This window comes from Neomonachus schauinslandi, chromosome X (genome assembly GCF_002201575.2).
Source record: "Neomonachus schauinslandi chromosome X, ASM220157v2, whole genome shotgun sequence".
NCBI lineage: Eukaryota > Metazoa > Chordata > Mammalia > Carnivora > Phocidae > Neomonachus > Neomonachus schauinslandi.
The window spans coordinates 114,150,061-114,211,364 of NC_058419.1; the positions used below are offsets into that span (position 1 = coordinate 114,150,061).

Genomic DNA, 61,304 nt, shown 5'->3' on the forward strand with positions numbered 1-61,304 from the left:
GTTGTCGCTGATCAGCTGGCTTACCTTGTCAGCAGGGGGCAGTACCTGGACACATAGCTCATCCAGCTTCTTAGAGGTTCCCTCTTTAGAGTTCTCTGGGACAAATGCTTGTGCTGTGCTATGGCAAAGCCAGCTTCTCCTGAAGGTTACCCATGGCATTGAGGATGGAGGTAGTAAGAGAAAGATGCAGGTTCCAGTTTGTCTTTGCTTTTATCTATGCACAGCTCACCTGCAATTGCTCTTCTGCCTGAACTATAGTGACTTCTGGCTCAACACTAGGTGCAGGGAAAACAGTCTTACACAAACTATTTTACCACCCCTACAGTAAACCCTATAATAAATCCCTTACTCTACACGCATTGTGTTTCTGCTTCTCTGTTGAACCCTGACTGATTCAGATTTTCTCTGAAACTAGTAATTAGAAATTATTTACCCCTTCTCATTGGTGACTTTAGGAAGTCTTCTGGCACAATGTTATTTCATACAGAATCATTGAAATTTTATATATTTTGTGTCATAAGTTAAACATCAATATTAAAAGGCAACTGAATCATCTTGAGGAAAATTTCCTTGTTTCTCAAGAGCTAGTAAATTATTTTTGTCTGAGGGAAAGTGATTTCCTGAATGGAAGCCTTTGAAATTGTTGGTAATGTATGTTGATTCTGTAACTCTAATAATCATATTTCAGTTAAATTATTACATGGATGTCCTGGGAGACCATTGGTCAGATTCCCTCTTGTGGGAGTTTAGACTTTCCTGAATTGCTCTGATTTGTCTTAAAACTCAATATATAGTTAGTCCACTCTTTTTTTTTAAGATTTTATTTATTTATTTGAGAGAGAGAGAGAGAGAGAGAGCACAAGCAGGGGGGAAGGGCAGAGGGAGAGGGAGAAACACTCCCCACTGAGCAGGGAGCCCAACGTGGGGCTCGATCCCAGGACCCTGGGATCATGACCTGAGCTGAAGGCAGACGCTTAACTGACCGAGCCACCCAGGTGCCCTAGTGAATCCACTCTTGTTGGAAACAAATGGGACTAGAAATTGGGACTTTTGTCTCTTATACTTAGCTAAGTCATGCTGAGTGCATGTCCCCAAAGACAGTTTATATGCACTGCAATGAATGAAATATGGACTGCTTAAGTATTTCTTTTTATTCCTTTTTATCTTTTTTTTTTTTTTTTAAGAGAGAGAGCATGAACGGTGGTTGGGGAAGGGGCAGATGGAGAGGGAGAGAGAGAATCTCAAGCAGGCTCCACACCCAGCATGGAGCCTGACATGGGGCTTGATGTCACGATCCTAGATCATGACCTGAGCAGAAATCAAGAGTCAGATGCTCAGCCAACTGAGCCACCCAGGCACCCCCTGCTTAAATATTGCTGTGAAAATTTTCACTCAGCCCAGAAGAGATGGTGCCAAATTTGCTACAATGATGTCATTTTTACATTAGAGAGGGACGTAACAATTAGGTCTTCTTTTTGTGAGGCAATAGAATCGCATTTGGCTGAATATGTTGTTTGTATTTTCTGCCATTGGCACTTTTTGAGGAATTGATCCTCTCATAGGCAAAACCCTCTAGGTTCATCAATTCCCAGCATATCTCAGCCACACCACTATACACATTTGGGGCCAGATAATTCTTTGTTGTGGGGAACTGTGTAGTGGCATCCTGGACCTCTACCCACTAAATCCCAGTAGCACTCCCACAGTGAGTTGTGACAACCAAAACCATCTCCAGACACTGCCCAGTGTGCCCTGAGGGACAGAATCACCCCAGGTTGAAAACCGCTGAGCATTTTGATTCAGACACACTTGAACTATGGGTTGGAGGGCAAAGAAATCTCACAAATGGAGGCTTAAGTCATGGTGAGCACAATCTGAATACTGCTTAATATTGTTTGGAAAAGAGAATAAAGAGGCAGTAGGAATATGCCAAGTCAGTGCTACGATCTTCATTACTGCTATGTGAGATGAGCCAGGATGGAACAGGATGCCATCTTTTCTTAAGTACTAGAATGCATCTGATTCTGTTTCTCTGCATCAGCTTGCCCAGGGAATAAGTTTGAGCCTAAGGGTTGCTAATTACACTCATTGACTACATGATAGGTGTTACAATAGAAAAGTAACCAGTTACAAAGTAATTATATAAAAAATATTGCATTTGGACTTCAGTTTCCAGTAATAGCACAGGCAGAGTTTCCAGATTGACCCTCCTGCTGAAAACAATTTAAAATACTAGGTTTAAAAAGTTATTAGAAGAGCTGATAGTTAGGAAGAAAGGAACATGTAGATAATAAATTGTATAAAGATGGAAACCAAGAGAGCTAAATAGTGTACTGAAGCAGTCTTTGATAATGAAAGTACTGGCCAAACTGATGTGAACTTGAACAGTGTCACACTGTTGTGTGGCATGGATTCAGGGAAAAAAATCAAGGGCCTGCCTAAGAGGACGAGTCTGTCAGAAGGCCCCAGCCAAAACACTGGGAGCCCGAAGGGCTGTAGGGTCAGGGGACTGCAATGAAAATTGCTCTCTGAACCTTGGTACTGAGAAGAAAGGGAAGAGATGCCCTCAGGAAGATGTAATCATAAACTGCTTCTTTAGAGCCTAGGCAGCCCAAATTCATATTTCTTGAGTGTTCAACAAAACCTGAAACCAATAATGTAGTGGTTTTAGACAGGTTTGCTTAGTGTCCACAGCTGGCAGGCCAAAGCCAAAGCCAGTTCTCTCTATACTAGGAACTTCATTTCAGATCTCCAAGGATTCCAGCAAATAAATTTTTTTAAGAAATACAAGCAAGAGGGGCACCTGGGTGGCATAGTCGATTAAGCATCTGACTCTGTTTAGGCTCAGGTCATGATCTCAGGGTCATGGGATCAAGCCCCACATCGGGCTCCCTGCTCAGTGTAGAGTCTGCTTGAGACTCTCTCTCCCTCTCCTGCTCATGTGCATGCTCTCTCTCTCTCTCGAATAATAATACATAAATCTATAGTAAAAAAAACCCAAACACCTAAATACAAGCAAGAAGCAAAAGAGATTTGAAAAATGGAAGAAAATATGGCACCATGAATGAGAGCAGAAAAAACAAGAGCAAGGAGAAACAGACTTAAAAGGTTTCACATATTAGTCACAGAATATAAAATAGCTGATGATTACTATACTTAAAGAAGAAATAGAGAATTTTTAAAATACATGCAGGGGACAAAAAATTGTGAAAAATGGCCACATAGATTTGAAATAGAACCTTTAGAACTTAAAAATAGGTAAATAACTCAAAAAGAGCAGTTTAACAGAAATTAGATCCAGTTGTAGAAAAAACTAATAAACTGGAAGATTTATTTGAAGAAATTAACCAGAATGCATTAAAGAAAGATAAACACAAAGGAAAAGTAAAAGATAGGTTAAAAGAATTGCATGGGAATTGCATGAGAAGACTAATACACATCTAATCAGAATTACAGATACCAAAGATAGAACAAATGGGCACAGGTAATATTTGTACACACAGTATAATAAAATAAAACCACAGGACATAATTTATAATTCATTCAACATGAATTCATAATTCATGTTCATAGGACATGTTCATTCCAGAATATAACTACCAAATATTAAATAAGAAATGTTGAGTTTAATCCAGAAACACAAGATTTAGTATTTAGAAATCAATCATTAACAAGAAAACATTAAAATATATTAACTCAGCAGATGCAGAAAAAGCATTTTAAAAAAAAAAAAACCAGCATCATTCATAATATAAAAAATTACCTCAAACCTTTTAAAAAAAACCAGAATAGGAGGGAACCACCTTAACCTGCTAAGAGCACCTGTTAGGTTAAAACATATGAAATTGCTATTTTTGTAAGTCAAAAATGGTCAAATGTCACCAATTTTTGTATCTTTCAACCTCATACAAAAAGTTAAGAGCAAACATCATTGTCAATGGGGACATCCTAAGTGCCTTCTGAGGTCAGATAGCATGAAGGACTCAAGTAGGGCAAGAAAACCAAACATAAGGAAGAACTGGAAAGGAAGAAGCAAAATATTATTCACAGCAATGTGATTATGTTTATAGAAAAGCCTAAACCATGCACATATAAATGAAAATCAGTAAGAGAGTTTAATAAGATTACTTGGTCATGTATATATAACATTTATTATAGTACATATATACATTACATTTTTTTTCTACTTTTTTTTTTTTTACATTTCTTTTTGTCAATTAAAATTTGAAAGGGAATGGGATTTCCATGTATAGTAACAGCAAAAATATATGTACCTCAAATTAAATCTAACAAACAATGTGGAGTAAATTATAAAACTTTAGTGAAAATTATTAAAAAGACTTAAATCATTAGAGAGATACACCACATTCATGGATTGGAAGACTCAGTATTGTCGAGGTATAAAGTCTTCTCAAACTGATTTGTAGTTTATTTCATAGCGATCAAAACTCCAATAATTATAAAAATTGACAAGTTGATTCTAAAATTTATGTGGAAGAGTATAAAGGGCGAAGAAGAACAAAGAAAGGAGGTTCAAGAGCAGGATGAGGGGATTTACCCTCCTTGATAGCAGGGCTTAGTATTAAAGCTATAGTGATTAAGACAATGTAGTGTCATCTCAGGGATAGACTAATAAAACTATGGAACAACACAGAACCCTGAAATACACTCATGTGTGGACTTTTAGTACAAGACTGGAGGCATGGAACATCATTGGGGAGAGGATGAATTTTTCAGTAATTGGCATTGAATATGGATAAGAAAGAAATGTCATACATTTCTCAAAAGTTACTCAAAGATTCATACCAGTTGAATTAAAGAAATAATATGAAAGGCAAAATAACAAAAATTTTAGAAGAAAATATGAGAGAATATTTTATTTTATTTTATTTTTTTTAGGAGGGTAGGGGAGAGGGAGAGTGAGAACCTCAAGCAGGCTCCACACCCAGTGTGGAACGCAATGCAGGGCTCCATTTCTCAACCCTGAGATCATGACCTGAGCCAAAATCAAGAGTTGGATGCTTAACCGACTGAGCCACCCAGGAGCCCCGAATATTTTATCATCTTAAAGTAGGGCAGGATTTCTTACACAAGAAATAAAAACTATGGAATTTTAAGGGAGGCATTGATAAATTTGAAAGAAATCCTTAAAATTCAAGACATCTTTAAAATTCACCGTAAAAATTATGAAAAAACAGGTAGTGTAAGATATTTACAAAACATGTTAACTATGTGAGGATTATATAAAGAACTCAAATAAAAATCAGTAAGGAAACAACCTAACATAAAAATAAGTACAGAATTTAAATAGACCTCTCAGAAGAGGATATCCAAATGAGCAGAAAACACATGGCAAGGCCATCCACCTCAAGAGTAAACAAGGAAATGCAAACTAAAACCCCAATGAGCTATCACTACACATCAAATGGACAAAAATTTAAAAGTGAAAAAATACCAAATGTTGGTGAAAGATATAGATCAACATATTCTCTTCCATTGTGGTGAAAATTAGAATCACCACTTTGGAAAGAGTTAGGTATCACCTACCTAGTAAACTTGAACGTGTGCATGTCCTATGACCCAGTAATTCCAGTACTAGATATGAAACTTAGAAAACCTTTTGTACAAGTGAACCAGGAGATAACTACAAAAGTTTTCATAGTAGCATTAAACAACTCAAAGATTAACCAAAGTAAAGTGGATAAATACATTGAGGCATATTTATACATTGGAATGTGTATTGTAAGCCCTGACGGTTGGCTTTTCTTTTTGTAATGCAAATGCCTGATTTAAGTTTTGATTACTGAGGATCCTCTTCAAAGAGGGCTATCTATCTCGAATAAATACATTGCCAGCCATACCAGACTAGATAAAGAGCCATGCCACTCCCTAGCCCCCAGACTTCTTTGTTTTAGAGATCTTGGTTGATTTCTGTAACTGAACATTTGGGCCACTATTTTTCTTTCTCTTCCTATGCTTTGAATTCCTGCTCTTATGTTTTAAATTTACCAATAAAAAGTGAACTTGTGGAAATCCTAGGCCCCCATCCTTGTCCCCAATAAAAGCAGAATACCAAGTTAGCTGGCTCTCTCTCTCTCTACCTGCAACCTCACTGTGTAGCCCTAGGTGTGCTGTGTAATTTCTAGGTCCTATAAACAATAAACCTTCATTTTTCAAATTTCCCTGATGGTCATTGATTATTGCTGAAGAGCACCTTACAATCATAATAAGAACCACAAGGGCCGGTCCAACCATAACATTGCTTATTGATAGGCTGAGACTGCCACAAAACAAATGTTACACAGCAATGGGAATGAGCAAACTAGAACCACATGCTTCAACATGGGTGAATATCACAAATATAATAGAAAACAACAACAAAAAAAACAAGTCACAGATGATTACCTACAGTGTAGTTCCATTTATTTATTTAATTTTTTAAAAGATTTTATTTATTTGGGGTGCCTGGATGGCTCAGTCGTTAAGCGTCTGCCTTCGGCTCAGGTCATGATCCCAGGGTCCTGGGATCGAGTCCCGCATCGGGCTCCCCGCTCAGCAGGAAGCCTGCTTCTCCCTCTCCCACTCCCCCTGCTTGTGATCGCTCTCTTACTGTGTCTCACTCTGTCAAATAAATAAATAAAATCTTTTAAAAAAATATTTTATTTATTTGACAGAGAGAGAGAGAGAGAGCACAAGCAGGGGAGCAGCAGAGGGAGAGGGAGAAGCAGGCTCCCCGCTGAGCAAGGAGCTGTACGTGGGCTCGATCCCAGAACCCTGGGATCATGACCTGAGCCGAAGGCAGATGCTTAACTGACTGAGCCACCCAGGTGCCCCAGTTCCATTTATATAAAGTTCAAAAGCAGGTAAAACTGGACAAAGGATTAGATTGTTTAAAGATATATTCAAAGTGGGGGGAAAGAAAAGAAAACAAATACCACAAAATTCAGAATAGTGGTTACCTCCGGGGTAGTGTCTTAGCTCAGGCTGCTAGAACAAATTACCATAGACTGGGTTACTTTAACAGCAAACATTTATTTCTCACAGTTCTGGAGGCTGAGAGGTCCAAGATCAAGGTGCTAGCCAATGCAGGTCTTGGTGAGGGCCCTCTTCCTGATTTGTTGAAGTCTGTTTTCTTCTTATGTCCTCACAAGGGGTAGGTGGAGGGCTGGCTCTCCTGTTTTAAGGACACTAATCCCATCATGGCGGTTCCACCCTTGTGACCTAATTACCTCTCCAAAGGCCCCACTTCCAAATACCATGCCATTGGGGCTTCAACATATTGGTGGGGGGCATAATCATTCAGTCCATAGCAGGTAGGAAGGGGTATATCATTAGGGAAGGACCACTGGGGGTTACTGAGGTAGTGACAATGTTGTTTCTTAATCTACATGTGGGCACATAGTGTTCATGTAATTATTCTTTCGACTCTACACACACATTTTATAGGCTTTTCTGTATGCAATATAGATTTCAGAGTTGAAAAAAAAAAGGAAGAGTGATATCAGAATTCCTCTGGATAATCTCAATGCACTGATGTCCTGAAATTCTGACTCATGGTAAAAGAAACAAAATTAACTTTACCCAGAAAAGAAAGACACTCCTGATTTTGTCAAGCTCTTGTTTTTTTCCCCTGCTAATGTTGTGATTGAGGGTTCTAATTCCTTGGAGAATCTTAACGTCAAGGGATACTGAGATCTTTTATCCCTAGCCTGTTGGCCTACAAAAGAGGGGGGATTGTCTTGTTCACGTATCTGTTATCTGTGCAGAGAGCCACCCTGTTGGAGCCCACTGGCTCCCCAATAAATGCACAGAGAATTGAATGACAGTGTTCAATGGGCAAGTGTGGAGAGAGAGACCCCTTCTGCCCTAGAGGTCCTTCTCACTCCTCCCCACCTCATCACACATCTGCCCATCCTTCAAAGTGCTTGCTCATAGCTTTGCCCTTCTACGAGTTCTTCTCAGAGCTTAGTTTGAGGCCAACTCTTCCTCTCCTGTTTCCCTCCCAGTCTTGTTTCTCAGTTTTCATTTTGCCCATTCTTGAGTATTTGTGGGTATGTTGACCAAACCCACTTAGCTTTGCCACTTTTTTTGGGTGCATATTAGGTTGATTTGGAAAAGAAAAGCCGTTTCATAGTGTGTCTGCTCTCCTTGGCTCCATATAGCTGACTTAAGGGGACTCCACTCTAGTGAACGATGATATAAAAATATTCACATTAGCCTGGCAGGAACTTCTGCTTTCCTCATCATTGCTCTTAGCACCTTCTTAAGATTCTGTGCCTAAAACACCCACAGAAAACAGTGGTGGTGTTTGGCACTCTCCGAGGCTCCTGCACAGTGCTCTGTGACCTGACATCACCCTTGCTCTGGGGAATATGCCCAAAAGAAGGAGAGAAGGAGGACGGAGACTCTTCTTCCACTGCGATAGTGGCCCGTACGTCCCCAAGGCTCTAGGACTCATCTCAGGCCTGGCGGCTTTTCTCACGGGCATAGAGCTTATTCTTCGGACCTCAAGACATGATGACTGTGGCTAAGGACAGCAGAAGGGAATGTGGCAGGAGGGCATGTGGTGTGGCTCCTGGAGGAGAAGGGTGAGAGGCTGTGAGCCCTTTTGCTAGGGCACTGCTCTTGGACCCCACAGGGCTCCTGTTCTTCGGTCAGCCTGTCCCCTGAGGACCCCCGAAGAAGTTAGAATGTGCCTTGGGCTGCAGCCCACCAGCCTTGCCTGGGGCTGCCTGGGGTGACAGCAGGGGCTGGTAGCGGGGATCCTCCCTGCTGGGTGGAGGCCTGTCAGTTTACGGTCAGCACCATCAATATCAACTGTTGGCAGGGCCTGGGCCCCTCCCTTCTGTTGTACTGAAGTTGACCCCTAAAACCTGGCCCCCACCTTCCTGGAATCCCTAAGAGGAGAAGGGACCTGGGGCTGACAGCTCAGTGAGGGCCTTCTCTGGCCTGGGCTCACTGGGAGTCCCTCTACTGACATGAGTCCACCAGCCTCTGAACAAAGCCCTTACCTCCCTGCCTCCCTAGAGGGAGAACTTGGGTACACCACATGTGCCTACCCCTGCATGGAGCTCCCGGTACTGCCAACAGGGGTGGGGCTCTGGGTGGCCTCCCCTTCTGGAGCGAGGTCCCCTGGTGAGCACTTGGGTTCCTCATTTGGATTCCAGTTAGGACCCAGTCTCCTCTCTTGGAAGAATTGGGACCATCTCCGTAAACTAAGGCCCTCCCCTTCCTGAGACCTTCCAAGCAGAAGTCAGCCCATAGCTCTGTCCACCCTCCTAGTGCTGAGAGAGGACGTGGGGGTGGGGGGCAGGGGGCACTGGGCAGTTCCCTTGGTTATGGGCAGAGTGAGCTCTTCAGTCCACATTCAGGGTCCCCAATCTGGAAACTTGACCAGTCCTGGAACTTCATCCTCTTTCCTGAGTCTGTGCCCCTCAGACCAATGCCCTCATTTTCTGGATTCCCCGAGGAGAAAGTCAGGGTGGGCTGTGTCCAGCCAAGGCTGTATGGCACCTCTGAGGGCTGACAGCAGGCACAGGACCGTTTGGGACCCCACTGATATGCATCACAGCCTGGACTCCTCCATCTACTCATCTGGGTCTATCAGCCTCACACTCAAGTCCTCACCTTCCTGAATGCCTAGAACATGGGCTGCAACATACCTGCTTACCCCTGCCTCAGGCCTCCCAAGGCCAAGAGCTGGGGTGGGACTCTGAGAAGTCCCCTGGTTTGGGGAGAGTTCCTCTCATTAGTACTCAGGGTCCTCACCTGCACACCAATTAGGGATAAAACTCCTCCCTCTGTGACACTAGGGCCACCCATTACACCAAGGCCCTCCCATCTCGGTGACTCCACAGGCAAAAATGAAGGGTTTCTGGGCTAAATGCTCTGCCCTCGGCAATCCAAGGATAAGAACATGCAGGGCCCTGTGGGAACCTCTCGACCAGTGGGAGTCCCCTCCTATCACTGAGTCCCAACCTTGTTTCCTCTTAGTTCCTGGGTCTCCACCTCTGCAGAACTGGGGCCACCCCCACTAGACCAAAGCCCTTCTCTTCCTGCTACCCTGCAGGCAGAAATGAGGGGGCTCCCCGATCTAACACCTCTTCTCTAGGCTTCCCAGGGTTACTAGCTGGGGCAGGAGCAGGGGAGGTTTGTGGGGCCTCCTGTGTTCTCAGGTGGGTGTTTCCCTCACTCCTTCAGTGTCCTCACCTTGACACCGAGCATTGTGGTGTCAGGCCCATTCTTGGGATGCCACCTCAGCTAACCTGGGGCTGCTTCTCTCACCTTCCTGGAACTACTGAGTTGGAAGACAGGGTGAGCCAAATCCAGCTACAACTGTTCCAGACCCTCAAGAGCTGACAGCTAGGGCAGGACCTCATGGGATCCCACTGTTCTGCTTGACTCCTTTCCTCATTCCTCATTCTAGGTCCTCCCCTTGTTGTCTGTCAGTGGCTCGCAATTCTCCCTCTACTGAGCTGAGGTCGCCTTCCTTAGACCAAGACTCTCATGTTCCAGACAACCCTGAAGGACGAGGGGATGGTCAGCCCTGCCTGGGGCCCTGTGGTCTGAGGGCAGATGCAGGTTAGTCTCTGTGAGACCACCTATATTCTGGGGTGTTGATCTCCCCATCCTCTGACATAGGGTCCCACATCTTGGCTCATGTTCCTAGATTACAGGCTTCCTAGGAAATGCTAGGTCCCCGCAAACACTTGAGCACCTTTCCTCCTGCAAACCTTGCAGATAGAATTGGTGTGGCAGGAGTGACGGGAGACTGGGAGGCTGTAGCTCAACGCGGCATGCCCAGGAAAAAGCCGGCCTATTTCTTCCTTCTCTTCACCAACTGGACTTAGCCTTGTAGGTAACTTTGGTTCTAATACATCCACTTTCTCTAAGGCAGGGATGGAGCTGCATGGTTTGGTGAGCCCCTATCTTTCGGGGTGATCTGACACTGCATATGCAGATGATCATATGGTCCCCAACTATTTTCTTTTTCTTTATTCACACCACTTGTTGATTTTGATATTTTATTGCTCTAGCTATGTATTCCAAACCAATAGTTTGTGCACAGAGCCCCCTTTTTATCACCTGAGATAGATCTAGGAGTCGTGAAAGGAAATGTGAATTATGACACAGTATCTGCCTCTGGCTGAGAGGCGCAGGGTAGTGTGGGCTCTAGATAAATTCAGACCATGGGTTCAGCACTGGCCCTGCAGCTTACCAGCAGTGTGAGCTCACGCACATTAGCAAACTCTCGGAGCCTCAGGTTCTTTATCTGTGGAGCAGGTTTGGTAAGCCCTGTCTTCCAAGACCGATGGATGTATGGAATATGTGTTGCAAATCCAATACGGAGCCTGACAAGTATTGAGATATTTTTGAATAGCAGTTATTACCATGATTATTTTGAACCAGTTGATACCACATACCACACTGGGATTTTTTTTCTTTTTTTCATTCGAGAAGGAGGTCAGAGAATATGCAGTGTTCTAGGAAAACAAAACAAAACACTCAAATCAGCCAAAATGCTGCTTACGAAATAAAACTAAACAGTATTTCCCCATTAGATGATAAGTCATTTGATGTGGGTGTGTGGTAGACTTCCCAGTTGGATACACCATGAAGCTACTACAGCTGTGCAAAGGGCAATGACTTGCCTCCTTCTCAGCTGCCCCTGCATGGAACCCATCTCTGTTTTTACTCATTTCACCACCACCAAAAATCTAGACATCGTTTAGAGTTTGCCATATCACACAGAAGAATGCCCAATTTAGGTTTCCTTTTAATGGAGCGGTCAATCCCCCGAGCTGCCCCAGGCCAAGGCAAAGCGGTTGCTGTCACCTTCGTCTCAGAAACTCTCTGGACACTGATTGCACAAAACACCTAGTGAGTGCACTGTGTTCACCTGCCCGGGAACAGAGCCCAGGAGTCATTCTCCCCCTGCCGCAGGTGTCTGGGGACTTCTCTCTGGTTTACCACATCTCTAAGGAATGGTTAAGAGCAGTTTTCCATCGCACACATAGTCTTTCCATTGTGAGACCCACCATCTGGGGCTCTGGTCCCTGGTCCCTCACCATTTCAACAGCTTCAGCTAACCCTTGGTGTAGCCAAACTTAAAATTCCCTCCCACAGAGGGACTGGCAGCTTCCCAGGCTCCCCGCCTGTCTTGTCTCGGGAGATTTACCCTGGACTGCTTCTATGTAGAATCTCCTCACTCCTTCTGCCTTCTGTTTACTGTCCTTCAGGATGAGGAGTGTATCTCACCACGTTCCTTATCTGATGGCTTCTCTTGGACTCTGAAATGTTATTGGCAGGGGCTGGGTGTTCTTTGTGTACACATCCTAGAACTAGCATGAAGCCTTCCAAAGAGCAGATGCTCGATTCATGTTTGGTGAACAAAAGAGATGGTGAACAAGAGTTCTAATTCATGACCATTTATTTTCTCCCACATTCTTGAAAAGCTAAGCAAATCCAGGTATATATCTTTTAATTCTACCCAAAGAAAGAGCAAAATAAATAAGAAAAACCAAGAAAAGTAAAAACTTTTTACTTTTCTTTTTTTTTCACTATCTTGTTATCTCAACATTTTCACAGTGCAGTTCTCTTACATTTTAATGAAAATCCCTATTCCAGGGCTATGTTTTTCTTGTACTGGCTCACAATAAAAGATGCAAGGATTTTCAGTTTGTTTTACAAAATACAAAACCATTACTCTCAAATTTGATAACTAGCGATAAATATGTGAGCCATGTTATTCATAAGCTTAGATTCTGAATTTCAATAAACATTTTTAAAAAGAACACATTGGAAAGATAAGAAAAAAAGAGGTCAATCTGTACGTTATTTATGAATAACAAGAACACAACGAAGAGAGAGATTCTGCTCTCTCCAGCCCCACCTGACTCCACATTACTTTAGGAGGTTGACAGCCCTTTCCAAAGGCAAGGTGAAGACCCCATCTTCGACTTCACTAGGGCTGAGGGGGGCTGCTGGACGTGGCTTTGGAGCAGGCACTGGCCGGGGCACCAGTGGCAGCCTGGGTTGCAACTCTGGCCTGGGCTCGCTCTTTCTCATCTCTCAAAGCCTCTTCATACCAGCCCTGGAAGGCACTGGGGTACACAGTATTGCTGACTTTGGCCAAAAACTCCAGGACTTTCATCTTGCTGGTTTCAGCGTGGCCTCTTGGGCCCCACAGGAACTCGTAGCAAGGAGCATCACTGTCGGCCACCTGGCGGTACTCCAGGTGCTCTTCCTGCACCAAATCTTTGGTGATGAGCTTCCTGGGCTCCCCAAAGATGAGATGCCTCCTCCCAGCATAGACCCCCCAACACATTCAGGAATTCCCACGTCTCCTCCTCAGTGGCCCCGTTGCCATTCATGAAGATCACACCCAGGAGAGGCATCAGGAGCCCGTTCTTGGGGAATCCCACGCCGTCGCTCAGACGCCCTTCGGTGGGAAGGCCCACTTTGCTAACAAAGGCGTAAGAGTGACTGCTGGGGTCAACTTCCTTCAGCTCAAGGCCAAAGACCAGCTCCAAGCGCTCAGTGGTTCTCTTGAGGATCTCAGGGAATTGCTCCTTGTACTTTTTGTTGATACCCTTCAGTATTTCTGCCTCGGTAATGGGCTCCTTCATTTTATACTTGTACAGCAGAAAATGCACCAACATGCCCGCCTTCCTGGTCAGAGGATCTGTGTGAGAGCTCTCAGGGGAAGGCAGGGCCTGGCAGGGACTTGGGCTTTCCTTCCCTTGGCTCTTGGCACCTTCATCAGAACTTCAGCCTGAAATGGTTGCATCAGGACTGCTGGTGGATCAGGCCCTCTGAGACTTTTGGGGAGGGCCTATTGCAGGGGAGCTCAGGGGCGCACCCTGACAGACAAGCAAGGGGGAAGAGGGGACCTCTTCTTCCACTGCTGCAGTGGCCTGAGCTGCCCCAAGACCCTGGCTCTCACCTCGGGCCTGTCGGCTTCTCTCCCGGGCACGGAGCTTACTCTTCTGACCATGAGGCATGAGTGTGGTTAGGGACAGCAGGCACGAGTGTGACAGGAGGGCACCTGACGCGGGCCCCTGGAGGAGGAGGATAAAAGGGTGTGAGTCCCTTCAGCAGGGAGATGTCACTGTGGCTTTAAAAATGCCCCATGTAGGTGTCCTTGAAGGCACTGCTGTAGGACCCCATAGGGCTTCTGTTCTCTCAGTCAGTCTGTCTCCTGAGGCCCTGGTGGAGGAAGTCAGAGTGTGCCTTAGGCTGCAGCCTGCCAGCCCTGGCTGGGACCAGGACCCTCGCTTCTCTGTTCTCCTCTGATCCCACTCCCCTGCCCCCTAAGAAATGAGTCCTCTCACCCAAACAGTTCTGCCCGTGGCTTTCCAGGCTGACACCACAGGGAAGACTTTCCGTGGCCTCCTCTGTTCTGGAGTGGTTTCTCTCATTGCTCCCACAGGATTTTTACCTTCACTCCCCACAGGGCCTGGGACTCCTCTCTCTGTTAACTGGGGCAACCAGTCCTTAAACCAAGGCCTTCATTTACTGAAATCCTGCAAATTGAAGTCGGGGGCACCTGAATCTGTCAGCTCTGCCCTGGGCCTCCCAGGGGTGAGGCTTGGTGCAACCCTCTCTATTGGGGGGTTGACTGGTCCCCATTTCCTCCCTCAGTATCCTCACCTTGACACCTGACCAGTCCTGGGACTCTCCCTTCAGGGGACCTGAGCCCATGCCTTTTACACCAAGGTCTTTACTTAAATGGGACCTCAGAGTTGGAAGTTCAGGGTAAGCCACATCCTGCCAAGGCTGCTTGGGGCCTACAAAGGCTGAGAACAGGGTGAGGACTCTATGGGATCCCACAGCTCTCCATTGGGTCATTAGCTCAGTCCTCACCCAGAGTTCTGACGTTGGCTCAGTGTCAGACTTCTGACTCCTCATTCTACTGAACTGAGTCAACCAGGCTCAGATCAAGGTCTTCCCTTCCCTGAGTCACTGGAGGGGAAGTTGGGTCACACCACACCTGGATCCACCTGCCTCAAGCCTCCTGGAGCTGAGAGCATGGGTAGTGTTCTGGTCTGCCCCCTCTTTTCAGGGGAGGTCCTCTCATTAGCACTCAGGGTCCTCAATCTGGAATCCTACTAGGGCATTGGTCTCCTCCTGCTGCAGAACTGGGGCCACTTCCTTAGATGAGGCCCTTCTCTCCCTGGGACATTTCAAGCAGGTCACACCACGGCTCTGCTGGGACCTCCCAGAGCTGGGGGGCAAGGGCACTGGGTGTTTGTGTCAGTCCATCTTCAGGATCTCCACCTTCATACCAAACCAGCCCTGGAACTCCACCCTCCACTTACTAGAGTTCATGCCCTTCAGACCGAGGTCCTCCCCTTCCGAGTTACCCAAGGTGGAAGTCAGGGTGAGCCTCGGTATGTCCGAGGCTGTATGGGGCCTCCGAGGGCTGACAGCAGGGGCAGGACTGTTTGAGACCCCACTGATACACATCAAAGCCTGGGGCTCCTCCATCTGCTGATCTGGGTCTATCAGCTTTGCACTCGAGTCCTTACGTTCCTCAGTCGCTAGACAGGAAGCTCAGACGCACTGCATCTGTCTATCCCTACCTGCAGCTCCTAGTCGTGGCTGGCCCCTCCCCCGTTTTGAGGGCAAGGTCCCCTCGTTAGCACTCAGGGTCTCACCAGAACTCCACTTAGGACCCATGATTCTTCCTGTAGCAGAACTGTGGCCACCCCACTTAGACTTAGGCCCTCCCCTCCGTGGTGCGCTCCACAGACAAGCCAAATAATTGTGCCAGGGCTCCCAGTGCTGAGGCTAGCGCAGTTCTTCGTGGGGCTTCCTCGGTGCTGGGCAGAGTGGTTGCTTCAGTCCACACTCAACGCCCTTACCTTGATACCTGAGCAGTCCTGAAATTTCCCTCTCCACTAACCGAACGTTGCGTCTGCCAGGCTAAGTTCCTCACCTTCCAGAGCTTTCAAGGCGGAAGTCAGAGTAAGCCATATCTGGCCAAGGCCGCTAGGGGTCTCTGAGGGCTGTCAGCAGGGGCAGTTCTAGTGCACCACATGTGGCTACCGTTGCTACAGACTCTGGGCCTGTGCAGCCGCGCTGGGGCTCTGGGCACCCTCCTCTTTTGGGGACAGGTCCTCTCTTTAGTATTCAGGGTCCTCACCTGAGCTCCAGTTAGGGCCAGAACTCCTCCCTCGGCGTCACTGGCGCTGCTGCCTGTCTCCCAGGGCCTCCCGGACTGAGAGCTCCAGGCACAAATGAGGAGCTCCTGGGCTGAGCTGTCGGTCTCCTACGACGAAGAAAAGGGCGCTGGGGACGTGTGACCCTCTCTGCTAGCGGGAATTATCGCTTATCACTAGGTCCTCGCCTTGGCTCTTGGTAGTTCTTGGGTCTCCTCGCTCTGCAGGACTGTGGCCCAATCTCACTAGGTTAAGGTCTTCCTCTTTCTGAGGCCCTGCAGGCAGAAATGAGGGGGCTCCTCAGCCTGACAACTCTGCCTCAACTTGGGCCTCCCAGGTTGGGGGGGGGGGGGGGGGGGGGGGGGGGGGATGCTCTGTGGTGTCTCCTCCACTAGAGTGTGGGTAATTCCTAAATTTCACCACCTTGACACCTGGCTAATCCTGGGACTCCACTCTCAGGAAACCTGGGGCTGTCCCCCTCAGATCAAAACCCTTATCTCCTGGGACTACAGAATTAGAAGTTAGGGTTAGCCAGGTCCAGACTTCCCATGACCGACAGCCAGGGCAGGACTCGATGGGACCCCACTATTCTGGCTGGGTCCTCCCCTTGAAGCCTATTAGACACTCACATTCCTCCCTCTACTGACCTGAGGTTGTCCTCCTTAGACCAAGGGTCTCATGTTCCTTACAGTCCTGTAGGGTAATTGGGATACTTAGCTGCACAGGCCTGCCTGGGACCCTATAGGTCTTCAAGCAGCCATAGGCCAGTCTCTGTGGGTTGTCTATATTCTGGAATGTTGGTCTCCCCAGTCCTCCTACATAGGGATCCTCATTTCAGCTCCTGTCTCCTTGATTAAAGGCTTCCTGGGAAATGCTACATCCCTTCAAACTCTTGAGCAGTTTCCCAACTGTAAATTTTGCAGAAAGTAGTTCCTTGCCCCAGAATTATGAGACCTGAGCAAGCTGTAGCTTAAGACAAGAGGCCTAGGACAGGTGGTGTGCTCTCACCAGCCAGACTTAGCGTCTTCTGTAGCTTCGGCTCTATTAACTTTCTACAGAGAAGGGGCAGAGCCTCAGGATTTTTGAGCCCCTGCTCTTTAGAGGTGATGTGATATTGCATTTGTAGATGATCATGTGATTGCCAAATATTAGCTCTTTTTTTCTTTGTTCATACTCTTCATTTATTTTAGTATTCTTACTGCTCTGGTAGTGTGTTCCAATCCAGCAGTTTGCACACAGCCTTTCTTCTTACTGCCTGAGACACATTTTAGAGTAGGGAGAAGAAACGTGAATTAGGAGATACAAGGCATATTTCCTTATTAAAATGAACCCCTATACCGTGGACTGAATGTGTCTCCCCCAAATTCATATGCTATCATTTTAACCCCCAGGGTGATGGTATTAGGAGGTGGGGCCTTCGGGAGGTGATTAGGTTGTGAGGGTCCTCATGAATGGGATCAGTGCTCTCGTGAAAGCACCCTGAGAAAGATCTCTTAGCCCTTCCACTGTGTGAGACAAGCAAGAAGGAGCCACCTCTGAACCAGGAAGTGGGCTCTCACCAAACACCAAATCTGCTGGCACCTTGATCTTGGACTTCCCAGCCTTCAGAACTGAGTGAAATAGATTGTTGTTGCTTATAAGCTGCCCAGTCAATGGTATTTTTGTTATAGTAGCCCAAACGGGCTAAGACACCTTAAAACAAGTGTGACCACCTACAGTGATGTACATTAAGGGGCCGTCGAAGGCTCACCTGTCTGTGGTTATAGGCCAGGGAGCCCTGGTTCCTTCACTGATGTCTGGAGTGGGCATAGTTTTTCAGTAATGGTGAATTATGTCAACATTAGTTGGTGATGCTAATCAGGCTGCTTTCCTACAGTTTGGGTTTGCAAATTGGACAGCTACCTCTTACAAACACTGATCTCTGTTCAGATGCTTGCACCTTAAAAATCTCAAGATGCTTACCAGCCTGTAGCATGGTAGAAGGGACATGGAAAGTTAGTCCTCGGAGCGCCTGGGTGGTTCAGTCGTTAAGCGTCTGCCTTCGGCTCAGGTCATGATCCCAGGGTCCTGGGATCGAGCCCCGCATCGGGCTCCCTGCTCGGCGGGAGGCCTGCTTCTCCCTCTACCCCTCTTCCCCGCTCGTGCTCTCTCAATAAATAAAATCTTTTAAAAAAATAAATAAAAATAGGGGCGCCTGGGTGGCTCAGTCGTTAAGCATCTGCCTTCGGCTCAGGTCATGATCCCAGGGTCCTGGGATCAAGCCCCACATCAGGCTCCCTGCTCCGCGGGAAGCCTGCTTCTCCCTCTCCCACTCCCCCTGCTTGTGTTCCCTCTCTTGCTGTGTCTCTCTCTGTCAAATAAATAAAATCTTTAAAAAAAAAGAAAGTTAGTCCTCGCATAGGAGCGCATTTTCACGGTTGATGAGTGACTCTGTGCACTGCAAATGGAGACTGTTTGACAGTTCTGTTGGGAATGATAAGTAAGGTAAATGCTAATATTTGCCTAAAAGGCAAAATTGACAAACTTTGACTCCTCCTGCTTCACTTTGCCTTACCCATGCTCTAGGCTCGGTTGTGAGAGAATGACCACATAGACCCCCACGAAGGGAGTTTTGTGGGTTTCTGTCACTGATTCAGGCACTGTGATAGACACTAGGGCTGGAGAGGGAGGGAGAGAGAGGGTGAGAGAGGGAGAGAGAGACTGAACGATTCTTGCCCCTAAGGTGCTATATTAGTCTTATGCTGGGGGGTCAGCAACTACAGCTCTCAAGCCAAATCAAGCCCATCATCAGGTTTTGCAAATACAGATTTGTTAAAACACAGCCACGTTCATTCATTTACATGTTACCTGTGGCTGATTCTATGCTACAACAAGAGGGTTGAATAGTCTTGACAGAGACTGTGGATCTCACAAGGCCTAAAATATTTACTACCTGGCCCTTTACAGAGAATGTTTGTCAATCCCTGATCTAGTGGGAGAGACCAGCATTCACACAAGTAAATATAATTCAAGGCAGTTTATGATAAAAGCTAGGGCCCGTGCAGAAAGGGCTGTTTGAGCACAGGAGAGCCGGAAGGCTTCACAGGGAGAGAACCCTGGAGCTGAGCTTTGAGGAATGGGTTGGATTCAGGCCAGCTGAGATGTCAGAGGACATCTCAGGTGAGATGGTCTTTAACCTTGTCTACTCATTGCAATCACTCGGGGAACTTCAAATAGGGATGCCTGGTTCTCCCCTCCCAGAGATTCTGACTCAGTTGTTCTGGGGCAGGGCCTGGGCATCAGGATTTTTTTTTTTTTTTTTTTAAGAGTAAGCAGGAGAGTGAGGGAAGGGGCAGAGGGAGAGGGAGAGAGAGAATCTTAAGCAGGTTTTGAGTTTAGATGAATGGGAGAATTTTGACAACCATTAGAAGGCAAAGGGGACACAACAAGAGGTGAAGGATATTGAGAGAGAGTGGTTTTAGTTTTGAATATAAATAACCAGTTAGCATCTAAGTGGGACTGGCTTTTATTATTAGGCATCTGCACAATTTGGAGTGACCTCTTTTCTATCTTCTCTTAAAATGTGCAACAAGGCAGAAACTTTTAAGACACCATGGGAGCTAGAGACCAGTACAGGGGTTGATGGCCCTTTGCTCCCTTCCCAACATTCAGGTAGGACCTAACTGGTTTTCACCCTTGGCTTGTGAGATGTTTTCTTTTTGTATTTGTCCAAACAGAACCACACCCTCCTGCTTTAAAGGGACAGCAAAGAAGGTTTTGCCTGTAATCTCGATTCTGCTTTTGAGAGGGTAGGTACGCTGGAGCTTTTAACAGCCTCTTCTTAGATAAAATTGGAACAACAGCATCTAATCAGAAACTCAGTACCTTCTTTGGGGTGGGTAAATGGGTGATAGTTTTTAGTTCTTTGAAAAAAATCACTGAGCAATAAGCAGATACAATTTTTATCAATCTTTTATTTTTTATGTTCAGTTAGCCACCATATAGTACTACAGTTTTGTGGGTTTTTTTTTTTTTTTTTTTTGGACAAAAGTTTCTCATGGGAATTTGGGAAGCATGACACGTCCCATTAGTTACTATCAGGTAAAATTAGTCTTTCTGGGCAAGGAATGACTTGAGTACAACAGACAACTGCCACTGTTAGTTGACCTCATTAGTAGACCACAAGAAAGGAAAAATAATTGTGTGATGAGTTCTAAGATGACTCTAGGCCTGGAAGGCCTAGATATATTCCCAGTCCCTGGAGAGCAGGGATAGGACACTGGGGGATTTGGCCAATCTGTATGGACAGAGTTTGGTCCAAATGACTAAGGTGGTAAACAGGCCACATGAGGAAAGAGATTCCAGGGCTCTCAAGCCAGAAGGCTGGTGTGACACCACCAGATGGCATAGCGAAAGTATCAAGCCCACTGTGGATTTCTTCACAGTAAATGATGTCCTCTGTCAGTGGTCACAAATTGAATATGCATAGGATTCACTTGGGGATCTGTTAAAATTCTAATGCAGAAGGTCTGAGGCCGGGCCCAAGAGCTTGCATTTCTTTAAAAGATTTTATTTATTTATTTATTTATTTAAGAGAGAGAGAGAGAGAGAGAGTGAGCACTTGCGGGGTCGGGGCAAATGGAGAGAGAGAGAGACTGAGAATCTCAAGCAGACTCTGCACTGAGCACGGAGCCCGATGTGGAGCTCCAACTTACAAGTCTGAGATCATGACCTGAGCCGAAGTCAAGAGTCCGACGCTTAACCCACTGAGCCACCCAGGTGTCCCAAGAGCCTGCATTTTTAACCAGGTGATGTCAACACTGCCGGTCCACAGACCATACCTTTTTTTTTTTTTAAGATTTTATTTATTTATTTGATAGAGAAAGAGAGAGAGAGCACAAGCAGGTGGAGTGGCAGGGAGAGGGAGAAGCAGGTTCCCCGCTGAGCAGGGAGCCCAACATGGGACTCCATCCCAGAACCCTGGGATCATGACCTGAGCCGAAGGCAGACGTTTAACTTAGCCACCCAGGCGCCCCCACAGACCATACTTTAAGTAGCAGTATCCTGGAAAACTCCTCAAGAGTGGACCCACAAGGGGCGCCTGGGTGGCTCAGTCGTTAAGCGTCTGCCTTTGGCTCAGGTCATGATCCCAGGGTCCTGGAATCGAGCCCTGCATTGGGCTTCCTCCTCAGCGGGGAGCCTGCTTCTCCCTCTCCTACTCCCTCTGCTTGTGTTCCCTCTCTCGCTGTGTTTCTCTCTGTCAAATAAATAAATAAAAATCTTAAAAAAAAAAAAAAAGAGTGGACCCACGAACATAGACTGTTCTAGCAAATAGCACATTGGGGAGTCAGAGCTAGTCCAGTCCCTCTGAGAGGCACTGAGGAGCACTGGGCTGTCACAGGTGGGAAGGGACACTGGGAAACGTACTGGGTAGATGTCATAGTTGACAAGTGACCTGGAGCAAAATGCTTGACTTCCCTGATCTCAGTTCTGGGAAGCAGGGGGGGATTGTGCTCTTAAAAATTCATTTTTATAATATTGAACACAGTTCAGTCCATATTCAAGGGACAAGACGCCTGCCTTTGTGTCATTTTCTTGATGTTATCTGATATCTCGTAGTAGAAGCCAAAGTTTATCAATGTTGAGCCGAGTGACCAGGAAGTTTCTCTGCCTGATGTGTTAGCAGATAGCCATGTATAGATTTACCTTCCCTCTAGCAGAAGGGCCTGATGAACCTCTCCTCACCCATGTCATCTCCAAGCCAATTGTTTTCATTTTTCTAAAGCCTGATGACCAAGTGGAAACCCAAATCATGACACTTTCTTTAACTTCCTCATTTGTGAGATGTGCGGTTGTGTCTGGGCATTCTCTGGGGTATCTTCCAACTTCAATAATCCAAGACTTTAAAGAGAATATTAAATTCTCAATGTTAGGGGCGCCTGGGTGGCTCAGTCGTTAAGCGTCTGCCTTCGCTCAGGTCATGATCCCAGGGTCCTGGGATCGAGCCCCGCATCGGGCTCCCTGCTCAGCTGGGAGTCTGCTTCTCCCTCTCCCTCTCCCCCTGCTTGTGTTCCCTCTTTCGCTGTGTCTCTCTCTGTCAAATAAATTAAAAAAAAAAAAATTTAAATTCTCAATGTTACAATCTACGCATCAATAAAGCTGCTTTTCTGACAAGGTAGGCAGTGTGCTTACAAAGAGTTTAGAGTTTCTGATAAGAAAATTCACCTGGGCTTTCTCTCAGCAATTAACATGGACCAACCTTAAATGTCAATTGGATTTTTATACCCTGGGTGTCTCAAAGATTTTAGTCTGCTCATCTTCCCATCTAATCCAGGAAAACTAGAGATGCAGGGTCTACTTTAGGCACAATCATGAATCACCACTTTTAGCTATTTAAAACATTGACACTTTCAGTGTTTATGATTTAACCGGTGGGTGGTACATCCAGAGAGCCTTCTCCCAAGATGACCCCGTGGTCGTGGTTATATACAGCCCTGCACTCTGGGGCCTCCTTGGCATGGCTGTCAGTGTGCCCCTCAAGGAATCTGTTCGCTATATCTGATAGGCATGCTCTTCTCACCTGGAGTGCAGGGAACATCGACAGCCCCCACTTGCAACCAATTGTGTTACTTCTTTCGTGCTTTCCTGCTCTCTGATGACTAGGATTATCCCAGAAAACAGAGGTTCTCAAACTTTGGTACTTAAGCCCTAAAGAGAGCAATTTGGAATAACTGTCAAATTATAAAAGTATATGGTCTTTATTTCTGCAATTGCACATTTAAGATGTTTTCCTACAGCAACACTTGCTCATGTGTGAGATTATATATTCATTGCAACACGGTTCATCATAGCAAAATACCGGAAACAACCTAAGTGTTCATCAAAGGGGGATTGAATAAGTAAATGCTATGCAGATATAAGAAAGAATGAGGAAGAATTTTGTATAATGATATGGAAAGATCTCCAAGATATGGTATGTAGTGAAGCAAACAGCGGGCAAAACAATGCATACAATATGCTGCCATTTCTGTAAAATGGTGGTGGGCTGCAGGAAAACACACATTTGTATTTCCTGGCAAGCGCATAAGAAGTGTCCAGTAGCGTACACATAAAACAGCATAGCAACAATGGCCACTCACGGCGGGGAGTGGTGATGGCTGCTGGGAACTGTGAGGTAGCCTCGTGACTTTTCCCTGAATACCTTTTTTAGGCTTTCGATTTTGGATCGTGAGAAAAGCTTACTTATTCAAAAGTTAAATATATACTGTAAAAGTTTAATGAAACAAAACCCTTGTGTTCTGAGGAATCACCTGGGGAGCCTGTTTTAAAATGCAGACTTTTGGGCCAAACCCCCAGATGTTCCCAGTCCAATGAGAATTGGGAGAATCTGCATTTTGCAACAAGCAGCCTGGGTGATTCTAATGTAGATGGTTCTGGAACGGAAGAAGAGCCCCGGAGCAGATGGCCACCGACTATATCCGTGCAACAGCTTTTTATTTTTATTGAACATCGAATACATGCATCTGTCCATTTAATAAAGTATGCCTTATTATATTAAGAAATAAAACACATTTCTTATCTTCTATGACTTAAATATTCAGCTACACTGATTTGACTTAATGTCGCACAGATCACGTACAATGTGATAGAAGCACTGGAAACATGTCTTGAAAAACAAGAATACAATCATTGAGCACACTTCATAGACAGAATTTCACAGGGTCACACAGTTAAGTTTGCACGTTTAAAAGGATCTGAATCATTCACATTAATATTGTGAATTTCTTATAAATAATTCATTAGTCTAAGGAGTCTAGGTAAAGCCAAGCCATGACATTATTTATACTAAGTACCACACCTGGAACTTGTTCTGACTTATTTAACACAGAGCACATTTGTGATGCAATAAATATTTACAGTTAATAGTAACAAGTACAATTATAATTTACAAAATATGAGTCTAATATTTAAAACAAAACAGAAAATGACATAAAGAAGTTTGTGCCATGTATTTTTACAAGTCAGACCTTTTCAACAAATTTTATCACCCAAAATTCTGCTGACTTGGATGCAAGAAAGGTCGTGTTTGAATCTGTTAACCCCAGATTACAGGGGGGGAAGAAATTTTTTTTTGTCAGTTTTACTTTCTTAATGTTATTATACATTATCAATAACGATATATCAGTAGCACTGGCTAAAACTGAAGCAAAGTGATGAAAAAATATGGATTCACAACAGCCCTAAATTATATAATGTACCTTGAACAACTGAAATCCCGAGGTATACCAAAATTTTCAAGCTCATCTGAGAATTAATGAGGTGTTGAATGTGTGAAGTTTTACTGTCCATTAAAATGATCCTTTTAAAAGACCATAAAATTATGTGAGTCCTGCCATGTCATTATATGGCTCTGGGAATGAATTTTAAATTTGGAGAAAAAAGGGGAAATAATCTTACCTTCTAGAATGTGAGCTCAGAATGGGCAGAGACACGATGGTATCTGTGTTTTTAACAGGGCACCTAGGGCTAGGCACTCAGATGCCTAAGTCCATACCTGAGCTCGTAACTTAGTCCAGGAGAGATTTTTCTGTTAAAGGCTATTCGTGTAGCCGGGGTCTCCAGGCTTCCAGAAAACCATCTGCTATCATATCTTACTGTTTGGCAGGGGAGGGTGGGAATGGGGAAGGGGTTCCACCTTTTACCAATACTTGTTCTCCAACGAATCCTAATTGAAAGAAGGATGCCTGGATTGACTGTTCTCACTTGGGTCCTCTGTATATGGCTGTTTGCCAAGGTTTTTTTTCTCCTTGGTTAGTCACAGAACCAAGTGGGAAATTCTTCCCAGGGCTTCCAGTTGCAACTGAATTGTGTCTCTGAGGGCAACTGAATGAAGGGACTTCCTTGCCCACCTACTCTGTGCTACATTTCAGTCTCTGCCTGCAGCGAGTCCTTAACTTATGTGCTTAGAAACATCTTCCATGCCCTTTGTGTGTATTCCTCAACCTCCTCGGTAGCTCATGCCTTTGGACAAAAGCTAGAGTAGGGACGGGACTATCAGTTACTGGGAAGTTAATTTCTCACATGGGCTGGATTTGGGAAGCCATGCTGAGCAGTGGAATGGACGGGGTCTTAAGAGAGATCCAGGTCCACATTAATACTCTGCCATTCCACTGTGCCGTGTGACCTTGGGATGGTGAAGTGATCTCCCTGAGCCTCAGCTTCATCATCTGAATGCTTTTCAAGGTACTCGTGAGGAAGAATAGAAATGTGCTCAGCACTGCATTTGGCACACCACTGGTGCTTGGTGACGTCGAGCCCCTCCCTTTCCGGCGCTTCTGGAGCCACAGAACTCCATTGCGGTTTCACACAAACACAGTGTGCTCTGTGGCTTGTGTTTTTGCTCCCAAGGATCCCGCCCTTCTTCTCTTAGATTTCCACTTCAGTGTGACATGGAATCCTGTTCCAGCTAATAGGCCTCTCTGGGGAAACCAACAATGACTTGGTTCCCTGCCATAGGCCAAGTTAAACAGACTCAACTTTGCAGGCACAGGCTCTCCTGTAAACTAGGAAAGTGATGATCAGCACTGTTCTTCAATATCACAGAATGGCCGTGACTATAAATGAGATCAGATTACGGTGGACCATATGAAATCACCCTTTTGGAGGTCAAATACGCGTCAACATCTGTAGTTGCATGCTTCAGCCTCATAGTTCCGTGGGTCTTTTAATAGATGGTCACTAGTAAATGTCATTTACAAATTTCCATAGTAAAGACTGTTAAGCAGCTCTTTGGCCAGCAGGGAAGGCTTGGATTAGATGAGACAATGAGTGTAAAAGTGTTTTATAGACCATGAACACTAGGTAAATGCAAAGTATTTTTTGAATTAATCGTGGACATGTAATATTTTAACCCAGGGGCTCTTAAATTTTTAAAAAATTAGATAAATTCCACTGAGTACATTTCTAGTGCGGTTTCACAAAAGAAAAGTCTGTTCCCAGTGTGCGATTTATTGACTGCGCTGTATATATTCAACTGGAGTTCATGCTTGGCCCGTACCTAAGAAAAGGGTGTCTTTGAAGGACAAAGTTATGATAAGAGGTGGTTTGATACTAAAGTTATTGTGTTTGTGTTGGCAGTGGGGGGCTGGAGGGGACTGTCAAGGTGGGAGCCGAGAGGAATGACTGTCACATACAGAATAAACTAGAGCTTGTTAGGGCTTTGTTTCTTTGAATAGCTGACACAAAACCTGGCCCCAGGAGAGTGAATAATTTCTTTGTTTTCAGTTGTTAATCCATTTTGTGAAAATTCAGCTGAACATTAGACAAATGTGCAAAATGTGCTCTAGTCCTCCAGCAACCCAGGGTTAGTTCAGAGCCACCCTCTAACAACAGCTCCCCTGGGACCTGGATGTGAAGGGCAGGTTTTGTGTCAGCTATTCAAAGAAACAAGCTCTAGTTTATTCTGTATGTGACAGTCATTCCTCTCGGCTCCCACCTTGACAGTCCCCTCCAGCCCCCCACTGCCAACACAAACACAATAACTTTAGTATCAAACCACCTCTTATCATAACTTTGTCCTTCAAAGACACCCTTAGGTACGGGCCAAGTGACTTAGCCACCTTTTAGTCCACAGATTGAGGATGTCATTCAACTTGTAGCCCCCAAACAAAGCTACTCTCTATTCCTAGAAGACATTTGGTACATGAATAGACTCTGAAACCACTAACCACCTCTACTTTTGGCGTAAACCAAGACTTTATAACTTCGGTGTGCCCGTATCCTATGGACAAGTTCATTTATTTCTGTCCAGTGTGCATTTTCATAACAAGCTGAGTTTGGTTCATCTGAAGCAGCCTCTAAACTGTTTCTCTACTTAAGGGTTCGCCATCCTTCAAGATGAACCCGAAACCAAATGGTTTGTGTAGCAAAGAGGGAAATCCAGGGCTCATTAATGGGGCAGAAGGCCAGGTTTCAGTGAGGGGGAGTGAGGGCAGCCAGAAGAACAGGGTTTAGCCATCCACATTTATGGGGAACCAACAGATCACCAACAGGGAGGGGCCTCATCTGCACCAGGCAGGGAGGACCACCTTGCTGGAGAATATGGCTCCTCACAGCAGCTGTGCCTTCCCTGCCAGCAGCAGCCGTTGGTGGGAAGACTGCCTTGCTTTATTGCTTCATCTATCACTGTTGAGCTGCCTGCCTCAGGGAGGCTCAATTTAAGATAGACTGAAAGGTAGTGTCTGTCAATTGAATAAACACAGATGGTTTTCCACGGCAAAAATTGATTTTTTTCCCTCACCAAAGACATAAGTGCTAAACCTGATTATCTTTGAAAGCCAGGCGTGAAATGTCTTAGCTCCAGCCCCTGCCACACTCTGCCCTAACAGGGAGGTGATATCACGTGGGGGCTGGGGTGTCTCTCACCGTAATTCTAGGTTCTTGAGGTGGAATAAGAAGTTGACTTCCCTAGAGAAGGGCCCGGCAAAGTCCATCCCAATAAGAAGGTTTGGGTCCATCCATCAGCTGATTCACAGAATAGTTTTACCAGTCTTGGGTCACTGGCTGGCAGAGGCCTTCTCCAACCCTTTCATTCAGGAGTCCCAAAGAGGTGATAAGATTGGTCTCATGACACACAGCTAGACCTAGACTTCAATCTCCTCACCGTTTGTCCAGAAGCTAGGGAGGAGACCGAGACAATCTATGCCACAATGTTACCTGAAGGAGACATTAAGACGAGTCCTACTCCCAAAATGTCTTTGAAAGCAGGTAGATCAGAGATCTGCAAGTCACACTATGTACCCAGAATGCCAGACACTGCAGCCTCTAACTAGGTACGAAGTCACTGCATACTCAAGAGTTTTGAAGAAATCCAAGGGTAAAATCGTGGGGTAGTAGTTCATGATGACAGGTGCATGGAGGTTGGAGGTGAGCAGGAAAAGTACCCTTTGTATAATGAGGAGATCGAGCAATATGTTTTCTTACGTGTCTTTCAGCTTTAATTCCAAAACATAACAAGCTACTGGGACATGATTCATACAAATTATTCCAGTGTCTGTCTCCTTCCATTCCACTAGTGTGAACAGGACTGTAGAAGGTGGGTTGAAGGGTCTCCCAAGAGGAGTTGTTGCAAACGTAGCAGAAGTGGGGCAGCTGTGAGCGGGTGGGCTGTGTAAATGCTTTAGAGACAGAACTAGAAACAATGACAAGACTCAAAGGATTTTCGCAATAGAGGGATTTTAGTACTGTCCTCTCCTTCTAGAGATGAAAAAATGAGTTGAGAGAAGGGAAGCTGACAGCTAAACTCATAGGTAGACAGAGTTGGGATGTCCAGCTACAAATCTCGGTCCTTTCAGCTACACTGCCTGTCTTGCTTTTCAAACTGTCCAGTGTCATTATGGGCTGACTACCAGGAAAGCAGGTGGGTACAGTATAGAAGTGCATGCAGCAGACAGAAGTGAAGAGGTCTCACTCCAGCTAATACAGCTGTAAACACAGGTCTTTACAACGGTCTCTGTGCTAACTTCTAAAGCTCTGCAGGCAGTGAGCACGTCCTTTTATCGAGAGATGAAAGTGTTTTCATACAGGCCCTGTGGAAAAGAGAGCTGACAGTTCCTTCTCACTTGGACAGAGAAAACCAGAACTAAAATCGTCTTTGGATGTGAGGGATACACCTTAGGGCACATTTGCAGAATCTGGGTTTATCTGAAAGTGGGTTAACATGTTTGCAGTCTGTCAGAATCGGCCTATCCTGGAGTCAAGAAAAACTTGGTTCAGGGTTTCTAAAGTAAGATCGTCAAATCTCTTTACTCAGAAAAATAACAAGATTTCAGTCCTGTATTTTTCTACACATGGCTGTTGCATAAATACTATTCTTAACTAGAAACTTAATGTATCTGTAGCTCTTTTACAATCCGTTCTGAAAGCTAAGCCCTCTGTAAATGACTTAGACATATTCAAACAGAAATATATATTACTGAAATTTTATTCATTTCCTCCCACAGACTTTAGGTAAGCATATGTTAAATGTGTTAAATGTAAACATGTTTCTGTTTCCACTCAGATGTGATTCCCCCCTCCTTTTTTTTTCCATAAGAAATTACTGCTTCAATGTAGCAGACAAGGACAGCCAAATCTAAGTAGCTACATTTGGCTGAAAATCTGTATACCAAAAATAAATACTATACTTTATGTACTTATAAATAATGAATTGAGAGTATGATCAATTTTTTCCCACAAGGATTTCTGTTCTATGGTAGAACTAACTATGCCATGGATGATTGAAATGGGGAAACAGCAAAAAGGATCTCCACTGAGTTAGAATTCAGAGTGTGAGATATCAATCCACAGCCTCACATGGATCTTTGTATGTGTGTCTATGTGTTTGGTTGTATTTTTGCCTTAAAATGATGTGTTGAGTGTTTCTCCTATGTCCCCAGTAACATCTTTTAAAAACAATCAACACTCAGGGATTTGTTTTAAACTGGCTTCCAGTGTTATCAATTTGGGAATGGTCCCTCATACATGGGACTTTTTCATAGGGTTGGCTTTCATGTTAGGAGTGTAAAAAACAGTTCCTTGGTTTGTGATTATAAATATTCCTGAAAAATTATTCAAATCATATTTTTAAAGCGCTAGTTTCTGCTTCAAGAAATGACAAGGTGAAGTCTTTCACAAAGTGGACATTTAATGTATAATTTTTCAGCTATATAAATCTGGTGGCTCATAGAGTTTCTATGACTTAATTGGCCATAGCCATATATCAGGACTTGATGCTTAAAAGAATAATTTCTTATTCCCTTTTCTAAAAAGGGGAGAGTTGGCTCTACATCAGAAGAAGCATTCAGAAGTTGAAATGGAAAACATAAGCCTCGATGCGCCTTTCAAACATCACAGCAATCCATTTGGGCTTCTCTGCAACCTGCCTACAAACTCATAGCCTACCAAAGGGTCTTTGGAGGGTATAGAGACAACAACAGATGTGAGGGTTCTTTAGCCATAAAGCAAAACCTGGGACCCCTGGGGTGACAGGGTCAAGGAGCAGCCTAGACGTACCCTTCATGACAGATGTTTCCATTGATGAGGCTGAAGGTGGCCACAGAGGGGTTGGTGCTCTTGAAGGAGGTCATGCAGGTGGTACTTCTGCCAGTGCTATGAGAGCGGGTCATCAGGCCAGGCCGACAACAGAGGAGCTGGGTGTTGAATTGTTTCCTGAAACTCTTGCTCAGCAGGTAGAGGGCGAAAGGGTTCACACAGGAGTTGGTGAAGGCCAGGAGGCGGGCGCAGATGCTGGTGATGAAGTGGAGCATGGAGGTGTCTACCTCAGAGTAGTGGTAGGAGCGGTACAGGTAGATGATGTGGTTGGGGAGCCAGCAGAAGGCAAAGAGGCCCACGAACACCAGCACTGTCTTGGCAAGGCGCTTCCGGGATTCAATCTAACGAGAGAGTCACACACATGGAGACAGAGGGACCAAGGGACGGTGTGGGATGAATGCAGAGAGACAACGATTCAGACAGCGAAGAAAAACAGGGAAAAAGAATTGGGGAAATAGATGAGCTCACAAAGCCACAGAAAAAGAGTTCAACAGGAGAAAGAGGACAAGAGAAAATCCGATAAAACGGGAGGAAAGCAACAGAAACAGATGGCATAAAAGGGGGAAAGTCAGAAACACAGAAATGGAAAAGCCGGGAAGCAGAAATCCATGAAGTAGAATATAGTTAGAACGTGCCACTGAGAACAGATCTTTAAACAAAGTTGATTACCTGCTTGAAAGGCTTGCACAATGAAATTTTAGTAAGTGACCTCTTTTTCCTCAGGAGAACACTGGTGCAGTTTATCAGCCCTATGACTTCACATCTTTCTTGGCTCCACAGTTAATCATTTCTTATTTCCTCTGATGCTCAAAAAAAGCAGCCAGCTTTGTTCTTTCTCATTGGCCAAACCAAAATAACTTCCTATTATTATTATTTTTTAATCTCAAGTTATTTCTGGGCTATACTATACAGGAAGGTCCTTAGACAAAGTGGGCTGAGCATCTCCTTTTGCTCCCAACACCCTCTGCCACTTCTGCAAAGGGGAAAAGAATTTGAGGTACAATGGATGTTCGCTATTGAGAGGTCTTTCAAATATGGAGACCGTTTCACTGAGAACTGCTACTCTCGTAATTGAGGCAAAAAGAAAAAAAAAGGAACTTTATAGGGTGAAGCCACCAACTGAGTAAGCTGTACCTTTAAACGGATGGGGAGTCTTTCTGCTTTTTCCATCATAAATCCCACATGATCTACATTTGGATTAGAAAGCAAGCACTGACAAAGAGGAGAAAGCTGGAGCCCCTGGTTTCTGCTATTCATACCTGAAGTTTGAAATTATGCAGCGTTATGGGGGATGGCGGAGGGAGTCTAACACATACGGAGGGCATTCCGCATTCTGGGCATTCTAGGTCACACATATGCTCTGTCTTTTAATCGTCACACAGCCTTACAATAGTGGGGTTATCACCCTATATCATGGGTAACAGAACTGAGGTTCAGAGAGAGTGAGTTAGTCATTAAGTCTGGATTTGAACCCAAATCAGTGTGAGTCTGTCTTAATCAAACTACTTCTGTTTCTTCAACCAGCCTCTGCTTTGTCCCCATGTGGTAACTCTCTTCCTATCCAAACAACGTGACTGGAGTTTAAAGACGTCACATCCCACGGGCACCTGGGTGGCTCAGATGGTTAAGCGTCTGCCTTCGGCTCAGGTCATGATCCCAGGGTCCTGGGATCGAGTCCCACATCGGGCTCCCTGCTCCTTGGGAGCCTGCTTCTCCCTCTGCCTCTCTCTCTGTCTGTCTCTCATGAATAAATAAATAAAATCTTTAAAAAAAAAAAAAAGACGTCACATCCCTATGAATCTCAATATTTTATTTTGTTAACAATACTTTTTCAGATAGTTCTCAAAAAGAAACCCATCCTTTAAATCTTTCAGATTCTCCACACCTCCCTAGCTTAGGTCTTTAGTAAGAGAACAAGATTATAAAGAACACCTGAATTCCTGGGCTTCTGTGGTTAGGAGTTTCCATTTACCATCACCCACCTCCTCTAATTGCAGAATCAGGTGACGTGACCACCTAAATAATGTACTTGCCAGTGGCATGCAAAAGAGATCCAAGCCCTAAAGAGGAAATGAATCAATCCTAAGCACCCACCTGCTTCTTGACATGTATATTCCCTTCCACAGGCAGATTGTAAGCACTCTGGATCAGATTTCTAGCAATGAAGTAGTAGTAGACAGAGATAATCGACAGTGGGATGATGTAGAAGACCAGGAAGGAAGCCATGGAGTGAATTTTGGGGTGCAGCTCATTAGAGTGTGGGTATGGGGCACAGCTAATGAAGGTCTGGTTGGTGCTTTCCTCATGGAAGGGATGTAGATCAGAAAACACAGCCTCTGGGATGGCCAAAAGCATGGAGATAATCCAGATCAATGCAGCTTTGAGGCAGATCTTCATCAGAGCGTGAGAGGCCTGGATATCCATTGGCCGGACGATGGCTTTGTACCTGGGACAGGAAAGAGCCAATGTAGTATGTAAGTTGCCTAATACTATTATGGATGCCAGGGCTGGGACTAGGGTGAGGCAAGCCAGGCAGCTGGGTGCACTATTTAAGGAGGTGCTCACTCTCAGGTTCATGCAGGTGCGGACTCTGTACTCACACAACCATGACAATGAGGGCCTCCCTAAATGTTATACCTGAGTACCTTGCTCTCCTTATCCTAGGCCTGGCTCTGAAGGATGTGTTCCCATTTCTTCACCCACAATCTCTCCTGAGTTTAAGAATACTTTGCAGAAAAGCTGAAGCTCCTTTCATTTTTCTTCTTAAATCATAGAAATTAGTAACAAGCATGTTTAAAGAAGGACACGGTGGGGGGGCACCTGGGTGGCTCAGTTGGTTAAGCGTCTGACCCTTGGTTTCGACTCAGGTCATGATCTCAGGGTCATGGGATCGAGCCCCGAGTCAGTTTCCACACTCAGCACGGGCAGAGTCTGCTTGAGATTCTCTCTCCCTCTCCCTCTGCCCCTCCCCCCATTTGCACTCTTTCTCTCTCTCTCTCTAAAATAAATAAATCTTTTAAAAAAACTAAAGAAGGACACAGGGACAATAAGGTTGGGTTTGTTTATTTGTCTGTTTTGGCAAAGCCTTCGTTTTGAGTATTCAAATGCCTTTTAGGGAACCTGAAGTCTGAGTATTTACATATGCCTCTTCGCTTTTTCAAAGGGTGCAGGACAAATAGCCCACTGAAAAAGTTATACCAGGAGCATCCCCGTAATTGTCAAATTAATCTTCCCCTGCCCTCCTTCTCTCTTTCAGTCTCATCTCTTGCAGTATTCAGGTCCCTCCTGGGTTCTGTGCTATATGGGCCCCTGTCTTGGATGCTCTGGGAAGCAGACACTGAGATGAAACCAGGGGGACAAAAAGTTTATTGGGGAGTAATACCTGTGAAAGGCAAAGGGAAGGACACAAGATTGGATGGAAGGGAGCTGTCAGACCCTGAGGCAGACCTGACAAGGTCTACACCAGTGAAAGTGACCAGCCATCCTAATTTGTCTGGAAATTGCCCAATTTTGGCACTGAAAGTCCTACATCCTGGGAAATCTCTCAGTCCCAGCAAACCAGGACAGCTGGTCACCCTATGCCAGCCTAATGGGGAGCTTGGTAACAGAGATTGCCCAGCAGAGGAGTCCTGTCTTGGGTGGAAATGGCCAGGCCCTTATATCACCACTTTGCTAGTCATGGGCTGGGGCCACCCAAAAAGAGTGTGACCTTAGTTACTATCTGGTTTAGTCACTGAGCAGGAACTGAGGAACTGTCCAAGAAGAGCATTGACCATAGCTTGAAAGCAGAAGTGGACTCTGAAGGAACCAACAACTGGAGGCTGTCAGCTCACCACAGTCCCTGCAGCTGGATAGTGAATCTTTTCTTCAAGGGATATCTGAGCAGAGCATCTCAATGTCTGCCACAACTCCCCGTACAACACCTAGCACAGTGGGGTGCACACCAGTTTTGTGTGCACTTGTCTGAGAACCCACTAGAGGATGAGCCTCTGGTGGGCAAAGAGTGTCTTCCATCTTGGCATCTGCCAGCACTGTGATCTGCACACACTCCACAAATATTTGTTCAGTCGAACATGAGCTGCGATAGTGGGGAAGTTGATGTGTGTTGGGACCAACTAAATGTGAGGGTGTTCATTGCTGAAAATGCTGTGTTAAAACTAGTTCTACCACTGATACTCTTTTATATGATGGACTTCAGTGATGGGGGAACACTTGTTTCCACTTACTTCCATGTTGATTAAACTTCCATTGAGTTACCACTCTTTGCTGCACCCTGATTCCTCACTCACTTTCTGCCTCCCTCCAGGGAAAGGGGAGTGAGTTATTAAGAGGTGAGTTTGAGAAAAAGAATCTGGCATGTACTCTGGGCTCAGAGAGGCCTATGGTTGTCCCTGACTAGGGGAATGGCACATGTAATGTAGGAGATCAGGTGTTTGCAAGTTCATTATTGCTGTGGACCTAAGTCACTTCTCCAAATAGCTTTATCAGGCATAGAAGAAATTATTTTTATTGTTCTCGATTTCTTTATCTAGCTCTCTGTTCCTAACACAGGTAGAGAAGAGAGGGCTCTTATTTAATGGGCATCCCCAGCACTCCAGAACAATACTGTAGTCCTGCTTCAGTGTACCTCAGTTTGCTTTTTCCATCCATAGATTATATTGATTCATTTTAAACAATTACAGAAAAACATAAAACTTTCAAAGGAAGTTTTATTTTCTTCTGGCACTTTCTCTACTCACTAGTCATCTCAGACATTTTTGTTCCTAGTTTAGAATGTAGGCAAGGAATTTATATCTTTAATTAAAGGTACGTGAACATCTTCAGCCAAAGATGTATATGACTAAAGCTATCTCTGATAAATCAATTACAGATAAAGTAGTAATTATGACTTCCATCTGCGTTTTCTGACAGAAAGCAGTCATAAGTACCGTTAATTCTCCAAGTGAAGGTGATTCACTCCTGCATGAGTGACTCATTTCTGCATGAGGCAGAAACCAGAGTGAATGGCTTACCTCCTTTTCTCTTGGAAACCTTGTACTCCTAAGTGCAAAATGCCATGGGAACTGTTGAGCTGCTATTTCAAATTCATAACTTTTAAACATAAAAGATAGTATAAAAAATTACAGTTTTCTAGTTTTGCCAGAAAAATAATTTGAATCTAACTAAGCCTCTATATCTATGTACCAGTTTTCAAGAAACGTAGGGATAAAAGAATCTGCTAAATGATGAAGATACAGTCAAATCCCAAATTGGAAAATTCTACAGGAATGACTCCATTTTTTTTCCCTACAAATACATGGCATAGAAAAGGAGAAAAAAAATTTTTTTAAAGGAAGGAGAATGGTTATAGACCTACTGGGATGTGTAATACATATTAAGTGCAATGTGTGGACTCCTTTTGGATTTTGATTCAAATCAAACAACCATAAAAAGATACTTTTGAGACTATTGAGGAAAATCAAATATAGATTTAGTACTGGTGATATTAAGGAATTATTTTTAATATACTAGGTATTGTGGTTCTGTGTTTTAAAAATGGTATTGTGGTTCTGTGTTTTTAAAAAGACTTTTTATTAAAAACACACCCTAAAATATTTACTGTGAATATATTTACACTGAATTAATATAATGTCTAGGAATTGCTTTTAAATATTCAGATACATTCATATATCACTTGTGTAATTAAAAAATAAGTAAAAATGCACTGCAAATAATTTTCTGTTATGGAATATTCATAAAATATCAAAAGTAATTAAAGAAATCCCATTTACTAAGTTCTTGCTTTGTGCCAAGCAGAGACTAGCATCTGCATTATCTCATTTATGTCCAGACAACAGATGGGTGCTATTATCCTCATTCTACAGGTGACAAACTGAAGCTCACTTTCAGAAGTGGTAGAGTCAGCATTTGATTGAGGACCAACTCCTTTCAGGATATCATAGCTCTTTCAGAAGAAAGCTCTGGGGAAATCCTTCTTAGAAGCAGAGAAACAGACCAGAAGTTGTTTCCCAAATGTGTATGGAACACACCAAATGGTCCCTGGAAGTCTAATGGTTCTATAGAGCATGGGACATGTCCGTCTATTTCTTCTTCTGGTTTAGATAGCTCTCCCCAGAGCTCCCAATGCAGGGAGACACCTCTGGTGGGGGCGGGAGGGGGGGAGTTCTTGCTTAGGAGTGATGGCTAGTTGGACTGGGGCGGATACTTAATATAAACCAGCCAGTGAACTGCCTGACCAGCTATTAAATAGTAGAGCCTCTCTTTCTCTTAAGCATTTAAACTGAAAAAATGAGAGGATGTAGTTAGTCAATAACAGATGCTGGAAGTAAAAGATTTTGATGTCAAGAAAGGGATTGGGGGGGCGCCTGGGTGGCTCAGTCGTTAAGCGTCTGCCTTCGGCTCAGGTCATGATCCCGGGGTCCTGGGATCAAGCCCCGCATTGGGCTCCCTGCTCGGCGGGAAGCCTGCTTCTCCCTCTCCCCCACTTGTGTTCTCTCTCCCCCACTTGTATTCCCTCTCTTGCTGTGTCTCTGTCAAATAAATAAAATCTTTAAAAAAAAAAGGGATTGGGCATATTTTAACCATGTGCAAGATAAATAAGCAGAGTAGGTAGACTGAGAGAAAGAGAAAGAATGAGGCAGACATAAAAGAAGCTGATGGGGTGCCTGAATGGCTCAGTCGGTTAAGCATCCAACTCTTGATTTCAGCTCAGGTCATGATCTCAGGGTTGTGAGATTGAACCCCGAGTCAGGCTCCTCGCTGAGTGCGGAATCTTTTTTTTTTTTTTTAAAGATTTTATTTATTTATTTATTCATGAGAGAGAGAGAGAGAGAAGCAGGCTCCCAAGGAGCAGGGAGCCCGATGTGGGACTCGATCCCAGGACCCTGGGATCATGACCTGAGCCAAAGGCAGACGCTTAACCATCTGAGCCACCCAGGTCCCGCTGAGTGAGAATCTGCTTAAGATTCTCTTTCTCCCAAGGGGCTCCTGGGTGGCACAGTCAGTTGAGTGCCTGACTCTTGGGTTCGGCTCAGGTCGTGATCTCAGGGTTGTGAGATCGAGTCCTGTGTTGGGCTCTGCACTCAGCGTGGAGTCTGCTTGAGACTCTCTCTCTCCCTCTGCCCCTCCACCCCCAAGAAGAAGGAAAAGAAAAAAAAAAGAAGCTGAGATGATGTGGCCCTAAGTCAAATGGTCTGTTCCTAAATTCTCCATTACTTTCCTGCCTTCCTCCTTTCTTTCTGCCCAGTCCCAGTCTCCATTCATCTGAATCCTATCCTTCCAAATTCTAGTTGATAAGTATCATCCTGATGAAGCTTTTGCTGCTCAATCTAGGCCTCCATAATTCCTGTTCTTTCTCCTAAACTGTCTAATTTTATGATAGGATTATCGATGTTTTTTCATTTTATGTTTACTATGCACCATCTTGAATTGTTTGCTAGCTTTCCATGGGTATGTCTTTTCTACCTATTTCTTAGAATAAATGTCCTGAGCTTAGAAGCTTACATCTGTTCCTCTTCTCTTCTTTCTGTATCACTAAAAATGCTCCAGATCCCTTGTTCTGCATACCACTTACTTCAAAGTAGAGGCTCAGTGCATACTTTCTAATTAATTAATAATATGTGACTTGCAGGTGTGTCTCCTGTTCCCGACGTCTCAAAAATGAGAGTAGATACACTTTTACATATTTAGTAAGAATCATTCCTCCATAGACTGACAAATCCACTCCTCTGATACTATGGGGCTCAAGACAATTGCTTCCCACTCCTAAAAACGTCTGTGCTTCATTTTTCTTATGCAAACATGGGAAAGGTCAGAAACATTCTGTGTAATAAGATTAATGTCTCAAAGAGATTTTTTGGCAAGTAGCAGTAGCGGACTCCCACACCCAGGATTGGAAACCTTTGCCCACAGAAGAGTATGTCTTTTATTCAAATATGGGCAGTGTATTTATTTTTAAGAACGCAGCATTTCAGCCTTCATTTGTCCATACTTACCTACTGAAGTCTGTAGGAATTGTTGAATAACAATATTTTAAAATCTCCTGATGCATACTACCTAGAGTGGACTGAGGTGAAGAGAAAACTTAAAGGAATTAGTCTCTAGGTAATTGGCACATTGTCAGCATTTAAATTAGAATCCTAACACCTAATCAGATTTGATGAGGCTATTTTTTTTTAATGTTTTATTTATTTATTCATGAGAGTCAGAGAGACAGAGAAGCAGAGGCAGAGGGAGAAGCAGCCTCCCTGCCTAGCAGGGAGCCCAATGCGGGACTCGATCCCAGGACCCTGGGATCATGACCTGAGCCGAAGGCAGACGCTTAACCATCTGAGCCACCCAGGCGCCCTTGACGAGGCTATTAAACATCGGCTTTATTTTCTCCTGAGAATAACGCCAGGAACTTTTCTGAAGAAATGGGAGGCAATTATTAGCTGACTTGTAAAATGACTATAATCCAGAGCAATGGCATTTTATCTCCCTTTGAGCTATTACTCTGCCAATGGAGAACTTGCTGGTCCTTGGTGCACATCCAACCATTATCTTTAAGTAACAGATTACAGTTCTCCTTTTCTGTTCTCTCCAGGCCGAATAACTCCAATGCTCTTTTTCACTCCTTGATATACTCTGGTTTTCTCTAGCCTCTAATGTGGACTTGGGAGCAGAGATCTGGTTCCTAATGGTGAATCTACCAAGTAGATTTATGGTCTTGGACAAATCATGGACTCTGCACTTCAGTATTCTCATCCCTCCACAGGAGATAATAACTGCAGTCTTCAGTGTAATCAGTGATTCCAGCAAAAATGATAAAACCACTGAGGGAGAGGTTTTAGGGGAACAGGATATTCACATAGTCTCAAAGAGTCTCCCCATAGACTACTATCTAATTGCAAAGAGGAAAATGTACCTTTATGTTGGGGAGGTCCAGAAGTCACTCCTTTAACCAGGTGGTCAAATCCAGGGTGAACTTCTCTACTAGTTAGAGTAGGCACAAGGCCTATGGCCCACGATACTTTTAGGGGTTTTGAAAAGTGTTTCAATTTCTTTTAAAATGAGAAGAAAAAAATGAATATAATCCATCTTGGATTATATTTATCTTTATGCTGATATAATTATAAAATATAATTCTCAACATTTTTTTATGGAGAAAGGGTCCCATGAAGGTAAAAGTGCCAAGGGCCCATGAAATTCATAATTTGGCCCAGATTAAATTTAGCATCACCAATAATGGGACCATCTGAGATCGTGTGCCTCCTGATAAAATGCAATGGGAAGAACACAACATTGCTTATGCAGTCATCTTGCCCAAAATTTTTAACCTGAATCTGTATATGAGGAAACAATGAGACAAATCCAATTCTGGCACATTCTACAAGATAACTCGCTTAGATTCATCAAAACAGTCAACACCGTTTTTTTAGAAGAATATAGGGGAGCTACTGTTAACACTTTAAAGGAGATAAAAGAGATATAACAAGTAACCCTTTTCACAATATGTACATACAGCAAATTATTATGTTATGCATCTTAAACTTATACAACGTTATGTGTCACTTGTATCTCAATAGGACTGGGAAAAAAGAGAAATATAACAACCAAATGCAATGCATGTGCCTTAATTTGATCCTGGATTTTTTTTTTCTAAAGTAATAAATTATTATTTTTTTTTTTTGGAAAATGGGGGAAATGTGATTACATATCAGATGGTATTAAGGAATTATTGTTAATTTCATTAGGTGTGATAATGGTATTGGGGTTCTGCAGAAGAGTGTCCATGTTCTTAGGGAATACACACTGAAATACTCAGGATATTTGCACCTTACTTTCCAGAGTTCAACAGAATAAAACAAGCAAACAAATGTGTGTGTACACCCACCCACACCCACACACACGCACACTGTAGAGCAAGAACAAAGTCTAGGAGATGTTAATTGTTGAGTGTGGGTGGGTATTATACAGAAGTTCACAAGCAAGGGAGAGAACATGCTAAAATATAGAATTTTAAAAAGATGGGGCGCCTGGGTGGCTCAGTTGGTTAAGCGACTGCTTTCGGCTCAGGTCATGATCCTGGAGTCCCGGGATCGAGTCCCGCATCGGGCTCCCTGCTCGGCGGGGAGCCTGCTTCTCCCTCTGACCCTCCCCCCTCTCATGTGCGCTCTCTCTCTCTCATTCTCTCTGTCTCAAATAAATAAATAAAATCTTTAAAAAAAAAAAGAATTTTAAAAAGATAAACTAAAAAAAGAGATTAACAGTAAAATAACAAATTCAAAATAATGTGTTAGGGGCACCTGGTTGGCTCAGCTCAGGTCTTGATCTCAGGGTTGCGAGTTCAAGCCCCATGCTGGGCTCCATGCTGGGTGTGGAGCCTACTTATATAAAAAAAATAATAATGTGTTATAACTTCTTTGTTATATTCATATTTTTCTCTCGGGCTTGCAATTTTAGTATCATTGACAACCTGTGGGGTTTTGTTTTGCAGGAATATTTTAAAGCCACTTATCCATTTGAAGCCTCTCCAAAACCTGAAGGTGCAGGGAAGAATGAGGTGCCATGGTTGAGCCTTCTATATGTTGGGCCTTGTACTCCTGCTGCCTGAGCTACACATGGTAAGGGATCCTCTGATGTGGACTCAGGTAGAGAGTGAGCCTCAGTTTAAACCACTACATATTACTAACGTTTAATTCATCTTTATTTTTAAATAAAAATCAATATAAATAGAAGTTTTGACACTTTCCTCCCTTACCTGTGAGATCAGGTTGCACCTCTCCTGGAGGGCATGAACCCCACTTTGCAGTCCTCACAGATGGAGATTTCCCTTATAAATGTCAGTGTCTCTTACAAAAGGGTAACTTTGATTAGGATTTTCAGAGCCTGTCCTGTGTCTGCTGTTTCTTAAAAAATAATCAGCCTAAAGTCATCCTCATGCCAAAGAGGCACATGTTGGGGTGGCAAAATCTGCCCCCTTTTGCTGGTATTGAAATTAAGGGAGAAACACAAAAAATTTATTAGAATGTCTGTTCCCCACCTGCTCTATCCATGATGAAAACACGGTGGTTCTAGGCAAACACAAAATTCCTTCCTTCCTGAGTCTTTTGTACTGAATCTCCTGCATCTTTCACTGCCATATACACACCCTGAAGTTCCCTGTGGCCTGGGCCTAGAGGGAGGTCTGAGCTCTTTCATAAAGTCAGAGGCTGCAGAGCCTCAAGAGGCCATCTGAATGAGACATTGGGAGCCAAGCTGAAAACGGCATCAGGGAAGCTCTAAAATCCAGAGGCCGGCACAGGGCTGGAGAAAGGGGTGCTGATGTGGAGAAGGTTCAGAAGTGCAGGTACTGTTTCTGGGCTACGAGGGATGCAGAGGCTGAGGTATAAAATGGAAAGAGAGCTGCAAAACAATTGTTGGACATCTCATGGTGCCCTGGCGGAAGGAGTTGGGCAAATATTGATGCTTGGGCCCCAAACGGGTTTCAGCAGGATGACCTAATTCCAAAGCTCAGTGCTAATCCTGTAAAGGAATTTGTCAGAAGGGGTATAAGCAGGATGAAATATTACAGTTGCCAGTGGGTATGTTTCAAATGACAAAGAAGAGCAGTCACCCGGTTCCATTTCAGTCGCCACAAGCTGTTCGTAGGCCATTCCTCAAAAACTGTTATGGAGGGAAGAACATATATTTATAACTTGTTAGACTGTTTCAGCAATTTATGAGCCCAAAAGTTTGAAGAACGTTTATAAATCCCACTTGCGAGTTGTAGTTAGACATGGCCTGCATTTGCTCGACCGAGTAACATAGAAGATAGAGAACAGGGAAGAATCACAAAGACAGAGAAAAATCACCCGTGCTCTAGGGTGGAAGGTAAAATAGACTCAGGGTCATAAATTGTCTTCATAAATTGTCATTCACTGCCAAACAGACCCCGAAACAAGGATTTAGGTGCAAGTAGTTTGTTCGAGGGGGGGAATGGAAGCCAAGGAAATGTGCCATTCTGGGCAACTGGAGCACATTCCAGAACTGTGCCACCAAAGCGTGAGGAGGCTGAGGTGTTTCCCGTGGACTCCCATCCCTCTTTGGTTGAGAATGGTCCTCCACTGTTAATTCTGGAGCACTCCCACCTGCCTCAAACCTTCCCATGGCCAGGTATCGCTCTCGGTCAGAGAAAAGCAGCAAGCCCAGGTCTGTAAGGGACCTCTAGGGAGTGCGAGGGATATGGGTGGGCCACCAAGAGCAACCACTATGTAAATTCTTCTCCTGGTCCCATCAGTGTATCAAACGCATATGCAGAAAATGAAATATCAGAGACAATGTTAGTTTTTGAATATATTTCAAATTATTGGGGATTAAAATAGAATTTCTAAATTATCTCAGTCAAGTGCATTATCTTTTTTTTTTCTCAAAATAGGAATTATTAAAGCTCAAAAATACCATCATGGCATATGAGTCATTGTATCTAATTATAAAAATTTAATAGCACTATATTTAAATAACCTTTTATGAGAGTCTTCATACAGGGGGAAATGTTGACCCAACTTTGTAGCTTATTGGGTCCCCTGGCCCAGAAGGTTGATCCTGGCAGTGTTAGTGAGGTATCACTGCGTGGGGAAGGAGCCCAAGACAGTGAGTGGGAAGAACTTAAGGGAGACCGGGAGCCGTGCATTCTACACCCACTTCCATAATTCGCTATTTTTACAAAAGCATGCTGTCTCCATTTCCTTTTATTTTATTTTATACTATTTATTTAACAAAAACTTATATGTGAGACTATGTGCCTGGTACAGCTCCTAACACTTTTCAAGGATTAACTTTTTGAATCCCTGATAACGATGCAAGGAAGTAGGTACTACTGTGGTCATCTTCTTACAGATGAAGAATCTGAGGCACAAGGAGGTGAACCAGGTCACCCGAGCTCACACGGCCAGCAAGTGGCAGAGCTCGGAGTTGAACAGAGGTCCTGGGTCCAGATCTTAAACCATGAGACTTTCAGATCTCCATTTCCTTCATCTGTGAAATGAAACTAATGATATCAACCTTACTTGCTATAAGGAGGTGCTAAATGAGGTGTTTCAAAAGCACTTTGAAAACTAGGAAGCACGATTTAAATAAAAGGCTATTACAGTCCATGAAAAGAAATGATTGTCCCCTGAACAACACCTGGTTGAGATGTCAACATCCTCTCAGCTCCCTTATGAACATAAATAACAGTCACGCTAATAACAAACACTCTTTTGACTAGGCATTCTAACATTTTATAAAGAAGTCAATACATTGTCTCATTTCATCATTACAAAAATTACAGTAGTCCTATGACATATTAAAAGTTAATACCCTTATCTCCATTTTATAGATCGAAAACTGAGACCTGTAGAGTGGTTTGCCCAAAGTCACACAGTTGACAATGAGAAGAACCAGGGCTCAAACTCAGACATCGTTTCAAATTCAGTGCTTTTGAATTTGTCCTCACTGTGAATAGTGCTCCAGTAAATGTGACCTCCAAAAATTAACAATAAAAGAAAGAAGCAAAGAGAAGACAATACAGTGAAAGAAAGAAAGGACTGTTACTGTTTAACAGGTAGGGAGTTTCAGATTGGGAAGATGAAAACAGTTCTGGGGATGGATGGTGGTGATGGTTGTACAACCATGTGAATGCACCATAGAACGCCACAGAACTGAGCACTTCAAAATGATTAAAATAGTCAATTTTATATTATGTATATTTCATCACAATACAGTTAGGAAAAAAGGAAGGATGGGGGGGGTAAATAAGGGAGGGAAGAAAAGCTTAGAAGTTTGTCACCAGGCAACTTTGGGGGCATCTTAATTAAGAATGAACTGAAAAGGGCGCCTGGGTGGCTCAGTTGGTTAAGCGACTGCCTTCAGCTCAGGTCATGATCCTGGAGTCCCAGGATCGAGTCCCGCATCGGGCTCCCTGCTCGGCGGGGAGTCTGCTTCTCCCTCTCCCACTCCCCGTTTGTGTTCCCTCTCTCGCTGTGTCTTTCTCTGTCAAATAAATAAATAAAATCTTTAAAAAAAAAAAAAGAATGAACTGAAAAAGTTTGCTTTGAGTCAGCAAAGCTATCATCAAGGAAGATGGTCTAGACAGTGCATTTGAATGACTTTTTTCAGTTGAAAATTTTAGAATAAAAGTGCTAACAGCCTTTTCCCAAGACATCTCCCATGGCCCAAACACTTCCTATTTCTCTAACCATTTCAAGCCTAGACGAACCCCTGGAGGTACAGAGGAAATGATTCTCCCTGAGCACAATTCCCCTTTTTCGCAATTTTAAAGGGCCTTGCGTACATGAGAACTTACAGGAGGCCAGCACTGTGCATGACGGTGAAACCATCTGGAGGACGTTGTGAGAAGCGCAGCGTCTGGTCACATCTTCACTTCCCCCATGAGCAACGGGAAGCCTCGGCCCCCAGCACCCCCATGCCCACCACCCATGCGAGCTGGAATCTGGGTAAGCCTGGAGTTAAAACTCTCTCCTTTTCTTCATTTAAACAACTGTTAGTATCACAGTGGACCCAGGGCACACTGGAAAAGACACATATCTTAAAGACGTTGGGGTTTGACTCTCAATTTTTTGATTCGAAAGCAAATGCGCATGACATGACAGTACCTCATACTTTAAAGCAGCACACAGGTGTCTGATTTGTATTGTATTGTTTTTATTATATCCCCTAGGAAGTCCGTCCTGGCTAACTGGACAGGGGTCATGGATTCCCCTAGGTTCTAGTTTGATATTATAATAGTGATGTAACGGGACGGATGGTAGCTACACTGGTGATGAACTTCAAACCACTAAGCTGTACACCTGAAACTAATGTAACATTGTGTCAACTCTACGCAGCAAAGATACAGTGAAGACACTGCTAAATGCCCACGTCAGCAAGCATGCACACACTTTTATATCCCGCACAGCAAACTAAGGATCTACTGGTCAAATCTGACCCTCTGCCTGTTTCCATATGGCCCATGAGCTAAGAATAGTTTTTGCATTTTAAATGGCTTTTAAACAGTCAAAAGAAGAATCACATTTTGTGACATGTGAAAAGTAAATGAAATTCAAGTTTCAGGGTCAGTAAATAAGGTTTCACTGCAACAGAGCTATGCCTATTTTCTTCCATAATATCTATGGCTGCTTTCATGCCATAATGGCAGTGTTGAGGGGTTGCAACAGAGACCTTACGGCCCACAAAGCTGAGAATATTTATCATAGGGCCCTTGAAAAAAATGTTTACTGGCCCCCCAGCCTGTGTGCACTGAATGTGTGAACATGGCTAGCATTTCTGTTGTTCTCGGCCTGTTCATACCAAAATTGTTGGTTCCTTCATTAATGGAGGAGAGAGTCTGTCTTCCATTTTACACAGCGCTCTGCCTGTTAGGCTTAGTAATTTGTGATCATGAAGACAGTAGGCCACTGAGCTTTGCCGTTGGTCTTCCAGTGCTAAACACTCATTGTCCAGGATGCTTAGTCAATTTATCGGCACAGGTAAGGACTAATTTAGTATCTCAGGCTCTGCTTGGCATTATGGATATAAAAGTCCCTGACCACTAAGGACTTAAAATCTGGTTGAGGAAGCAAGCTAGGCCCAGGTAAGGCCCTGAAAGAACAACAGAATGATGCTTAACATATTACATTCCCCTTTGTGAGGCGCTCTTAGACGATGCTGGGTCAGTCTATGAAGTGCTTTTACCATGGTGCAGACATGAGTACATGTTTAATGCTAAACCTGTTTTCTATATAATTACGGAATATAAAACTTGGGAGTCATCAAGGCCCATTCCCTTCACATTACAGAAGAGGAAAAGTAGTGGCCAGAGGTCCCACAGTTGGTTAGCTGAGAACCAAGACTAGAACCTAGGTCTCTGGGTCCCCTAGTTAATTATATTTGATTATAGCTCTTCAGTCTCAGGTCTTTTTAAAGCACCAGGAAAGAGTACTTCAAACTAAATATTTACTATACTGATCTTCATCCCATAGTGCATATTTCCCTCAAACCATCATTTTAACCTCCAGTTTCACCTCTGCTGACAACCTAGGAAAGAAAAGATGCCAAATTCTGATTTTTCTGTTCTCCTGTGGTGTTTCCAATCATTTAAAGTAGAAGGGGAGGGGTGCCTGGGTGGCTCAGTCAGTTGAGCGTCCTACTCTTGATTTTGGCTCAGGTCATGATCTCAGGGTCATGGGATCGAGTCCCATGTCAGGCTACGTGTTCAGTGGGGAGGCTGCTTCTCTCCCTCTCCCTCTGCCCCTCTCCCCACTCGTGCACATGTGCACATGCATGTGCGCTCTCTCTCTCTCTAATAAATAAATAAATCTTTATTTTTATTTATTTATTTTTTAAAATGTCACCTCTGATGGCTTTTTTTTTTTTTAAGATTTTATTTATTTGACAGAGAGAGACACAGTGAGAGAGGGAACACAAGCAGGGGGAGTGGGGAAGGGAGAAGCAGGCTTCCCGTGGAGCAGGGAGCCTGATGCGGGGCTCGATCCCAGCACCCTGAGATCATGACCTGAGCCAAAGGCAGATGCTTAACAACTAAGCCACCCAGGCGCCCCAATAAATAAATCTTTAAAAAAAATAAAGTAGAAGGGGAAAAGAATAGATAATAATGAAATTCTTAAAAATCTGTTTTGATTGCCATTTATTTAAAGAGAAATAAGCATTTCCCATATGCTCTCATGGAGAAACTACTGTAATTTTGTTTTTACATAATTTTGTATTGTTTTTTAATTGTGTTTAACATATTTCTCAGAGGCCCAAGCCCGGTATGAAAGTGCCTGATAATAAAACAAAACAAACAAACAAAAAATACCACCAAAGGGAAAAAAAGAAACTTTGAAAAGCTTGAAGTTGACCTGTAGTCATTCTATTTATATGTAGACAGCATAAAGAAATAAGTGAGTCACATGGACATACTATTATTTTTACAATGAGTTCTTCTCACACTGGAAGTAAATTTCTTTATGTGCTGCACTCCACATTTTTTCCTGCTTCTTTCCTGGGTACCTTTAGCTATTCCCACTGGCTAACTGGTCTGAGTACAATACAAAAAAAGAAAAGTAAAAAGAAGTGAAGTTTAAAGAAATGTACCTCAGGAACATTTTGGCTCTTTCCTTCCCACGGAATTTCAGCTGTTCTCAACCCCTGCATAACTAAATGTTGGCTCCAGCTCTTACTTACTGGGGCTAAGAGCCCTGGCTTAGCTGAAAGATCCCAGAGGCTTTGATGTACCTACAGTACTTGGCAGTGTCCACTGCTGCAGGCCTCAGCTGAGACTCCTGACTTACTCACGTCTCTGAATCTAACCTGTGGAGATAATGTGAGGCTGTGCATGCTGATCCCACAGGTCCGATGAGGGAGTTCTGTTTTCCATTTCTGATAATGGCAAACCAGCTTGTTGCTGAGTAACTCCCCTAAAATGAAAAGTTAGGAAATCTCTTGGAAAGCATCAGAGAAATACCAAGGCAGTGAGGATCTGAGGGGCCAAAATCCTGGAGAGAAGGAAGCATAAAGAGATGAAGCTGTCATTCAGTACCATTTTTGCCTTAAGGCATTTACCAAGTTTCAAACAGCAACAGAGAAATAAAGCTGAGCAGAGCTTCTAGCAGTTTTAGGAGGAAGGAGGACAATAAATGGAGTTCAAGGCCCACCAAGGAGAGGAGGCCAGGTAAACACCCCAGGCTTTCAGTTTGGATTCCCAAAAGGGGGACACCCTAGCAGGAGGTGTGAACTAATTCTTGCAAAGACCCAATCCCAGCCTCCAATCTGCTCAGTCCCTGATCGGGTCAGATATACTGCCACCTCCTAATTATCTGCAAGAAGCAAAAGCGAATCTTTTCTGGAAGATAATAACATGCAGAACCTCGAATTATTTACAGTTCTTCATATACAAAATCAGGTAGTCAAACAAAATTGCCTCGTATACCAGGAGGCAAAACAAAATGGCCAAAAAACAAGAGAAGAAAATCTGTAATAGAAACCGGCTTAGAGAGGTTCCACATGTTAGAGTTACCAGAGAGGGATTTTAAAATACATTGGGACTAATTCAAGAAATTAGATGACAAGATGGAACCAAATGGAAAGACTAGACATAGCTAAAGAGAGGATTAGTGAGCTGAAAATGGCTAGAGTGAAGTACAGTGAGAATAGCAGAATGGAAAACACAGTAAAAGGAGTAAGAAATTCATGGGACATGGTGAAATGAGATTGTGTTTAAAACAGTTCCTAGTAACAGAGGCTTGACCCTAGGATGGAATCTTCTGCCTCAATAAAAACAAAAACAAGCAAAGGAGGAAGAAAACTCGAAAAACTTAACCTGTAGTATTCTGTTGATACGTAGACAGCATAAAAAAAGAGAATGGGACAGAAGCAATATTTGAAGTTGTAATGGTTGAGAACTTGAGAAAACTGGCTAAAATCTTCAAACCACAGATTTAAGAAAAGCTATGAATCCAAGCAGGAAAAAGACAAAGAAAACCACAGCTAAGTGCATCATAGTAATGCTGCTGAAAACCAAAGATAAAGAAAAAAATCTTAAAATCATTCAAAGAGCGACAAATCAATAATTTTAAAGAAGCACCAACAAAACTGACATCTGTCATCATAGCGGAAGTCCAAGTACAATAAATGGCAACGTCAAAGTGTGAAAGATCAGAACTGCTGGCCTAGAATTCTATGCCCAGTGAAAATCTCCTCCCCAAATGACATCAAATAAAGGCATTTTCATACACACCAAACCAGAAAATGTATCCCCATTATATTTACACTCAGTGAAACACTGAAGGGCATTCTTTGGGCAGAAGCAAAATGATCTCAGGTAAAGTCAGAGTTGTAGGAAGAAACAGAGAACAACAGAAAAGATAAATATGGGAATAAATTTAAATCTAAAGGTAAAAAATATGTGAGTAAATATAAAGTATGTAAAAACAATAAACATAGTGAGTTGTGGGTTTTAAAATACAAAGAGAATTAAAATAGAAAATAACAATAGCTTCTCCCCACCCCCACCCCTCACAAAAGGCAGGAGGGAATTAAAATAAAGTGTCTTTGCATTGCAATCCTTGAATTGTCCTGGAAGTGGGAAAGTACTAATTTATAGCAAACTGTAATAAGTCAAGGATACATGTTATAAACTCTAGGGTAGCCCCTGAAAGAATACGAAGAAGAGCTTGTATAATTAAACTCATGGGGAGGGGTAGAATAATTAAAATATTTCACTAATTTAAAAGAAGGCAAGAAGAAAGGGAGAAAGAATAATGAGACTGGTGAGACCAATAAAAATCAAATAATAACGTGGTAGATTTAAATCCAAATATATCAGCAAAGTCGAATTTATCAGAGTGTCTATGTTTATAGGACAGAAACCTGTAGCCAAATTACAAACAGCAAAGACATTTGTGTAAAGTGACTCATGTTACACATACCCACAAAATACCAACATTGATGAGGAAAACTTAAAACTCATAATGCCAAGACATCCATGGCAAACAAGTTAATGGACGTCAATTAAACAAGTATTTAAGATTACTCAAGGCACAAAACTTTAAATACTGTGAAATTGGGCGCCTGGGTGGCTCAGTTGGTTAAGCGACTGCCTTCGGCTCAGGTCGTGATCCCAGGGTCCTGGGATCGAGTCCCACATCGGGCTCCCTGCTCGGCGGGAAGCCTGCTTCTCCCTCTCCCACTCCCCCTGCTTGTGTTCCTGCTCTCGCTGTTTCTGTCTCTGTCAAATAAATAAATAAAATCTTAAAAAAAAAAAAATACTGTGAAATTGTACAGCCCATATAGGAAAGAAATTTGATAGTGGCTTTCTCAAATAATCTTAAACACTATACAGTCATCCTATAATTATATGACATAACCAGTTATGACTTACAGAGCTGAAAGAAACTTTTCTAACCAATCCTTAATAATAAACCCATTTTAATCAACCATGCCACGAGTCTGACTCATCTTTCTAATTTCTCTATAGAAAAGGATATCACCAAACCATTGTCATTTTAAGAGGAGACAAATGAGGATGAAGCCAAAATATTTAAGAAAACAAGTGTGATGGACATGTGTCAGGCAATTAATTAATAGATACTATGTTATTTTTCTGGATTTTGTGATGTTTGTAGAATTTATCAACTTATTTAAATTTCTAACATTGTGATTTCTAAATCTAATATCTTTCTAAATCTTTTAAAACAACCACGTTTCTACCTAACTTTGCATTCATAATTTTACTTGTTTTTTCTTAAAAAGCATCCTCCAGGACGCCTGGGTGGCTCAGTCATTAAGCCTCTGCCTTTGGCTCAGTCATGATCCCCGGGTCCTGGGATCGAGCCCTGCATCGGGCTCCCTGCTCATCGGGGAGTCTGCTTCTCCCTCTGTCCCTCCCCCCTGCTTGTGCTCTCTCTCTCTCTCTTTCACGCCCTCTCTCTCTCTCTCACACAAAAATAAATAAAATCTTTAAAAAAAAAAAAAGCATCCTCCAAATAGTTCCCATAAAACCTGCATAAGGTCTTTTCGTCTAGAGTTGGGATGACTGTTCTACTGCAGTCATTCTGTTAACCATCAAAAGAGATGAACATGATTCATAAACCGTAATCCAGCCTTCCAGGTTCTCTCAGTAGGACCTACCAGAATTCATTCATTTCTTTACTCCTTCCTTCATGTTTCCATCCACTCATGTATTCAATAAACACTTATCAAGCCTCTATTACAGGTTAGGGATGGTTTTAGTATCAAAGAATATGCTACTGAATGAGATAGCCTCCCATTTTTGGGGGGGTATATTTCTAGTGGTAGAAGACAGATAATAAACAAGTAAGCAAATAAATGAACAAAATAATTCTCAAGAAAATAATACTGGATGATATTTACCTAAGAAAAATGAAGATATCATCCATACAAAATCCTATGTGAACGTTGATGACTTTATTCATAACTACCCAAACCAAAAACAACCCTAATGCCCACTGACTGAAGAAGGGATAAACCAACTGGTATACCCGTGCAGTGGAACACTACTCAGCAATAAAAAGGAATGGGCTCCTGATACATGCAACAACATGAGTTTGAAAGAAGCCAGACTTAGGGTGCCTGGGTGGCTCAGTCGTTAAGCGTCTGCCTTCGGCTCAGGTCATGATCCCAGGGTCCTGGGATCGAGTCCCACATCGGGCTCCTTGCTCGGCGGGAAGCCTGCTTCTCCCTCTCCCACTCCCCCTGCTTGTGTTCCTGCTCTCGCTGTCTCTCTCTCTGTCAAATAAATAAATAAAATCTTTAAAAAAAAAAAAAAAAAAAAGAAGCCAGACTTAACCAACTGTACACTGTATAATGTCATTCATATGCTATTTTAGAAAAGATCAGGGGTTTTCAGGAGCTGAGGGTGGGGGAATCGGATAGACTACACAAGGACATGATAGTATCTGGGGTGATGGATGTTCTACATCTAGACTGTAGTGGTGGTGGTTACATACTGCATAAGTTTGTCAAAATTCAGAGAAATGTACACCTAAAAGTTTACTATATGTAAGTTACACCTCAGTCAACCTGAAAAAAGAAACTGGATGATGGAATAGTGTTGGTCATTCCTTTAGACTGAGTGGCCAATGAAGACCTCCCATAGAAAGTGATATTTATTTATTTTTTTAGAGGGGGCAGAGGTGCAGGGGGAGAGGGAGAGAGAATCTCAAGCAGGCTCCACGCCCAGCACAGAGCCCAACGCGGGGCTCTATCTCACGACCCTGAGATCATGATCTGAGCCAAAATCAAGAGTCGGACGCTTAACTGACTGAGCCACCCAGGCGCCCCTAAAGAAAGTGATATTTAATGTGTAAAATGAATCAGCAGCCTTTTAGAGGTTTCTGGCAAATCAAATCATTTCAAGTAGCAGCAAATATCAGATACTAATCAGCAGAATTTCAAAGATGACTGTAAGAAACAAAATCAGAGAGGAATGAAGAATTTTTTTCTTTTATTCTGCAAAACGTGTTTTAATTAAGAGAGAATTTATGCAAACCCTACACACCAGGAGGATTTACAAGTGCAAAAATGCTAATTTAGTCTATTTTTCAAAGGATGTTATTGACAAGCACAGTTCAAAAAACCTCACCAGGAAGCCCTTTCAGGCTATGCAATATGTTTCATGATCAAGTTTGTGCTTTTTTTCTCTTTGCCTCCATGCATATTAAGTTGCCAGAAATGATACTTAATTAATCACACAAAAGTCTAACACTTTCACAGATAATATGTTAGAGACAAGGTCAAAATCCTTTTCTGCCCTTCTGTCTACAGCACTCCAGTTGAAAGAGCCTTGCTGGGAAACCCCACTTCCGTTGCCCCTGCCCTCTGGGCACTGCAGAGTCTGCCAGCAGCCGTGGCAGATCCATCACCCTGGGGAAACACGAGTTGAGTTTCCTTCCAGAGAGGCAGTATGCTTCAGAAAAATCAGACTATAGAGAAGTTATGAACTGGTGACTCATGTAAGCCCCTCCAACAGAGGGACTTTCTGGAAAAAATGCTTTGCAAGAAATTAAATCGACTTGGGGCGCCTGGGTGGCTCAGTCATTAAGCATCTGTCTTCGGCTCAGGTCATGATCCCAGGGTCCTGGGATAGAGCCCCACATCGGGCTCCCTGCTCGGCGGGAAGCCTGCTTCTCTCTCTCCCACTCCCCCTGCTTGTGTTCCCTCTTTCGCTGTGTCTCTCTCTGTCAAATAAATAAGATCTTTAAAAAAAAAAAGAAAAAGAAATTAAATTGTCTTGTCTTGTGTGAAAGGGCCAATGTCCTTGAAATCAGTGAAGCTGGGCCTCTAGAACATTAGAGGAGCCTCTGGCATCACTGGGGCGATCCCCTTAGAAGGGCACCATCTTGCAGTTACTCGGGTTATCCTCCCTCAGGACAGTAGGGTCTGGGATCAGTAGCTCCCACTGTCCAGGGAAGGGAAATGGAATCAGACTCTGTGTTTTGATGGTGTCTGAAGAAAAGTTTCCAGTTCCCCCAAAGGAACTAGGACTTAAAATGAGGAGAGCAGTATTATAGTCTGACTGCACTTTGAATCTGCTATGACAAGGCCAAATTCCATCTTTTGGTCTCTGTCAAACAAGGGTTTGAACTTTAAGATGATTTCTACTTGTCACTGCTCAAACATCAACCAAGCTGTGGTTATTGTCCTCTTACTAGATGTACGGTGGGCCCGGGTGTCATAGCAGGCACAGACCCCAAGGAGCTTCCCACATGATTAAGGAAGTAGAAAACACATCTATACAAAGGACCCAGTAATAAAATGTGGGACAGATTTGGTATTTCATAGACAATACAGGCAAAAACTTGAGAAGGGGAAAAATCAGTGAAAGCAAAAGATCAGGGAATGCTTCATAGAGGAGAAGGGACCTGAACTGTGCCTTGAGGGATTCATAGGATTTGGACAGATGGAGGGAATAGAACCCAGCTATTAAGGAGAGGGAAATGAAGTCAGAGAGGGGAGAAGTCAGAAGGCAATGTGGAAGCAATGAGAAGTTAGCTAGAGGGGCGCCTGGGTGGTTCAGTTGGTTAAGTGTTCGACTCTTGATTTCTGCTCAGGTCATGATCTCAGGGTTGTGGGATTGAGCCCCGTGTTGTCGGGCTCCATGCTGGGTGTGGAGCCTACTTAAGATTCTCTCTCCCTCTCCCTCTGCCCCTCCCTGCCCCCCACTCTGATCGCACGCTTGTGCTCTCTCTCTCTAAAAAGAAAAAAAAGGAGTCTAGCTACAACTGTGTTTGTTCTGGCAAGCCTTGGGATAGGAAGATAGAAAGACAGACTGGTAGAAAGAAGAGGTCCCGGCAAAAGAGAATTGAAGGATCAGAGAGAAGTTCATAACACAGACCTGGAAAGTGAACCACACATGTATTTTTCAGAAGGTCTCAAAACCTCATCAATGGGATGCCCAAATTCCCCAAGCCTGTGACTGGTGACTGTATTGGGCTGCCTGGTTTCTTCCCTCTTCATTTTTGCTATCTTCTCATAGAAGATATTTGACAGACAGGAATAGCCCATGCAGCTAGGGGGCATTTGATATTTGCCTATGTGAGAAATTCCTGATACTGTCAATGAGACAGACCAACTAACATGGATCTTGGAAAAGAGATTTGGACCCCAAGACACAGAGCAAACTCTCTTCTGTCCAATAGAACTCTCTGCAATAATGGAAATGTTCTGTATCTGTACTGTCCAGTAGAGTCATGTGTGGCTACTGAGCCTTTGACACGTGGCTGGTGTGACTAGGGAGCTGAATTTTTAGTTTTACTTGGTTAGTGGCTAAGATGCTGGACCATGCAGCTCGAGATGGCAGGAAAGGCTGAAACTACATTATCTCATAAACTCTTTGCAATGAACCTCTTTTCCTCCACGGCTGCTTGAAGCTTGGCCGCCATCATGAACGACACAGTAACTATCCGGACCAGGAAGTTCATGACTAACTGACTACTTCAGCGGAAACAGATGGTCATTGATGTTCTTCACCCCGGAAAGGCAACAGTACCTAAGACAGAAATTCGGGAAAAACTAGCCAAAATGTACAAGACCACACCAGATGTCATCTTTGTGTTTGGATTCAGAACCCATTTTGGTGGTGGCAAGACAACTGGCTTTGGCATGATTTATGATTCCTTGGATTATGCAAAGAAAAATGAACCCAAACACAGACTTGCCAGACATGGCCTGTATGAGAAGAAAAAGACATCAAGAAAACAGCGAAAGGAAAGCAAGAACAGAATGAAGAAAGTCAGGGGGACTGCAAAAGCCAATGTTGGTGCTGGCAAAAAGTGAGCTGGCGATTGGACAACAGAAGGAGTAAAGATGCTGCAGTGGCTTTATCTGTGGAGGTTATGCAGATTTTTCACGAGAGGATCAAGAAACTAAGAATGTTAATGTGAAAAAAAAAACTCCTTGCAATGAATTCAAAGAATCTGTACTTCAAGAAGTTTGCCTAAATGCAATTCTTTCCTGTTTTCTTTACACATTCCAAATCACAAGGGAGGGGAAAATGTATGAACTGTCTTTTCCATGGAATCAAGGATCACAATTACAATGGAACTCCTCTATATATCTACCTTTGGGATTCATTCTGCCATCCATTCTAGCAGAAATAGCACTGAATAATAATACTGAAGCAGGCACAATATAACTTGGGTATTATATGCTGTCAAGATAACATCTAGCTTTAAACGTCACACTTACTGGAAAACATAAACTCTCCTTACCCTTCTCCTATTGAGGGCCTAATTTTGGTCTTAAACTCCATTTACATAATGCTGAGGACCTAGTACAGAAATGGGCATCTAGTAGGAAAGACCAGTCTGTAAAAAATATATCCATCCATCCATCCATCTGCCCATCCACTCATCCACCCACCTATCTTTTCATTTGTCCATCCATGCACCCATCTTCATCCCCCGAATCTATTCATAGACTCAGAAAGAAAGGTTTTTCTCACATTTACTCAGTGAGAGCTTCATAGGGAGGAAGAGATTAAGAAGTCAGTAACTGTATGAAACATTTTAAAGAGTATGCTTTCAGATGAATTCCAAAAAAGGAAAAGAAGAATGAGAAGAAAAGTGTGTATTAATTAACCATAATTTTAATTAATCACTGTTTATTCATCACCCGTTTGGTGCCAAGGAACCATGTGAGGCAGTGTGGAAGATAGAAGAATATATAAGAAATCTCTGCCCTCAGCATTCTTTTTTTTCTTTTAAAGATTTTCCCATCCAAGTACTAACCAGGCCAGACCCTGCTTAGCTTCCGAGATCAGACGAGATCGGGCACGTTCAGGGTGGTATGGCCGTTTTTATTTATTTGACAGTGAGAGAGCGCAAGTGCGCACATAAGCAGAGGGAGAGGGAGGAGCAGGCTTCCCGCTGAGCAGGGAGCCCGATGCGGGGCTTGATCCCAGGGCCCTGGGATCATGACCTGAGCCGAACGCAGAAGCTTAACCGACTGAGCCACCCAGGTGCCCCTGCCCTCAGCATGCTTAATAATCTACTTGAAAAGTTAACGCAATGAATATACGAGAGGCTAAAAAAAGACAAATGAGTAAAATACTTCAAAAGAGCAAAATGAAAGAAGTCACAAGATAATTCATGTCTGAGATAATAAGCTTTATGTTTAGGGGAGGGTTAGGACCTTGGGGCTAGAATGGTCCAACTTAGGGTTTTAAGGAGGAAGCTTGAACCATATTCCAAATGATAGGCAAGATGACAGATAAAAAATTTGGAGGGACCTTAGAAATAATCTAGCTCAACTCTATTACTTTACAGATGATTCAACTAAGGTCAGAGAGTTAAGTGACTTGGGCATTAATGGCAGCAAAAAGCCTAAAAGGCAGGACCGTTGATGCCCACTCCAAGCCCGTACATCACATGGGGAGTAGTGTCTTCTATGCAGGAAAGGAGAAAGTGTCTGGAGAGTGGGCAGGACACAGCATCAGCAAGGGAGCAGAGCCAGGAACTCATCAGTGTTCCACCAGGTATGAGGACATCGGCGCGTGTGTAAGGGGGAAAAGGCATGGAAGGAGGGGGAGGGCAGGGACCAAAAGCGAAGGGGCTTGAATGCAAATCTGCAATTGACCAGCTGTGTGAAACCCAGAATTCTGGTTTCTGGGACTGCCTTGAAGTCTCCCTCTGACACAGTGGCAACAGTGTAAACTTTTCCAGAAAACTGTTATCCCCTTCATATTAAAAAAGACTCAAGTTCGCCTGGGGGAAGGGAGGGCTGCAGAAGGGAGATGGGGATGAGTACCGGCATTGCTGGTGAACCTACAAGGGGCAGGGATGGATGACTATCACTATGCTGTTCCCACCTCAGAAACCCTGATGCAGTAGATTTAGGGTAGGGACTAAGAAGCTGTATTGGTTTTGAGCTCCCCATTGATTTGTGATGATCATCCAGTTTGGAGGGTCTTCTGGTTCATCCTTTTACCACCCTGTCAAATACAGACTTAGCGCTTTAGAAAACTCTTTGACGATATTTACTAAATATGTGTCCCCTGTGATCTGGCGATTCCATTCCCAGGCTTAAACCCAAGAGAAATAAACACATATGTTCCCCAAAAGGCACAAATAAGCTTATCCAGAGTAGGTTATTATGAACCCCAAACTGGAAACAACCCAATGTCCATCAGTATTAGAATGGATACATAAACAGGGTATATTCATACAGTGGAATACTACACAAGAATTAAAAAGAACATAGATGACTCTCACAGACATGACAGGCATAAGAAGTATGATGCCCTTTATACGAGATTAAACAACTGGCAAAAATAATCTATGTTAACTGAACTCAGAATAGTGATTGCTCCTGTCTGGGGGTGGGTATTAACTGGAACTAGGCATAAAAGAAAACTCCTGGGGTGCCGGAACTATTCTATATCTACATCTGGGTGGTTTACTTATGTTATGAAGACATAAGTAAAAATCCATTGAGCTATACACTTGTTCACTTTACTGTATACAGATCGTACCTTGTTGAGAAAAAACAGAGAGGGTATGGGTGTGTGTATTTGCCCTGCCATCCTCATGAGGTTATTATAAGACCCCAATAGCTTTTAAAAATGAGATAAATAGATAAGTGTAGTTTTGTATTATTTAACTAGCTCAATACTCATTCTTGTCGAAATCGGTTAGATGCACTCACTACCTGTGATTCAGGTGATCCATCAGCTTTTTGAAGCCTCACCAAAGCACAGAAAGTTAGTTATAGGGCAGCTTATAGTAGGGGAAGAACACACAGTAACTATAAACTTGCTGAGAACACACCGGAGCTGCCAAAGGCTGCAACCTGGCTTTGGAAAGAGCCTTTCTGCTGATGGGGAATTCGGTCTGCTCTGAAACTCTGGAAAGAGCCCCCTGCAGCTACATCTTCACATCCCACACCCTCGCTTTCCTCTCTGTCTCCCCACCCCACCCCAAGAAAATGGTAAACACCCTCTACACCACTGCACCCAGCAGCCCGGGGTCCAAAATCTCATCTTCCCATCAGGAAAATGCGCCTCCATCCTGAGATGACCTCAGCATCTGTGTAATGAGCCACAGACCTTCTGCCAGCTCCAAAGTTTGCCTGGCCCGGGTCAACACGCGAGACTGCCCCTGGCCACCAGTACCTGGGGGGCCGCTGTTCAGGTGAGAGCAAGCTGGGGGCGAGCGGCGAGAGTGGAGAAAGCCCCTCCGGCCGGTACGGTGTGCAGACCTTGCCTCCGGGCTATTACTTTTCCATCTTTGAAAATGAACAGTGTACTTTAGGCAGCTAAGTATAAAGACATGTCTACAAATACTGATAACACTGTCTTTATTCGTCCATTACTCGACAAAGCCAGATCACCTGGGGACTGTTTGTTCCTCTATAAAATGAAAACCCACTACCACGTGTACTAAAATGTGGGACATTTTCTTCAGAGTATAAACTTTCAAGAGCTGCTTCTATGCCTTTCCTGGTACACGCTCAGATCCTCATGTGTCTTTAACAGCATAACATACAGTGGATTTTAAAATGAAAACTTAGAGTCTCTGGTTCATTGTTCCAGTTTTTTCTTAATTTGACCATATGCTCCATGATGTTTCGGGAGTCTATTCATTACTGTGTCCACTTTCTAGAGCTCAGAAGCATGCTAGATCTAGGCAGCAATGTGTGTGAACAGTCTGCGGATATTTCCCGACGGGTTAATTCAACCAAGTGTTTTTTAACATAATAGATGCTTGGTAAATGTTGAAGGAATTAATATGAATCTTTAAGAGTGAATAAAGGTGAATTTTTAAGCAACATGTTCACACAAGAAATGCAGTTCACAAATATGAGTGTTGCCCAGAATGAAACGTTGGACTCCCCACCAAAAAAACCCAACCAAACAAAAAAACCCAAAGGCACTGTATGTGGAAGTACGTCAAAAAGATTAAAATTCAAAATCAAACTTGAATGGAACTTTCTCAAGGGAAAAAAAATCCAAATAATATTTGATTTCACTGAAGGGACACATAGAAAAACCAGCTCTCTGGTTACAGAGAGCCCAATACAAAATCAGCTGTGAGAAAAGGTAAATGGTCTAAGGAAAATAAATTTCAAAGAAATGCTGCTTATTGTCTCCTCTTGTTTATTTCTGAAAGAATATTTTGAGGAAGAAATTCAGTGGGACTTTTCTGCTCTCTGAAGCCTTTGAATTGTTTCGAAGAAACATTTGCCTGGGGTGTAAACTCTCTTAGGTGTGATTTTTTTTTTTTTTTTTTCCTCACCAGTCAATTAATTTTGCAGGGAGGGAGAATTAGGAAAAAGCAATGCTAAACCGATTTGTCTCCAGAAAATACATGTCAATCTTATGCTCAGAGATTTTTTTTTTCCTCATTTCTCCCCTTTCGTCCCAAGAGCCCCTCACTTTTCTTTCTTAAACCGATAATGTCCAATTCAAGAAGTAATCCCCAGAAGAACAACGTGCCTGGAAGGGAATCTGAGTTTGACTAAAACTTCCCTTTGTGCAAACAGCTCTGCCTGCTCCAAGCTGGTGGCTCATTTCCCAAGGCACCTGCCACCCTCAGAGAGAAGGTGACTTTCCTCCAGAACTCACCTGTCTGCCGAGAGAGCCGTGAGTGTGAAGACAGACACCCCCACCGAGGTGAGCTGTATAAAGGGGATCAGTTTGCAGCCAATCCTGCCAAACAGCCATCTGTCGGCCAGGTACCTGCTGGCATCCACGGGAGCGCACGTTACCAGGAGGAGCAGGTCTCCCAAGGCCAGACTGGAGATGAACAGGTTGGGCACATTTCGCATGGCCTTCACCGTACAGAAGATCTTGATCAGGGTGATGTTGCCGACGAGGCCTATCAGAATGATGACCCCATAGATGGCAGGGATGACATAGAAGATCCCTGGGTGGAACCAGTCGTCGTTGGTGGGGAGATCTGCACTGTGATTGGAGATGTTGCAGTGCAAGAAGTGGTCCACTTCCAAGTTCAAAAGCAAACAATCATTCAGAGCCATCCTCTAGGTTCTTGCCCCCCTGAAAAGGGCTCTTAGATGCTGTTGCTTAACTTTGATTTTGTAGTTGGGTGAAGATGAGGATAAAATCTATGCTGGGCTCTTTATCTTCTTTGACAAAAATACTCTGAGTACATATACACCATGGCATTCAGAACGGCCCGGCACTATTCTGATGCTGGTGCTGCTCTGGTCCTCACATGACCAATGTAACACATGTCTAAATTCAGTAAGTTAGCAACAAAAAGTCAGCCAGAACTAAACCCACTCTGTAGCAACTCTTTCTACCTCCACTCTAGTCTGAGTCTCCCTGGCTGCAGTTTACTAGCAACTTTTGGCCGCCTATTTTCATACGGCATTTCCTATCTTTCCTGATGTGTAGAACCTGAAGGTTTAAAGTGGGTAGAAAAACAACTGCACTGAGAAAGCCTCACATCCTATAGGCAGGATGCTGTGCGCGTCACTGACTTCAGCAGCAAACCGCCCCTCCGCGGCGCTGAGGCTCTGCGGAGGCACCGGGGCTACTTATAGACAGAGAAGGCCAGCCCCCTGCTGGCCACTTGAGTCACTGCCCAGGAGCCCGCTCTCCCCGCGCTCTCCCCGCGCTCTCCCCGAGAAGCCACCCGCAGGCTCCAGCCGGCAGACGCCCGGGCGTCTTCCGCTTCCGGATGTGGCTCCTGGGGCACTGCTAGCCCTCGGCAAAAGGCGGCGCGCATCCTGCTGAGGCTCTGCCCGCGAATGCAGGAAAAACTCGCAGCCCCATTTCTCATCCTTTCCGGTTCTTTGAATGACATGTTCAAGGTGCTATAAAATGGGACTGCAACGGAATTAAACGCGCACGGACGCACACGGGATGTCCATGTGCGAGCGGTCCCACCAGCCTTCCCTGCGGCCCCTTGAACGCAGACGGCTACTGAGGAAAAAGAGGCATGGGCTTTGTGCCTTAAAGCTTCGGTCACTCACGTCTGGGAAAAGCCGAAGCAGAACACACACACACACACGCACGCACGCACGCACGCGCGTGCTCTTCCCCATAGATTTGCCAGGCCATCACACACACACACACACACACACACACGC

The 61,304-nt window shown here is 43.8% G+C and overlaps 2 protein-coding genes and 1 pseudogene across 2 annotated transcripts; 1 reads left to right on the forward strand and 2 right to left on the reverse strand.

The window, feature by feature from the left end:
• Positions 1-12,964: 12,964 nt before the first annotated feature.
• Positions 12,965-14,024, reverse strand: MAGEB17 (MAGE family member B17). Its single transcript, XM_021681060.1, is given in 2 exon segments — positions 12,965-13,318; positions 13,320-14,024. Coding segments are annotated over 2 exon segments (1,038 nt in total). The 5' UTR covers positions 14,004-14,024.
• Positions 14,025-30,184: 16,160 nt separating this feature from the next.
• On the reverse strand, positions 30,185-60,227 carry GRPR (gastrin releasing peptide receptor). The gene is made up of 3 exons (XM_021680855.1): positions 59,815-60,227; positions 32,328-32,679; positions 30,185-30,574 (listed from the first exon to the last, which is right to left on the reverse strand). Exons 1-3 carry the CDS (start codon positions 60,225-60,227, stop codon positions 30,185-30,187), a joined length of 1,155 nt encoding a protein of 384 aa, XP_021536530.1.
• LOC110572534 lies at positions 54,636-55,028 on the forward strand (annotated as a pseudogene).
• Positions 60,228-61,304: the final 1,077 nt, after the last annotated feature.

Coding starts and splice junctions, on each gene's coding strand:
- GRPR (XM_021680855.1), bottom strand. CDS start 60,227: ATGGCTCTGAATGATTGTTTGCTTTTGAACTTGGAAGTGGACCACTTC. Junction 32,680..59,814: donor ACGGCTCTCTCGGCAGACAG/GTGAGTTCTGGA, acceptor TTCCTGTCCCAG/GTACAAAGCCATCGTCCGGC. Junction 30,575..32,327: donor ATATACATGTCAAGAAGCAG/GTGGGTGCTTAG, acceptor CTCTCTCGTTAG/ATTGAATCCCGGAAGCGCCT.